The following is a 72,089-nucleotide window of genomic DNA, read 5'->3' on the forward strand; positions in this document are numbered from 1 at the left end:
TAGTCATAATGTATTGATTCAACATAATTCTTTTCTTATATACATTTGGAAACTCTTTCAGATTCATGCATGGTACTGCACACACCAGCCACTCATCAGGTGACTATAATTACACAGAAAAAGGAGAGGCCACACAATTAGTTTAATTTGACATTTTTACGATTTAATTAATTAGCTTTTCTTCACCTGAAGACCCCCTGCAGTTCTTTCAGGACCCCTGTTTGGAAAACCTCGGCACTTCATGATATTGATAACAGAGAATGAAAAATATTTTCTTACAAGGTCAAAAGTAATCTAAAAGTAATCAAAACGTAGTCAGAATACATTACCTAATATGTGTAATTCAATAGATTATGTTACTAACTACAATTTCTGTCATGTAATCTGTATTTATTAATGGACTTTAATTTGAAAGTAGTATTCCCAGCACTTTATATTTAGGACTATACAGTATTTAGTAATACTAGATTAAATTTGATAAAAATAAAAATGCTAAAAGCTGAAAATACCTAATACTTAAAGAAAATTACATCTCAGTGCTCTTTGTTTTCAAGAAACCTTGTTTCATTTTACATCGTTTTCATTCAACATGTTTATATTTTACTTGTTTTGATTTCAGACTTTCACATGTGAGCACATTTTTTTACTAATGTGGTTACTAGGTCTTTCTTTGAAAATAAACAGCTTACAACACTTTGGCAAAAGTCTCTATTTGTGACCATGGCCCACAAAACCAGTCTTAAGTCGCTGGGGTATATTTGTAGCAATAGCCAAAAATACATTGTATGGGTCAAAATTATAGATTTTTATGTTATGCCAAAAATCATTAGGATATTAGGTAAAGATCATGTTCCATGGAGATATTTTGTAAATTTCCTACTGTAAATATATAAAAACTTCATTTTTGATTAGTAATGTGCATTGCTAAGAACTTCATTTGGACAACTGAGGCAAAACAGGCTATTTTTTTCAGTATTTCGATTTTTTTGCACCCTCAGATTCCAGATTTTCAAATAGTTGTATTTCGGCCAAATATTGTCTTATCCTAACAAAGCTTATTTATTCGGCTTTCAGATGATGTATACATCTCAATTCCGAAAAATTGACCCTTATGACTGGTTTTGTGGTCCAGGGTCACATTTCCTCTCCATTTAATTTCTCGACAACTAGGAGAAACAATTGTATGGAAGCCCGTTTCCGCCACTGAATAAAAAATTAAAAAAAGGTAACTGCGAAATTCTGACTTTTTTTCTCAGAATTGCATGATATAAACTCACAATTGTGAGTTAAATAGTCATAATTGTGAGATATAAACTCGCAATTCTGAGAAATAAAGTCAGAATTTCGCAGTTACCTTTTTTTATTTTTTATTCAGTGGCGGAAACGGGCTTCCATACAATTGTTTCTCCTAGTTGTCGAGAAATTAAATAGAGAGCAAATGTGACCATGAAATAAAATCATGACTGCGAGATTTAAATTCACAATTCTGACTTTATAACTCGGAATTGCAAGTTTATATCTCACAATTCTGAGAAAAAAAGTCAGAATTGCGAGATATAAACTCGCAATTGCAAGAAAAAAGTAACGAGTGTTTATCTCGCAATTCTGACTTTATAACTCGTAATTGTGAGTTTATATCTCATAATTCTGTGAAAAAAGTCAGAATTGTGAGATAAAAAAAAAAAAAAATCGCAATAACTTTTTTAAATTTTTTTTATTCAGTGGTGGAAACAGGCTTCCATACAATTGAGATATTTGAATGTCCTATTCAGTTTCGTTAAACTTGAGATGTTGTAAACACATTTCTATCATAACACTCCATTCTGGTATCCTGGCAAATGTAAGCATAGTTTGAGACAATGTTGAGATTACTTCTTAAAATCTTTAGGTAGCTCATATTACTACTTTTGCTTTTTTCAGGAGAACAATCTGAGAAGCAGGACATTTATTGTAGACAAAAGTCTCCAGTTGCTTTCCATTTAATCTCACTGCAATCTAGAAGAAACAATCGATATAAATTAAAGAGATATAATTTGTGTTTTTTTTTTTTTTTTTAAATAATTAAATACAAAGTTTGGTTGTGGTGGGTGGCATTATGCACAAATGAAACCGTTCTCTTCTATTTGATCATATTTTATTTTATTTTTTTATGTAAAGATAATCTACATCCCACGTTAGTGCAAATAACACCCGCCTAAACTCGTTTCTAACTCTGAACTACGGTATCCACACTCCTCCACACTTTGACTCAGTAAATTCTCAAAACACAAATAAATAAACAAGATACGAAAATGAAACACACCAAAAAAGTGGTACTGTAGCGTTGAAGTGCCATTTCCAGATGGCGAGCGCAACACTGACTGAACTACGGAGTGACTGAGGCATCATTAGGCATTTATGAGTGCATATAACCAGCTCATTTGTTTCTATTTCTGTCTGAGTGCAATGAGGCTCACGAAAATCAAATCAGTCTGATAATGGTGCTCATTATGCACAAACTTCATCTGTAGTTGCGCCGTTTGAGGTCTTGCCCCAAAACAGGCATTGTGTTGGTTTGAGTGACACATTAATTTGCGTCAAAGGGACTTGTGTCTTTACAATAAGTTTATGTTTTGTTTTTGTTTTTTTCTACTCTGCAACGGATATATATGGAAGGGCAAAGTGAATGTTTAGTTGTGTGATAAACAGATATGTGCAAACATATATGCAAGCATGTGTGGAGACTTGCAGAAGCACAAAGTCACAAAAAGTTGTGTTCATTAAGAAATTCCTGGCTCTTTAGCGAGGAGTGGGTGAGACCCGGACGATGAATCACTGGAGAACTCGAAAACGAGGCAGTGATTTTTAGCCGCCAACCAAAATACCACACCATATCCACGGCATCTGTTTTCCTCAGCTGACATTTAGATACAGCTATTAGTCAGCCATAGGGGTGTATGTGTCCACAGAGGCATCGATTTACTTATTTTTATTTATTTTCTGTTGTTACTGAATGGTCGGTTCTGTTAAAAACAAATTAAACCACATCTGACAACTGAAGGGCCTGCCATGACAATTCAACATAAATTCAAAAATGATTTTATGTTATTAATGCTGTTAAAACTGCACTAAAACTGTTTAGAATATTTCATCAGGCTGTAATATCATACAACCTGTATCAACTTACAACAGACAGTTAGGTCCTCGAATCTTTAGTTGGTGAGGATTTTTAGCGATTTTTCTCGAAAGTAGAGTCATTGATGCAATCATTTAACCAAATTGTTCAAAAAGAATGATTCATTCAGGAGCGAATCACCAAAAATCTACTGTATGCTTCTTGAAGTCATGTTGTGATTCTGCTGTGCAGATTATTTTTCGTTGGTGGAACAAAAACAGACAAAGTAGCTGGCAATATTGTATCTAAAATGTAAGTTGCTGAATGTTAACTGTGTTTATTTTACTGTTGTATAAAATTAATATCACACTCATTGTTTTTTTTTCAGCTGCTTATTGAGTAGAGTTCATTTTAAAACACTCGTAATCAGACTTCAGTTACATTTTTATTGCTTACATGATTACATATTATTCATACATTGGCAATAAATTATTCACAATTTATTGATTCTCCCTAATTCCTCTTTTTCATCTTTTAAACGTTCCTTTCTAAAATAGCCTACCGCTTATATACTTCCAGAAAGTCTTCCAGTTTTTTAGTAAGTGTTTTATTTTGATTGACGGTATTCTAAAATGATTTCTTTAAATTATATATTTTGATAATTTAATAAATGATTAGCTTTTCATTAAACTCAAAAAGCCCCTGCAGTTCATTTACAAACCCCAGTTACGAACTTATTAATAGTTAATAAGTTAGGTGTTATGTTTAGGTATTAGGTTGGGTTAAAAGATCTAGAACATGATCATGCAGAATAACACACTAATATGTGCCAAATCAGTACTAATAAACAGCCCAATATCCATGCCAGTAAGCAACTAGTTAATACTGAGAATTGGTTCTTAAAATAAAGTATCACCAAATACTTTTATCAGAAACTATTATGAGTGCAGTCTTCATCTCATATGAGAGTACGCCATTCAGATTCACAAAAACAGTTTATTTCGTCATGTGTAAAACTTACAGACCCAGTTGACTCTAGCATCAGTTTAACTAAAATGGCGGATGCAATGTGAGTGGGAGGAGCAAACTAAAGTTAAATTCAATTTGGAGTGTTGCCAATAAACATGGAGATGGAAAGCAGCGACTGCAACATTAATCTTCCCAGATCTCTTCAATATCATCTGGGATGATTTGAGGAGAATTTGTATTCTGCCTGGTTTGGTAACCTCTTGAAATTGTGCTGTTCTACCTCGCAGAGCATAGAGTGAATAGTATCATATTTCACGCTGTTTCAAACCATTAACCCGTCTGAGGCTTCACTCTTTCCAATTTCAAACAGGCTGCTATTGGAAAAGTACTTGAAGACCAAAAAAAGGATGTTTTGGTCCTTCAAACAACTGGCATCTCTCCTTTGCAGAAATGTTGGGGAGAATGACGGTGTGGTTGGGATTATGTATTCATGATGGTTAATGCCAAATGAAAAGCTTTCACATTTCCCTGACATTTTGAATAATTAGTGTTTTTTCCAAGCATCACTACTACTATTGCTTATACATACTGCTTATATTTTGAAAAACCTCTAATCCTAAGGTGCCAGGGACATGAATTATGCTTCAAATCGTGCAACCTGTTTGATAACCAATTTAATATTTTTTCTAAGCCAGCGACAAAACAAGGAAAAAAGATTCTGGGGGTGCTTTCACAACACTGTTTTCAACCAAATATGGAAAACTTTGAATGCATTTTGGCTGTTCATTTACACAACAACAGTGTTTGGGGAGCCTGCAAACACATTTTTGAAAACAATACCGTTAATGTCTCTGTGTAAACTATGAAAACGTGAATATGTAAAAACGGTCACGTTATGTGCATGTGTATTGCATGTTCGTTCTATAGGAATGTGCGGAAGCGCGTAGTGTTTCTTTATAGTGATAGCGCCATCTACTGGCCTGGCATGCACAATACATCATTTTTAGTTGTTTTTGTGGATCTGATCTTATTTATTTGTTTGTTTATTTATTTATTTTTTCAAAGTTCTAGTGACCACTTAGAAACACACTAACAACTGCCCGGGACACCCTAGCAACCACTTCACAACACCTTGGAGACCAACCTTGACATCTTAGCATCATGGCGGTGAGTTTATCATGAACAAGATCCACTCATGTTTTCTTCGGAATTTGTAAGAATCACGTTTGATAGTATCATCTGTCACGTCCAAATGTCGTCCAAGGTCACTGAGTAGGGATGGCTATATTTCAGCTATCAGCTAATTAGAACTCCAATGATCATCAGAGAGTAATGGAGTATAGAAAATGCCTACGTCAGAACACATTAGAGCCAGCAAGGACAGTTTTCAAACCACTGAGCCATCAGAGAGGACGAAAAAGATACATTTTAATGAGTAGCCAATTAGGAGTTCCAAAGAAACCCTAAAGAATAGATTGCGTTATTATAATTGTGACTTTTGTGTGTGTAAAAACAGTAAAAAAACAAAAAAACAAAACAAAAAAAAACAATGTTGCATTGCTGTACTTTCAATTATTAGATAAAGAAATTGCAATATATATATAATTATATCAAAACATATAATATATTATAATTTATAATGTAATTTGCAAGTGTTTGTCGTGCATTAAGAATGTGCAAATATGCAGTTATTAATACTTGTGCATATATTGCCTGTAGTAGTTAAAGTTTTCTTTGGATACTGGTCTTTACACAAGAACAACACCTTGTGTTAATGAAATAGTCATGAGAAGTTATTGCGTGACCATTTTGCAAATGCTATTTTTTGTTGCTCAGGCATGTCAAATTGCTTCTCTTTACGGGAAATTGTTTTTATAGTGCCATAATTACGTTGCTATTGCACATTCTCTGCTCACACAAACTGCACATCAGTTCCTTCTTTTTTATTATCTAATTTATGCATCTTGCAAACGTACAAGTCAATTTTTTTCCCCCTCCAAATAGCTTTCATTAACCTTCGGTACAGTAAACGTTTGATTGCAATATAGCGTTTCTCCATCAAAGGGATATTTTACTTTCCCTTTTTCCAATCGCACACTTCAAATAAACCATTAAACGCTATTTCACTTCAAAAGTGCAGTTTACATATGCTAATAGGGCACTTAATCAAAAAAAGCCACACGGGAAAATGCATCCCACTGATTTGATTGGTATGAGATATCGAGTGGCATTTGAAGAACGCCAAGACGTGACTGACTTCCCACAATGCTCACATGTTGCGGCTAATGTTGCTAATGTCTCGCAGAGGTACAAAGGGGTGAAATGGACACCTAACGGTGGTATGAGAAGTCAGATAGGAGCATCAGATGGTGGCTGGGGCGGTGAGGGTGAGGGCTTGTTTTTCTCAGAAAAAGATGTGGGTAATTTTTACACTGCAAGAAAAACATGTTGATACAAAATTAGCGAAATCAAAAGGAAATGGGCGGATCGGGGGGGAAGTCAGGAAGGTCACATTAACAGCTTGTTTTCTGAGTGGTGATTAAACTAAATCGCTCTGACACGTGGACCTCTGCTTTAATCATTCACATTTTAAGCAGTGTTAAGATGCTGATTTGGGAGTGGGGTTCTCACCTCTTAGCTCGTAAACCCTTGTTTGAAGTGTTCATGTTATGCCTTGTTTATCGGTGGAAAAAGAACAAATTTGTTGCAAACTCCCTTTTCTTTTCTTCCTCCCATCTTGCCTCGCATCTCTCTTGAAAGTTGTGGTCCATTAGACTTTGAATATGTTAATAGGCAATTAGTTCTCTATGAGCCACAACGATCTCTTAGTAGTATGTTTGGTTAAAGTCAAACCTATTTAAAGTTACTGGTCCTGTTGACAAAAGCCCTTTAAAGGGATATTTTACCTCAAAATTAAAAGTTGTTATCATTTACTCACCTGTCACTGTCATTCTAAAAAAGTCAACTCATATGACTTTAGGTTTATAATAAAGTCTCATTCAGAATGAGAGTTCGAACAGGGGATAAAACATCACAATAATCCTCAAGTAATTCACAAAACTCCAGTCGTTATCTGTAAAAAGGCTTCCTCCAATTAATCCACCGACATATTGTTTTGGACTGTTTTCGCTTGTAAACGGTATTTAATTTATGCATATTTCTTTTTTAATATACATTATTTTATCTATGCATTTTTTTTTTTTTTTGTATTTATTTTTTTTTTCCCACTGGAGAAAGCAATATTGTATGTATGCATGTATCTTTTATAAACTTATAATTAAATATAAATTATAATATAAATATAATCAATTATGTTTGTTATGAATTATGAATTATATATTTTAGATCTGTCCAGCTAATGCCTATGCATGTTTGAGAGCCAAAATAAATAAAATTAAATTAAATTAAATTAAATTAAATTAAATTAAATTAAATTAAATTAAATTAAATTAAATTAAATTAAATTAAATTAAATTAAATTAAATTAAATTAAATTATTTTAACTGAAAGGCAGGACATTTATTCAGGGTTTTTTTTTTATGTTATTTTTTATTTTTTTTAAATGATTGAATGAATGGTAAAATATATAACAAACAAAATAACAAAACCGGCATGTAAAAGTATTTTAAATCATAACACAGCAGCATCGGCATCATTGTTACTTCACAGATGTGATGAAATACAAATACAAAATCGAACATACATACATATACAGTATATATTTCAAATTCAATGACACTAACCTGACAAACTACCCAATACCTCATAAACATAAACAAAACTTTTAATAATATCTGAATAAGTGCTGATGAGTTTTGACTGCAGTGTGTATCAGATGGTCAGTGCATGGGCTGATGGTTTACAGCAGGGGTTCTCAACCTTTTGCAAGCTGGGCCCCCCCAAAGCTGGTTCAACACACACACACCACCCACACCACCTTGCATAGATAGATAGATAGATAGATAGATAGCCCTAGGCTATTATTTTTAGGCCCACATTATTATTATTATTATTATTATCATCAGTAGCGGTAGGTAGGCCTATTATCATTACTAGGCTATTGTTATAATTGGCAGTAGCACCAGACTTCTAATGTGAGCTTGCAGACATTATTATTATTATTATTATTATTATTATGAGTAGTAGTAGGCCTATCATTATTACTAGGCTATTGCTATATAATTATATGAGGTTACATGCTTTATTATTGTTGTTGTTGTTATTATTATTATCATCATCAGTATAGGCCTATTATCATTACTAATTGGGAATTGGCACCAGACCTCTGATGTTAATGTATGCTTTATTATTGTTATTATTACTAGGCCTAATAGTAGGCATCATCTGCATTTTTTACAGAAGCTCGCAGGTAGGTGATGTTAATGTGAGACCTGAGCCTGCTTTGCCTTGCAAAGATCCTCAATTCTTGGCTCAATGTTTGATAAACATAGCCTCAAATCATCCTCGATTTGTGCACGATTGCGGTATTTCCTTTTGAGTGCAGTCATTTTTGAGAATCCTGCCTCACACAAATATGTCGACGCGAAAGGAAGGAGAATCTTCAAGGCGACGTTACAGAGTTCAGGATATTCCTGCATCAATGCTGCCCAGAATGACGAAAGAGGGCAGGAGCTAAAGCAGAGGTGGGCAAACTACACATCCGGCCCGCCGGGAGATTTCATCCGGCCCGTGAGGCAGTTGGTCCAAAATAGTTAATTTGATGCAATGTCAGGGGGAAACGTGATTTCTACCGAGGGGAACGCTAGAGCCCTGCATTCCCTGGGCTTCGATCGGGCCAATTTTCACGGCATAGTTCAGACGCGGGCCGGGCCTGTTTTAGGCTTCTCTTTATTTTTATATTTTAGACATCCATCAATTAGTGATGAAAAAAATTGCCGCGCTGGTGGAAACAACACGAGACCGTGCCGTGACTGTGAAGAGCGACTCGACGGTGTTTAGAGTCCCGCAGCAGCAGCGCGCGCGCCGTCAGCGCAGCTGAAGAGTTCTGCTTCAAATACAGGCAATAGGCTGAAGCTTGCTGCAAAGCCCCAGCAAACGTAATTACCATGAATGTGTCCGGGGGAAATAGTAAGGAGATATTTGAATGATTTACTAATAAACTAGTGTTTTCTGTGTCAGTGTCGCAAAGATGACGATGATGAACCTGACTCGCCGTCTCCTCATTAGACGCGCCTTTAGAGAGAAGTGCATCTTCACTGATTATAATGAAAGAGTTTTTGTTATCGATTTGATTTATTTCGTTAAGTGGTAATTTAAAGATTTCTATAGATATATTTATCATGTCTGTGAGGCATGTATTCGCTGACTTTCGGTTCATTTTTGTGAAGCGCTCCTGTTCAAGGCGAGACGGCACATCATTGTTTTATTTATTTTATAAAAAGTTTTTTTTAATATTGTGAGTGCACACAAATAAAAGTAGACCCTTTACAATTCCGAATGATGTATTACTCTTACCTTTATGAGCAAAAATTACGGCGTAAGTTGTTTTCATTGAAAACAATGCAATTGATTGCGCTGGCGCCTCCATGTCCTGCGCTTTAGCTTCGACTCTCCGCACAAACTACTGGATGCGGCGCACATTTATCTAGGTTTAACGTTTAAACATTGTTATATGCTTGAACTGTTTTAGTATATCTATAGATCGCATTTTAGGCAAGTCGTGATGATTTGAGAAGGCTAAACTGATCAAACATGGCTATGATCATCAGCCTGCAGGTCTGCCGCTGGCTGCTTGGTCGTTACTTTAAGAAAGAATAAACTTATCTAACGAACAAAAAAATGCTCCAAACGTTTTTCTAAATTAACTTAATAAAAAAACGAAACGAAATTTCGAAAATTCGCCATTACATACAAAACTGAACTATTTTAATAGCTGAAACAGTATAACGCTATCGCGACCGAGGGGGATTCTACCGGATCTGTACGGAGGGGGACAACAACCCACTTTCCAGGAGAAGAAATGCCAGTGTTGCCTCCTGCTCAGGGCACTGTAATACCACGCCGCTAGTTTCAGTTTTGATTTAAATATTTAGTCTGGGCGTTTATAATAAATGTTTATAGTGAATGCCACTGTAATTTTTGTTTGTTTTTTTACTTATTTTCATTCCGTTTTCTGTTATTAACACTGCTAAATTTACAGGATTTTTCGCATCCGTAGCAAATATTTTGAGGGGTGTTTTTGACAATTGAGAGCCACCAAATGACGAATATGAAAAAACGAATATGACAGTTTCGGACTCAGTCAGGGTGCAAGGACCTTAAACTTTTGAGGCTCGCGCAGCTTCTCGAGGAGAAATCAAACAAATGAGCGCCGTTTTCTGAAGTCTGTGAGCGCAGCACACACAAATAAAATAAATTGACATACTGCAGTTAAATTTCAAAATGTGGTGTTTTTATATTTATAACATTTGAATACAGTTCAGCAACATACATCACACGACCTGACGACCAAGAGAGCTGACAATTGACCATCACTAAATTTACCATCCCCTCACGATTGAAAATGTGATTTCATATGACAGTTCAACAAACAAGTTAATAATATTAAGTCCCGTACATTTTAGACGAAATAATGACTGTTTTTGTTTATTTTAGCAGCGAAAATAGATCCGATGAATCCAAACAAAGATCACAGCATAGCGCATCTCACAGCAACACTCAATCGTGTTTTGAATGATTCAGTGTTTTGAACGAATCGGTTGAGTCAAAGATTCAATGACCCATGCACAAACATCTGTCTCATTCTTGATGAATCGGCCGTTTGAACGAATCGTTTGAATGAACGACTCAATGACTCGCTTAATAAAACCGCTTATCACCTGCATTTGCGCTCACTATCGACAAACCAATCAAATTTGTTCAAAACTCTTTTTTAAATCAGTCCAAACACATTTTAATTTTTATTCAGGAGTTATGTATATACAAAACTATAACTTTTTATGACAGTAGTTATAGTTTTTATATAAGTTATAGGTTTTTTTTTTTTCCTCCCATCCTGTAGCCTACTCGCGCCCCCCCGGGAGAGTGTCCGCGCCCCACCGGTTGAGAACCACTGGTTTACAGAATGTTGGTTCACCAAAACAGACGGAAATATATTTTTAGAAGCATTCACAGCAAATCAGATTTTTAAAGTGCAGTGCTAATGCTGATGACATGTCACATATTGATCTGCCTCAAACTTTGCAGCTGGCTTTCTAAGTGATGATTAGTTGACAAGTCAAAGAAGCTCTTAAAAGCCCTTCACAGTGCACTCATTTTGGGCGGTTAGCACACATTGGTCTGGATGATTGAAAAAACACACACAAAAGGAGACAGATTATAATGACTTAGTTTTGATACACTTATCACGTACAATCACTTAATTACTTTGTAATATAAGGTCTTGATTAGGACAGCAGTGACTGATATATAGAAGCCATTTTGCCTTATCATTAGTGGGATTTCCGACTAATTATAATTTGTAATTAATGCAAGGACAATCTGATTTGCTCTGATTATGTGAGTGATTACACATTTCAGATCTGCATACTGCCAGAGATGCTTTAAATACTGAAAATGCCATCACTAATAATAATAATGGCTGCATCCACACAAGTGGGTAAAAAGATACTCAGGAATGATCAAATGTAATAAAAATAATAACACAACATTGTCTTTAAAAAAAGCGAGAGAGAGTGAGAGAAGTTTTACTTTTAAATGCAACAGTAGACCATAATTATCGTTTTATATTATTTGCAAAAATCAGTTTCAGTCGATATACTCAAAGTATAGTTTTGGTATAATATTTCATCTTTTTTATTATTATTTCTTAGTAAAATAATAACAAAAACAAAATAAATTATTATTATTATTATTATTATTATCCCATCAAATCAAAGTAATTTGACCTTTTTTTGGACAAGACAAGGTAAGTTAATGTTGGCTGCTCCACAAAAACATAAATATAATTATGCATTGCAGGTCGAAATAAATAAATAAATAAATATTATATTATATTAAAGTAGTATTAAAGGTGTAAGGAATATGTTATATATGTTATTACTTATTACCTACAAAATATATATATATTATGATGGAAAAAAAATAAATAGTATGATGGAAGAATTCAAAACAATAAGAATCCAATATGAAATAAATAATATAGGCAAGCACTGCAATATTTGAAGTACTACAGTATATTATATCCATGGTCTAATATTTACGGACTGTATTTTTACATTTTCTTTAGAAAATTGCTTGCATAGAAAATATGCCGCTACAGTTTTAGGGCGTTATATCTTTATATGGCTACATTTTAAAGGTTTATTTTATTTGTCACAAGCTGCTAGAGTTTCTACAACACTTCTAGGGCTGGTGGTGATTTCCAAATGCACAAGTCATGTCCACTTTTCACATCACACATCACGATCGACTGACCTCGATCGTATGAAGGTTACAGCAATATGCCCTTCTTGACAATCCAGCACTGCTTTATGAACCTAGAAAACAAATGTGAAGCATGTGGAACTGATACGGCACTGACAAATCCTCTTTTCCTGTGAACCTGGACTGTTTGCTCCTTGTCTCTCAGCGGTAATTGCACATGTCAGTGTGTAGCGTCTACAGCGTCCGCTCATAGCGTTTGAGATGTTGATTAGAGATTCTCGCATGCCCTCTCCTCTGATTTAATGTTACTCAGTTGAAGAATGAAGATAATTTTCTCTAATGCCACATGTTAAGATAATTGCACTGTAATTGCCTTATCAAGGTGTCATAGAGGAGAGGGATGCAAAAAATAGAAGCTGCCAGGGGTTCTGCCCAGGATCAGCCGGCAGCGACTGTCATCATTACCACAATTCAATGGCACTTTTTACCGAATGTAAGGAAAATGTGTGAGCTGTTGTTTTACCTATCTAAAAAAAAGTCGATTCCCAGGAGCATGTGTAGAAATTACCATGCTTTCATTGAAGTCTGATCAATACTTTGATACTGATGTTGATTTGAGAGGGTGAATCTGCATAAAATCAATATAAATATCAAGTGTTTTTAAATAATGATTTTCATTTACATAAAAATGAATGGGTAGCATGAGTGTAAAAATTTAACAATAGCAACATGTGATATTTATTACAGTTTGATATACAACTTAGATGATAGAAGACATTGTGTTTCTAAATTTGTAAATTCAAAACAATGAGGTCTGATGGTTTGCAGTCCTATTTATATTAATGCTGTTAATTATGTTAATAAAACTTCAATAATCACGAAATATTTAGTTTTAAAGAGGCTTTGATGTTGGTGAATATTTTTTGACAACACTAATCTGCATATGCATGCCAGATAAGGGTGAAATCTAATGCATTGGCGGGTCATTAGTATCTTTACCAAACATTAGTTATAATTTTTCTTTGCATGGGAATGGCAAGCAAAGCTGGGGACAATTGTAATATGTTATTGATTCCATTATATTGTCATCTGAAACTACATATTCCCTGACTCCAGGTTGCTGTAAAACTGAGTAAAAAATAATTACTGAGACATTTCATAATGGAGAAATAATTTGATATGCTCTTCATAATTTAGGAAGGTATTGAGCAGTTTGGTTTCCTGCAGGGTTTAATATTGAAACGGGTAGGCTGCATGTTTATAATCATCTTATGCACTACAGATCAGTGCACATGTTCATACATTTTAGAATTTACTGTTTTGTGTTTAATATTAATATTTCAATTCTAGAATATGAAAAACTGATAATTATATTGATGTGTTTGGATTTTAGTGGGTTTCACATTAAAAGCACAATGCAAGTATAACACCATCTCCAAATTATTTACCATATAATATTATCATATTTGTCCATATCATATTATAATTAATTATTGCAAATTATTAAACTAAACCATTCGAATCATAAAAAGTCACACCGACATGGCTGAAATGGCGGTAAACAGGCTGGGGGTGTGAAACACTGTTGCGGTAATGACACCGCATACCCACAGTGCTCTGATTAATAAGTGATCTCACACAAAGAGGCCTGATTGCTGCACTGTTTCTCACAGAGAAGGACAAAAGAGATTAAAAAAATAATAATAAAAATCCAAGGTTAACTTGACATATAATGTTTGTGAGTTTGGCACAGACAAATTCCAGACAAATATCATAATCCAACTTTTTGATTTAGTAGCAAGACATCTACATTTTGCCTTTGTCGAATTTTAGACAATATTTTAAACTAATAGACTAATAAAGAAATAGTACACCCAAAAATTTTCCTAAAATGTATTCACACTTGTATTCACAAAGATGTAGATGAGTTTGTTTCTTCATCAGAACAGATTTGGAGAAATGTTGCATTATATCACTTGCTCACCAATGGAGTCTCTGCAGTGGATGGGTGACGTCAGAATGAGAGTCCAAACAGCTGATACAAACATCACAATAATCTACAAGTAATTCACACACCACTCCAGTCCATCAATTAATGTATTGTGAAGTCAAAAGCTGCATGTTGGTAATAAACCAACATTCCTTATTGAAACATTATGGTCACACTTTATTTTAAGGTCCAATTCTCACTATTAACAAACCATTAACTATGGCTTTTGCCTCAATAAACCCCTAATTTGCTGCTTATTAATAGTTAGTAAGGTAGTTGTTAAGTTTAGGTATTGGGTAGAATTAGGGATGTAGAATGTGGTCATACAGAATATGTGCTTTATAAGATCTAATAAACAGCAAATATGTTAATAATAGGCATGCTAAGAGAATTATTCCCTATACTAAAGTGTTACCAACATTATACACTTTAAACTGTTGATTCTGGCCAAAATATGAGTCCATAATACATAACTCTTCCTCCAGTGAAAAAGTCCATTCCTTGTTCTTTCGCATTAAAATCCACCCACATATTTGTTTAGAACTTTTTTAGCCTGTAAACGGTGCTTAATCTGTGCATATTTCTCTCCTGATTCATACAAAATGAGTTTTTTCACTGGAGAAAGCAATGTTATTTATGGATAGAGGACTCGTATTTAGCTGGAAGCAATGATTTGAAGTTAAAAACATCTTGATGAATTTGCATTTCACTTTTCAAGACGTTAACTGATGGACTGGAGTGGTGTGGATTACTTGTGGATTATTGTGATGTTTTTATCAGCTGTTTGGACTCTCATTCTGACGGCACCCCTTCACTGCAGAGGATCCATTGGCAAGCAAGTGATGTAAATTTCTCCAAATATGTTCTGATGAAGAAACAAACTCTTCTACTGGTTGGCTGAGGGTGAGAAAAGAAAAAAAAGTGAGTGAACTATTCCTTTAAATTTAATTTAAATTAATAGTTTAATCAAATCATTTGCCCTAAGTATAGCAGAATTGTCTTGATATATCCATTTAAACACAGGCCACAGTGTTGTCCTTTTTCATAGTTCATGCACATAAAAGTGAGTCAGCTTTAAATGGTGAAGTGCAGTTGTACTCAGTAACATGTCAAATACAATAACTCTTCAGGCCCGAGCCAATGAGTGTTCAAAGAGAATGAAGGACTTGCTTCCTCTTGTGAATGACTAATTTTTTGTAGATTTGTTCAGCAGTGAGTACCGTGGGTGGATTATGGGAATATGAAACCATTGAAGGAATACCCTGACAATAGTTTCTAAGGTTATACAGCCGGTGCTCTGGGCGAGTTCTTGCGTTTTCTCTGTTGCTGTTTGTTTTTAGGACACCCTGTCAATTCCATCACAGCACGGAAACGAAAATCTGAAAGGACGCTTGCAGTGAGCGATGTGACATCGCCGTTTCTGATGGTGGCAAAACAAAGACACATTTGACTTGTCAGTTTGCACCTCTTTAAGGAGTCTATGCACCTAAATCACTCTCTGTCATAAATAACCAGCTCTTAATGGAGTAATTTACACACGACCCTTATCGACAGAACTTTTATCCTTCGGCAAATGTCAGGCATTTACCGAATCAATGGCATGAGTTATGAAAAGGGACGGAAAGCCTTGTCTCCCCTCTCTTCTCAATAACAAAAGCAGAAGCGCATTAAAAACCAGCATTGATGACTTGTCGTGAGTTGCAGCCAATGATCTCTCGCTGCACAAGTTAAAATTAAAAGGCTGTTAGGGGGAAAATTGTTTTCTCTGGTCATCAGTCACCTCCTGAAAGGCCTTTTACGGAGTGATTAATTAAAGGCTTGAGGAGAGGAAGAGAGGGGGCGGAGCGGTTTGATCAAATATCCGGCTGCTTCACGAGTTAATACTCCTCAGCTTCCCTTGACTAAGTGTTATTGCAGCAGTTCATAATTTCGTCTTGGAAATGGGCGAGAGAGGATCTTCCTTATAGTAATTGAGTATTGATTTGAAAATAAATAGCAGCTCAACTCCTACCCAACTGACAGGCTGTCCCTTGGATGCAATCGACAATAAATGGGCCCCCGGGTTCATAGGAAAGTTATGGATCACGCTGATACAGTCAAGTGCAGTGTTCTGCTGCAATCTTTCCTCCGATATATATCGGATTTTAGATAAGCCATTTATGAAGCTTGTCATCTAAAACCTATCGTTAGGTCCAGATGGAGTCTGTAGATTTTTTTTTTCTTCAAAAATCTGTGGAATGGATTTAAAAATGATACAATGTGACCAGAAAACATTAAAGCATCACCAAATTTAACAAAATATTTTATCGGGTGAAAACACATTAGTATGTATTCTAGTGTTAGACTAATATATTGGCTGGTATTTAGCATTTTTTAATAACCGGCATTGCTAAGTTTTTATGTTTAGTCAGTGAGTGTCAGAAGCAGAACTTTTATTTTGACAGCACTAAGATCAATGTATCGTGATGGCGCCGCTGATGGCTGCCTCCGTGGCGTGCTCCGCAGTTGTTTTTATGTTTTTGTTAGTTTGTCCTGTCTTTAGTTATATACATGCAATCAGTTTTTTCCAGAGACGAATTGCTGGACATTCTGCATTACACACCAACCGATATTTCACCGGTTTTTGATTATTCTGATGTTTTGCTGGACATTGTAGTTGACGGAGCAGAGGCGCTGATCAAACGCTTCAGGACGCGCACACGGGGGAAACAAGCTGGCGCGCTCGTGAAGCTCAGACAGCGCGGATTTCGAACAGCACTGCCTAGCATCCATCAGACAAATCTCCGCTATCTACCCAACAAAACGAACTCCTTCTGCTCTCCCGAATAAACAAGGATTTTTCACATTCTGCTGCTCTGTGTTTCACGCAAGCTGGCTGAATGACGCCATTCCGGACAGCGCGCTTCATCTGCCGAGCTTTCAGCTGTTCAGAGCAGATCGCGTCAAAGAATCAATGGGGAAATCGCGTGGCGGTGTGACATGCCTTTACATCAGTGCGAGGTAGTGTACAGATATAATTGTGTTAAAGAAGATGTCCTGTCCCTATCTAGAAGCGCTCTTCATTAACTGTAAGCCGGTCTATTCGCCGCAAGAGTTTTTGTTCGTTCATTCTCGTGAGTGTTTACATTCCACCGCAAGTGCACGTGAGCCTGGTTTTACAAAAACTCGCTGATCAGATCACTGAGACAGAACAAGAATTACCGGGACTCTGTTTTAATCATTCTCGTGGACTTTAATAAAGCAAATCTCTCCGGTGAACTGCCAAAATACAGACAGCATGTTACATGTCCCACCAGAGACAGTAATATATTGGATCACTGTTACACCACAATAAAGGACGCATATCACTCTGTCCCACGGGAAGCTTTGGGGCTCTCTGATCACTGTTTGGTTCATCTTATACCGACCTACAGGCAGAAACTGAAATCAGCTAAACCTGTATTAAGGACTGTAAAGAGATGGACGAATGAAACAGAGCGGGTTTTCAAGCCTGTTTCGACCTCACTGACTGGAGTGTTTTTGAAGCTGTTGCAAATGATCTGGACGACATCTTAACATCTTATATCAGTTTCTGTGAAGATATGTGCATTCCTACCAGGACTCATCTAACTTACAACAACGACAAACCGTGGTTCACTGCAAAACGCAGACAGCTCCGTCAGGCCAAAGAAGATGCTTACAGGAAGAGGGTCAGAGTCTTGTATAAACAGGCCAAATGATCACTGGAAAAGGAGATCAGAGTGGCAAAGAGGAATTATTCTGAAAAACTAAGGATTCAGTTCTCTTCCAGTGACTCAGCATCAGTGTGGAAAGGTCTGAAAGAGATCACCAACTACAAGACTCCATCCCCAAGCACTGTGAAGAATCAACAACTGGCAGACGATCTGAACGAGTTCTGTTGCAGGTTTGAAAAAACACCTCACACCTGCTCTGCACTTCAGATCGGCGAAGACGATGTGTGCCAGGTCTTCCAGAAGCAGAAGAGAAAGAAAGCACCAGGCCCAGATTGTGTTACACCAGTCTGTCTGAAATTCTGTGCTGACCAGCTGGCCCCCATATCCACACAGATCTTCAACAGATCACTGGAACAGTGTGAAGTCCCTTCATGCTTTAAACGCTCCACCATCATCCCCATCCCAAAGAAATTCAAAATTGCAGGACTAAATGACTACAGGCCTTGCTGGATCCTCTTCAGTTTGCCTACAGAGCAAACAGGTCTGTGGATGATGCAGTCAACGTGGGATTGCATTATGTTCTGCAACACCTAGACAGACCTGGGACTTATGTGAAGATTATGTTTGTGGGCTTCAGCTCGGCTTTTAACACTATCATCCCAAACCTCCTCATGCCCAAACTAACTCAGCTCTCTGTGTCCACAGACAGAAGCTGGAAAAGCTGGGAAAATTCTTATCCAGCACCCGTACGATCAGCACTGGAGCTCCTCAGGGCTGTGTTCTCTCCCCACTGCTCTTCTCCCTCTACACGAACGACTGCACTTCAAAGGACCCCTTTGTCAAGCTCCTGAAGTTTGCAGACGACACCACCGCCATCGGCCTCATTCAGGATGGTGACGAGTCTGCTTACAGACAGTAGGTTAAAGAGATGGCTGTCTGGTGCAGTCTTAACAACCAGGAGCTTAACACGCTAAAAACTGTGGAGATGACCATGGACTTCAGGAGAAACCCCCCTGCACTCCCCCCACTCACCATCATGGACAGCACTGTACCGACAGTGGAGTCATTCAGATTCCTGGGTACCACTATCTCCCAGGTCCTGAAGTGGGACATTCACATAGACTCCATTGTTAAAAAGGCCCAGCAGAGGTTGTACTTCCTTCGCCAGCTGAGGAAGTTCAACCTGCCACAGGAGCTGTTGAAACAGTTCTACTCCGCCATCATTGAATCCGTCCTCTGCACTTCTGTAACTGTCTGGTTCAGCTCAGCTACCAAATGTGACCTCAGAAGACTACAGAGGGTAGTCCGGACTGCTGAGCGAATCATTGGTACAACCCTCCTCACTCTCCAAGAACTGTACTCATCCAGAGTGAGCAAAAGGGCTGGCAAAATCATTCTGGACCCCTCACATCCATGAGCTCTGAGCACCAGAACGGCCAGGCACAGGAACAGTTTCTTCCCTCAGGCAATCCATCTCATGAACACTTGACAAAAAACATGGAACACTCAACACTATTTATACACTTATTTATCTAACATACATACTTAGTTTACACTTCAAATGTGCACATAATATACCTGTACATACAAAATTGTCTGTTGTAATATACCTGTACATACAATTGTATTTTTGTATATTGTTATTCACTGTTTACTTGTTCTATTTTTATTCTTTTATTATCTGTGTTTTTGTCCTGTCAATGTCATTCTGTTGCACTGCAGAAGCTTCTGTCACGAAAACAAATTCCTCATGTGTAAACATACCTGGCAATAAAGCTCATTCTTCTGATTCTGATTCTAAGGGGCCATTCACACAGAACGTGTCTTTGCGTCCAAAAAACGCAAGATGCAGCACTCATGGTTTTAAAAAAAGTGCAGCGTAGAACGTGAGGGTCTCGAGACGTGCTTTTGAGACGTGATGCAATAACAACCATAGACATATACATACAGTATCATATACATAGATGTATATACATATCTATGATAACGACAATAAAACAGTTGTCATGCCAACTTGCTACTGTAAACAGAAGCTCGCAACGCTTGCCCCACCTCCGAGTTCTTCTGATTGGCCCACTGCTTTGGAACTGACATTGATGAGCGGCGCTGCGTGTAAAAGTTGAAATTATTTTAACTTGACACGGTGTCTTAAAAATGTGGCGCTCATGTGCGAGGCGCTGCAAAAGACGCGAGACACAAGCGTAACGGTCATGCACGTCCATCAAGCACGTGTTTACATAGAAAAACAATGGAAAAATAGTGCATTGGAATGGAAAAACACGTTCTGTGTGAATGGCCCCTAAGAATGTCGGTGTTCCTTCCTTTTTATTCTTTTTTAAATCTAAAGTTATTTGTGAATGCAATCCACCTTATTCTTCACATAAAAATGGGCACGGCCATTTGTAAATTTTAAGGGTCTTGCTTCCGGTCTCATTTGCTTCCAGCTACTTTTAGATGTACAAAACTTAATTTGTTAAATGTATCTGAACACAATCCTTTGCACAAAAAGTATGCGTTGCATTCTTATCTCTGCCACTAGGGGCAATGTAGCGGATATTAGCAGAAACTGTCTTCTTCTAAGGTCACTTATTGTTTCAAGTCAACTACTGTCAAATCAAAATAACCTTGCTGGAAAAGTTAGATAAAGGTAACTAAAATTTGAAATGTTTATAGTTACCTAAATAAAAACACATCTCATATAATGTCACAGGTAGATGGTAGATGTTATAATTGCACCATGGTGTGGACCAAATACAAGATATTCAAGAGTACATTTATATTGTAGATGCTTCGCCAGTGATCAGTTTTTGATGAATTCTTAATAGCATGAAACAGACATAAACTTATACAGTAGAGGAATATTAGGGATTTAACAGCTAAAAACTTATCATGAAGAAAATATGGCAGCTTCCAGGTTGTGCACTTCCCTGCATGAACTTGTCAAATGAGCAAATCTCATTGAGATGAGCAGGAATGCTAATAAATAGCTTTCTCCAATATAGAAGATCATCTTTTGTCCCCACAGACACAAGCAATATAGATGTTTGCAATGTGTTTGCATCTGCGTACTTAAATAGAAAGTGCATCTGGCCTTAGCTTTCTCTTTTTATCTGTGTAAATGTATGCTTTTTGTCCTCATGAGAATGATTTCTTTTTTTAAAGACGCAGTCATAACGAGAGTAATATGTGTAGTCCTAATGAACCATGAATGTTGATGGAAAAAGAATCCGAAACATTTTGGCTGCTAGTTTAGCTCTTACATTTGTAATCACCCAAGACTTTCAGCCACTGAGCCACTGATTAAGACACACACACACACACACACACACACACACATGCTAAAAAGACCCTCGGTAACTGAGGGAGGTTGATCGCCGCAGAGCTGGAGCTCTAACGCTAATGCCGTTCTCACTGTTAACCTTTGAGTAATCACTGTTGAACTAGCATGAGCCGCACTCACATTACCGCATGCCCACGCTCGCCATTAGCGCCGGACAAATGTGCTATTCATTTTCATTAGTGCCAGCTTCACTTCTGATTCCTAGGCAGCAGCTTTGCAGAGTGGGTGGTTGAGGAGCGAAGGAGAGAGAGAGAGGGAGAGGGAGAGAGAGAGATATTCCCTCTCTGTGACCTCAGGAGCGCCAGGTCAGACAAAAATCTTCACTAAAAAGGACACTACATAGGCTATTTTCAGCTTATCATTTACACCATTCATGTATTTTTAAAATAAATTCAACCGTTATTGAGACATTTAGTGAAATTCTAAAAATCTGTTCCATGTCATATCTCTCAAACTGATATGCAGATTAAAAAAAAATAAAAAATGGAAATAAAGCAAATGTAACAGTATACATTCATGAAACATAACATATGTAACACATCATAACATATATACATATATAAAATAATTTGGATTTTTTACATTGCATAAAATATAAATCTCTTGGTCTCTACACACACACATATCAATATTATTTGAACAAAAATACAGTAAAAACGTAATGTTGTAAAATATTATTGCTATTTATAGCTGTTTTATAATTTAATATATTTTAAAATGTAATTTATGTCTGTGAAGCAAAGATGAATTGTCAGCATCATTATTCCAGGCTTCGGTGTCACATGATCCTTTAGAAATCATCCTAATATGCTGATTTGCTGCGCAAGAAACATTTCTGATTATTATCAATGTTGAACACAGTTGTACTACTATTACTACTACTAATAACAATTTATATTGTTTTACTTTTATTATTTTTATAACATTATTGTTATTACATGTGTGTGTGGTTGGTATATACATATACTGTATGTACATATACTGTATATTTATAATATGTACTATATATAAATACTAGGGGTGTAACCATACGCGTATTCGTATTGAACCGTTCGGTACGAGGCTTTCTTTTCGGTACGCATTACAAACCGAACGATTCGTTGGACTAATCCTATTACTTTTGGAAAATAAAAGCTTAAAGTGTGTGAAATATCAGTGCCACTGCACTCAACAAGGCAGCCTAAACAACGTAACAGGCAACGTGCTGTCTCCCAGTGATAACCTCCCCTTGCTGGGGTGCGCCGAAAGACGATGATCTTGTATCGACGATAGAGATATTGATTATTGGCAATCTTAAGAAAATTTGGTATTTCCAATTAATGTAGGCCTGTTACATTGTTTTATTCTATTAGGCCTATTATTATTATGAAGTTACTTTTATTATTAAATTAAAAGTACAAATAATTTGCACCGCAATAATTAACGCATAACTGACGCGCTGCGAGGATAAGATTAGGCTATATTTACTCCTCAATTAAAATGTTTTTAAAAAAGGTCTTTTAAAACAAGTGTATTAGGCTATAGGCTACCTACAATGAATTATAGTCCTATAATTAAAATATTAACACTGCAGTCATCAATAAAAATCAATGAAATAAAAAGCTTTTATTTCAAGCACCGACTTTCAAAAACAACCTGTTTAACACGAAATATGTTTCTTATTTATTATTATTTATTTTATATATATATATATATATATATATATATATATATATATATATATTTTTTTTTTTCAGTATGTATGGGCCACAAGAGAAATATAAAGTAAATAAATGAAAACAGCTATAGGATATACCGTTATCAGCATGTTGAAGTAGATTCGTCTCTCTTCGTCTCTGAGAGAATATGCGGCGTCAGATGCCGAAAGCTCCGTCGGTAATACTTTATTTTAAGGTGTCATAATACAGAGTAATTACCTAATTAAGTACTTAGTAGCCCTTGTACTTACATTAAATAAAATATACTTACCATGTAACTAAGTTATGGAACAGCCTGTACTTAGTTTGTAATTATATAGATGTAATAGGCAGCTACTGTTACACATCTGTTACACAGCTACTTGTACACTTAAGTACAATCTTGATACACTTTATTTTAAGTAGCTAATGTCTGTGTAATATCATATAATTGTAATGTAATTAGAAATGTATTACAGGTATTTAAGCTGTGTACTGGTGGGTTAAATCAAACTAAGGTGCCGCTGGATAAGGTGTACAGTATAGATACACATGAAGTACACTTAAGTATAATCAGAGGTGGGTAGAGTACCCAAAAACTGTACTCAAGTAAAAGTAAAAGTACTTGAAGAAATATTTACTCAAGTAAAAGTAAAAGTAATAGTCTGAATAGTTACTTGAGTAAGAGTAAAAAAGTACCGGATAAAAAAACTACTCAAGTAGTTAGTTACTAGTTACTTTGGATCATATACTGAATATAGTCTATTTTTATCTATAGATATTTAGATTAAATTTATATATACATATACTGTGTATATATATATATATATATATATATATATATATATATATATACACACACACACACATATTCTATTAATAAAAGAATCCTGAACAAAATCACAGGTTCCAAAAAATATTAAGCAGCAAATCTGTTCCCTGTTGAAAAAAACAGCATATGCTGGTAAGATATGTTTTGAAGCATGGGATGCTGGTTTGAGCTGATTTAAGCTGGTCCTTTGCTGGTTTATGCTGGTCCGACCAGCTAAAACATACCTAATCAGTATATCCTGGTTTTTTCAACAACACTGGTAATAAATCAATATATTTGAATGATTTCTGAAGGATCATACAACTCTAAAAACTGGAGTAACAGCTGATAAAAATTCTGTTTTGCATCACTGAATTAAATTAAATTATAGTTTAAAGTATATTAATTATGTATTATAAATATATATATATGTACGTATATAACCTCTGACACGGAGAAGAGTGAAAACTCCTCACATGACCGCTACAGAACATCTGAACATCACGAAACAAATGCACATTGACGGATCTTCTTCCGTCTGTTCTGCAAAATGTAAACAAATGTAGCCTTTATTTCTGCAAGCGTAAATATTGTGAAAATATCAATATTAATTGTGTCTAGGCAAAGGCATTCCTCCTGGAACTAACGTGGGTTTGGCGGGTGTTTATTTCATACTCTGTGACCGCTTATTTAATGAATAAATTATACATAGTATTTAATGTGTAAGGTACATACTCTAATGTCATAGTGGTGTCGTGTATTGTAATCGAATCTATACCTGTGGAACCGGCAACACACGCGGTGTTCGTCTAATAAAGATCTTCATAGCTAGCAAACCATAGCCTTTGCTTTCAACTGACTGTTGATCCAGAGCCACGTCTTCAGCGCTCTTGATGTTACAACTCTGAGTGAGAACCGCTTCAGACGACTCAGCGCGTGCGGCAGGCAACTGAACGAATCATTCGCCCACAGTAACGAAGTAAAAGTACCGTTTTTTCACTAAAAATGTACTTGAGTAAGAGTAAAAGTACCTATTTTTAAATATACTCTAAAAGTATTAGTTACCCAAAAAATTTACTCAAGTAAATGTAACGAAGTAAATGTAACTCGTTACTACCCACCTCTGAGTATAATCTTGATACACTTTATTTTAAGTAGCTTATGTCTGTGTACTTACATTTATAATTACGTTGTATAAAGTCTCAAAGAGCATATGATGTAACAATCTTTTGGTTACATAAGTAGCTGTGTAACAGACTCGGTCTACAACGGCTACTACTAAATACTTAATTAGGTGATTACTCTGTATTATGGACACCTTAAAATAAAGTGTTACCAATCCGTCATTACTCCGCCATTCCGTTTTTACTTTCACTTTCTGCTTATAGAGAATTGACTGAGATTAAGACATTCACCGCCATAAATCTTGCGCAAAGTTTGCGCGTGTGCAAAGCCTGGTACAAACACATGCTAGTGTGATATCCATTGGCTCACTTCATGGTTTAACACAGAAATATTTCCAATATTGCGACGTAACCAATTGCCCCGCCCCCCGTATCGAAAACGTACCGAACCGTGACACCACTATGTCGTATCAAACCGAACCGTGAATTTTGTGAACCGTTACACCCCTAATAAATACTGTATACATGACATGCATTGGGGTGCTGGCTTACAGTAAATGCTAAAAATAATATGAACAAATGTAAAATGCCACAGCTTGATGTATTGCAAATTAGCATATTCGGATAAGCACAAGCTGTTACATTTGCTTTTTGAAATAATTTAAATTAATGCTCTAACAGCTCATTATATTCTACACATTTGTGTTTTCAAATATAAACAAGCTGTTGCATTTGCTCCTGATTTATCTTTTTTGGATATCATTTGATTTGTGATGCTTCACTAAAGCCATTTCACACCATTGACTAACATTTGTAACATGTTTGTTGATTTATCGTAATGAATGCATGTTCTGTTCTCCGTCAGAGAAATAATGAATTTTTTATGCCTTTGAGTTTTCTTCTCTTCACGTAGGCTAAGTTTTATTGTCTGTGGTGGCTTGTGTTGTCTTTCGCTGTACCTCTGTAGCCACAGGTTTTTTAATTTTTTTATTATTGCTTAAAGCTCCACGTCAGCATTTACATGAAACAATACAGCACAGGTCTGAGACGCCGTTTGGGCCTTTTGCAGGAAATGAGAGGAAATATGAGTGGGAAATAGGTTTGGCACAAGTTTGCGGCCACTGTGGTCGGTCAGTGACATGTCTGCATGGTGTATCTCATGATGTTCTTACACAAGGCAGTGCAGAGACAGAAACGTCACAAAAATGTGAGAATCTGCCACTCCAGCTCTTACGAAACAGAATTAAATATAGTTTTGTAGGAACAAAAGTTTTCTGAAGGAAATGTCTGCATGTGAAAATACGGTGTTCTAGTTTGTTTCCATAATGTTGCTAGTGTTCTGGGTCCGGCCTTTAAAAAAATAAGGGATTAAAAAAAATAATAATAATTGATATACTGTGTATATGTATGTATATATATATATATATATATATATATATATACAGTGCCCTCCAAAAGTATTGGAACAGTGAAGACAAAATTGTTCTTTTGGCTGTGGAGTCAAGACATTTGCAAATATGGTGAAAAGATAAATATGAGACAAAACTACAGAATGTCACATTTTATTATTAGCCATTTCAACACATACATGTTTTACCAAATAAAAAGAACAGCACTTTTAGAGTTCATCCCACTCATTGATATGAGCATAAGTATTGGGACATAGTTGAACATAAGGCAGATATAAAAGATTAAAAGCTATTATTTATTTGCAGATCCCTTGCGCACAATCACAGCAGTGAGTCTGTGACCCATAGACATCACCAGACTCTTGGTCTCATCCTTTCAAATACCTTTCCAGGTCTTTAATTCAGCCAATTCCAATTGTTGCTTGTTTGGGGGAGTTTCTGCCTTTACTCTCCTCTTCAGCTGCTGAAATTCATGTTCAATCGGATTTAAATCTGGAGATTGACTTGGGCAATCTAAGACTTTCCTTTTCTTTGCCCTTATAAATTCCTTGACTGAACTGGCAGGGTGTTTTGGGTCATTGTCCTGATGCAATATGAAGCACTTCCCAATGAATCTGGTGGCATTTTCTTGAATATTGGTAGGTAAGATGGTTTTGTACCCTTCCAAATTCATTCTGCTACTGTCATCATACATTAAGTCATCAGTAAAGTTGAGAGGCCTGTTCCAGAGGCAGCCATGCATGCCCATGCCATGACAACACCTCCACCATGCTTTACAGATGAGGCTGTATGCGTGGGATCATTGCAGTTCCCTTTTTTTCTCACCATTTTTGCTTTCCCATCACTTAGATAAAGGTTCATCTTTGTCTCATCGGTCCATAAACACAGTTCCAAAACTCTTCTGGCTCACCCTTGTGCTTTTCTGCAAACTCTAATCTTGCCTTTCTATTTTTGGAGCTGGTCAGAGGTTTGTATCTTGCTGTGTAGCATCTGTAATTCTGTGTCAAAGCATCACCCCAGCTTTCTGGAAGTTGTTGGTGATATTACAGACACGTCTTTTAGGGTTCATTTTCACAGCATTCATGATTTGTCTGTCATCAACTACTGTTGTTTTCTCAGTCGATCAGGTAGTTGTTGGCTGCTGGTGTCGCTGGTGGTTTCCAAACTCTTGATTTCTCCATGCCCTTTGTTTTTGCTATAGCTCTAATTGACTTCCTCTTTTCTTTTAGCATCCAAATTGCTTGCTTTTCTCTCAAAGTCAGCTCCCTCGTCTTCATCCTGGTTTGTGTGTGTCATCATCGATTGCAGAATTCAGAATGCAGAAGTAATGGATATAACTGATACGACACATTCCCTGCTTTTAATATCTGAAGAATTAATGTAACACGACACAGCTGATCACTTAGAAAGACCTGTGAGGCAACTGTTCCAATACTTATGCTCACATCAGATATCGGGATGAAACTCTACAAGTGCTGAACTTCTTACCTGGTAAAACATCTATGTGTTGAATCACCCAATAATAAAATTATGTAGTTTTGTCTCATATTCATCTTTTAATCATATTTGTAAATGTCTTGACTCCACAGCCAACAGAGCAATTTTGTCTTTACTGTTCCAATACTTTTGGAGGGAACTGTATATTGCCTAAAATTAAAAAATAAAATAAAATAAATAAATAAAAAATAAAAATCTAATCTAAAACAATAGTATTTTGTATTATGTTTATTATGTCAATAGTATTATGTTTTATTTGATTTCTTTGCTTTAGTGTGTGCTATGACAAGTGTAAAAGAAATAGAAAATATTGCCACTTCAAGCAGCTTGTTTCTGCCATGGGATAATAATTATCATAATTCAGACTTTTTTTCTTGCAATTCTGAGTTTATTTCTCACAATTCAGACAATTATCAGAAATGCAGAACTGTGAGATACAAACTCACAATTGAGAAATATAAATGCAGAACTACAAGATATAAAATTGCAATCCTGAGAACAAAATCTGAATTGTGAGATTAAAAGGTCAAAATTAAGATATACATTATAGAAATTCTGTATATTGTGAGATATAAACTCAGAATTGCGAGATATAAATTCTGTGTGAACATGGGTTAACATTTTTTTTTTAGAGAATTAAGAATTAATTTGATGTCAACCTGCAGCTATGAGTTTATACTTTTGCAATTCGGGGGTCTGAATTTTTTAAATTATTAATACTATTATTGTGTGGCAGAAATAAAACTGAATTATGAGATGTACACTCATAGAATGAGAATTGATAGATATAAACTTGGAGCTGCAAGAAAGAAACACTGTGTTAACATCTCGCAATTTTGAGTTTGCATATTATATTATACCTCTGATTTGTGATATATACCTTTTTTAATTGGTTTATTCTGTGGTGGAAAAGGCTTCTATATCTGTACAATGTAATACAGAGAAAAGAATACAGAAAAGGAATTCTGAGCAATTCATTGATGCTCCTGTGGATGGTTTAAAGACACGCAAGAAAAAAAATCTCCTGACAAGAAAATAGCCGAAAGACCTATTATAGTGGGGAGGTAATGGTGCGGGACAGGCACTGATACAAATAGCCGAGGAAGGGCATTTCACTCAGATAATGGGGTGGAAGGTTTCTGGCATGAGGAGATTCATGTACAGACAAGAAACCTTTGATGCAGTGACATTGGAGAAACCATAAAAACTCAGGTGTAAAATAGTGAGGCGGTTGCTGGCCGCTAATGGGATCCTTAGCTTTCTAAGGGTTGATTTAAGACGGCCTGACCTGAGGAGCTGAAATATTGTAATTAGATTCAGAAACTGAAATTTACTGAGGAATTTTTTCAGTATCAAATAGGAATGTGTTTAATCAATCCAGAGCATATGAGTTAACCAGTTTGCAAAATCGTCAAATAGCATACAGGAAGGCCTGCATGAGGAAATTATATATAATTTGTATTTATTAATTTTTTTACACTAACCCTAATTTATAATGAGGCTGACATGCTTGAGTCAATTTTTTTTTTTTTTTTTTTTTTTTAGGCCTGGCAATTTTTGTCACTATTAAATCCATTCAGAGCTGCACTTATGTTTTATAATTAAGACAAGCCAGCTTTTTAAGTATCTGCATGAATTAAACATCATTATTACTATATTGTTTACTCTGCAAACAAAGTAGAGGCTCATGTAAATTATTACACTGTGTGCTGATCTGCAGACAACACCAAACAAATGAAACCTGTTTGTTCAGTTTTATTTATTTTTCTTCTATTCAGATATAACAAGAACTAAATATTCCACAGAAATAGCACAGAATAACACAGAATGTAGAATTGTTCTCTAAGAATTCATTTGAAACACATTTTGGAAGTTTGAAGTTCATGAACCTCACAAAGTTTTAAAAACTGTTTTTGGTCAACAGCATGCAAACTTCTACACTGTAAAATAATTTGGAGGTCAAAACTCAATGCTGACTTAACACTGAAAATGTTCAGTTGGCTCATATAATAATTCCATGAACTGAATGTCTTTTGACATTTTGACATAACTTTTCAATGAAACAATCAAACATAAACTCTAAATGATTTTGGAGGTCAACACTTTAAATTAATTGTTAAATAAAAATGACATAAAGCTGTACGTGAACAGTGTGCATGAAAATACAGAAAGCTGAAAGGATCAAAATATGTCATATCCCAATAGAAAATGGCCCAAGACTCATTAACAGAAATCTGGACCAATATTCACCAAACTTATGCAAATATCCTAATGGCAAGCATTTATGGAAAAAATGATGATAGATAGATAGATAGATAGATAGATAGATAGATAGATAGATAGATAGATAGATAGATAGATAGATAGATAGATAGATAGATAGATAGATGTGTTTGGTCAAAAAACAGTGAAATGAATAAAGTAGGGAGGTTACATAAAGATTTGTCAGTTTAATGGCATTTATTTAACTTTTCTGTGTGAACGGTTTGAGATGTGGAGAGGTTAATGGTTGCCTCTAAATATGAGAGTCATGATTTTAAATCATTTCTGAATCATCAAGCATATTTTAATTACTCTGTTGATTAGAAAATCAGTGATGAATAAGAATCATTATTTTGTTACAATAGGATTTTCACAGCGGTGAATTAGGTGTCAATGTATGTTGCCAGTAACATTTATTTATACATAGTGTGTATTGACTACTAAAATATATAAAATACTAATTCTAGAGCTAAAAATATATGTACAGACTGTGGTCTCAAAAAGTACCGCTATGTTTGTATTTATTGTGATGATTAACTTGTATTGAACCGGACCAAAAGGCTTCGCGTTATATTACATAGATTATGCTGTTCTATAGTATAGTGAATTCTTTTTAGAGAAGTCAATAATAACAAGCTTCGGGTAATTTTTTATTAAAACAAGCGAAGAGCGCTGGGCTGTTTACCGTGTTACTCTGCCTCCAATGTGGCATCTTCTCTGATTAGGTGCATTATGGCTAATTTATGGCTGATAATTAGGCTGAGTTTCATGCTAAATTTCTCATTAAGCTGCAGGGGCTGTCACTCTCAGTGTGGAGCTGGCGCTGACACGGCTTTGAAAGTAACACGTGTTTAGAAGACAAAGATGGCACAAGTCACAAACGTCATGAACAATCTCTTTCAGTGCCCTTCCACTTTAGTCAATTACCACCCTTCATGTTTCATCACTCCAGGCTTCATAAAAAGCAACATGGGAAAATCAAATCAATTCCATAACAAACTTATGTTTTCATTTTCTGAAGAAAATATGAATGGTACTTGAGTATTGGTGTTATTTTAGTATCACTGATTTTGTAGATATAGAAATGTATTCTCAACAACTAGCTGAAATATTTCAATATTTTTATTATTATTATTATTATTATTGCTTGGTAGAAGTTATGACAGAGAACAGAATCATAAATATGGAGTTACTTCACTAAATAGCCAATAAATGTGACATTTATTAATAGATTTTTGTGGTGTCTGGTACATAACACTGACGTACAGAAGCTGCCAAATGATTGATTATACTATTTTATTGTTAACAAAACAAACAAGCAAAAAATAATTTTTGCAAATGTGCATGTCAGTTATGACTTTTTATGTTAAAATAATTATAATTAACTTTTTTTTTTCATAAAACTAATATTAAAATTTACACTTAAAATACACACTTCTGCTTTAAGTTATCATTTGAAAAATAATATAAAAGAAAAGTTTTCCCAGACCGATCCAAGATCTTTCTAGGGCAAACATCCTACAGGAAAAAAGAACAAGTGCAAATGTGTGCAGCAGGAAACTGCTGCAAGCCTTTCTTTCATCCAGCAATTGTTTGTTTTAATTGTTGAATTCTTTCTTCCCCTACAGATAATCAAAAAGATCCTTTATCTGCCTCAACAACATTTGATGTGCAATTGATGTAGTTTCTTATTAATGATAACGTTCATTCTGATCTTTAATTAGCAGCTTTTGTGTTGCAGACAGATTAAATAAACAAAGGCTTTGAGTTAAATGGGACCCTAATGAGAATACTAGGCAAGAGGGAAACATTTTAATTATTGTTAATTATGCAAATAAAGGTAGTAGTTTCACACAAATGAGACAGAAAGGTCATTTTAGTTAAAAGAAAAGAAAAAAAAAAAAAAAAACACTTATTATTATTGTGCAGTGTCTGCAGACAATCATTATCATGATGCTTTAAGAGTCGTTGTCATTGCTAAATTCAGTTGCTTGGATGCCAAGTGTCTCTTTGCTTTTCATGCGAGTAATGCACTGCACAGACAGAAGACAGAATGTATCAACTCATACATGTTGAATTTAAATTCTTTAATAATTATTGATAAGTAAATGCTGTTAACACTCAAAACTATACCACTATAAAACAACTCTGGGGGCTCGTCCGGGATACGAACCTGTGACCCCTCGAAAAAGAGAAGACTGTGAAAAAATAATCCCTTTTATGGTTTTAGGCCTCAATGACAATGACAAACATCTGCAGTATTATAAAAAAAATAAAAAAAATTAAATATATATATATATATATATATATATATATATATTTTTTTTTTTTTTTTTTTACATGTAATAAATAAATAAATAAATATTTAGTCAGAAATTCATTTTAATATATATATATATATTTTGTAAAGTCAACAATATAAATATATAGTTTTGCAGATTATAGACATCCTAAGTCCATCCTGTCTGTGCACCATATTATATGGAAACAGCACCTGGAGCTAAATATTTATTTTTCTGAAAATCATGGATGAAAAAGACTGAAATTAATTCAAATTCTAATTTTGAATGAACTCTGAATGTCATGAACACAGCAAATCTGTTCAGAAACTCAAGAGTTCAAGTGGTTGATGTATTACATTTCTACATCATTCTGTAGATCTTCCTCAATTTTGACATAAATTGTTGAGACTGGGGAGAAAGTTGCTGATTGTTCTTTGCAAGTATCCCTAAACTTAAGTTTAAAGCAAACAAACAAATAAATGAGACAATGAATGTATTAATAAGTTGAAGCTGTTTAGGTGGTATTACTGTGATTATGGCTGCAGCTCAGGGAATGAGGGACAAATTTAGCTCAAGGTCCTACAGTGAGGATAAAGCTTATGGAAAAGTGCATGTGGCTGCAGTTCTCGGCTGCACGCTAACAGCTCAGAGATGAAGTGCTGACAGTTTGGCTTTAAATGGGAAAGAGCTCACAGGAGAGGCCATTTCTGCTGCTTACTCCCTTCATCAGAAAGTCCTGATAAACGTATTTAATATTCTGAGCATTTTTGAGCCTCAGAACGAAATCCGTGCAAAGCACAACCATGTCAACATGAAATTAAAAGAAGGATGCATGCGTTCATTATTGTACTATATATCCATGTCAATTGATGTAACTGTCATGTACTTTCAGGATTAAAGAAGAACGCAGTTTTCTATAAAATATTTATTTAAACGTTAGGTCCATTCCTCAAAACTGTTTGGTCAAGAGTGATGATAGTTCAGTAGCACTTGGACTTCCCTTAACTGTCTCTGCAGATTTGTTAAAAAATGCTGATTCATTCAGGAAATAAACAAGTTATTATATTTCTATATGAGTCACTGAATTATTCACTCAACTGGAAAATAAATCATTCAGGAATCTGTGTCAGTTTTGTGGTTTTGTTTAGAACTGTTTTAAACGGCGGACTGAAAATAGACAAAATGACTGGCACTTTTGTGTCTAAAATGTTAAGTTACTCAGTTTATTGTTGTATAAAAGCAATGTCACACAATAATACTGCCTTCATTTTACAAATAACATGCTGTCAGGAACAGCCCAAGCTGCTGCTTTGAATACAAAGATTACAATTCTAAGAACTTGAACGTGTTTTGAATTAGATTGAAATGGTTTTCACAGTATGTTTCTATCGAGGAAACAGTTATTGAATTTGATTTTCTATTTTTGTATTGTGCACACTGATATTTGTCATTGACCCACATGCATTTTCCTGTCAGAAGTCAGAACAGAAGCTTTGTATTTTCGGCATGCATTCACACATATGGCACGCAGTATGGACACCGATGAGTGCTTAAGCTTGATGTGTTTTGAGAATGTGTCTCTCAGTCCCATGTGACACACACACACACACACACACACACACACAGCTGTTACACAGAGCTCTTCTTTCCCTCTGGACTCATTTCACCCTCAGAGTGGCTCACCACCCTCTCCAAATCTCTCTCCAAACAGGTTTACTCTCATCCTTCACGTCCGCTGCAGTCGATAGGGCTTGCGCTGCTCTTAAACCCATTACGGATGTGCTTCGGCCAACTGTGAAACCTCTGTCTGCTCCATATCTGCCGCCAACTCCAATCAACACCGAACCCCAACAGCCCAAAACATCCACGGCTGTCATACAAAAAGTTTCAGAGACCATTGAAATCCGGGTTCCAGTGGAGAACAGGTTTGTAACCATGTTTAGCGACACACGGCTGGATCTCTCAGTTTGTGTGTGTATATACATATATATATATACACACACACACACACATGCATATATATATATATATATATATATATATATACATATATATACAGTGGGGCAAAAAGTATTTAGTCAGCCACCAATTGTGCAAGTTCTCCCACTTAAAAAGATGAGAGAGGCCTGTAATTTTCATCATAGGTATACCTCAACTATGAGAGACAAAATGAGAAAAAAAATCCAGAAAATCACATTGTAGGATTTTAAAGAATTAATTGGTAAATTCCTCTGTAAAATAAGTATTTGGTCACCTACAAACAAGCAAGATTTCTGGCTCTCACAGACCTGTAACTTCTTCTTTAAGAGGCTCCTCTGTCCTCCACTCGTTACCTGTATTAATGGCATCTGTTTGAACTCGTTATCAGTATAAAAGACACCTGTCCACAACCTCAAACAGTCCAACTCCAAACTCCACCATGGCCAAGACCAAAGAGCTGTCAAAGGACACCATAAACAAAATTGTAGACCTGCACCAGGCTGGGAAGACTGAATCTGCAATAGGTAAGCAGCTTGGTGTGAAGAAATCAACTGTGGGAGCAATTATTAGAAAATGGAAGACATACAAGACCACTGATAATCTCCCTCGATCTGGGGCTCCACGAAGATCTCACCCGTGGGGTCAAAATGATCACAAGAACTGTGAGAAAAAATCCCAGAACCACACGGGGGGACCTAGTGAATGACCTGCAGAGAGCTGGGACCAAAGTAACAAAGGCCTCAAATCCTGCAGTGCCAGACATGTCCCCCTGCTTAAGCCAGTATATGTACGGCCCGTCTTAAGTTTGCTAGAGAGCATTTGGATGATCCAGAAGAGGATTGGGAGAATGTCATATGGTCAGATGAAACCAAAATATAACTTTTTGGTAAAAACTCAACTTGTTGTGTTTGGAGGAGAAAGAATGCTGAGTTGCATCCAAAGAACACCATACCTACTGTGAAGCATGGGGGTGGAAACATCATGCTTTGGGGCTGTTTTTCTGCAAAGGGACCAGGACGACTGATCCATGTAAACGAAAGAATGAATGGAGCCATGTATCGTGAGATTTTGAGTGAAAACCTCCTTCCATCAGCAAGGGCATTGAAGATGAAACGTGGCTGGGTCTTTCAGCATGACAATGATCCCAAACACACCGCCCGAACAGCGAAGCAGTGGCTTCGTGAAGCATTCAAGGTCCTGGGTGGCCTAGCCAGTCTCCAGATCTCAACCCCATCGAAAATCTTTGGAGGGAGTTGAAAGTCCGTGTTGCCCAGCGACAGCCCCAAAACATTACTGCTCTAGAGGAGATCTGCATGGAGGAATGGGCCAAAATACCAGCAACAGTGTGTGAAAACCTTGTGAAGACTTACAGAAAATGTTTGACCTCTGTGATTGCCAACAAAGGGTATATAACAAAGTATTGAGATTAAATTTTGTTATCGACCAAATACTTATTTTCCACCATAATTTGCAAATAAATTCTTTAAAAATCCTTCAATGTGATTTTCTGGATTTTTTTTTCTCATTTTGTCTCTCATAGTTGAGATATACCTATGATGAAAATTGCAGGCCTCTCTCATTTTTTTTAAGTGGGAGAACTTGCACAATTTTTGGCTGACTAATTACTTTTTTGCCCCACTGTATATATAATTTTTTTTGTGCCAGTGGAATGAAAGTCAGTGGTGAAAGTTTGGTTATCAACATTCTTCAAAAATCTTCTTCTTTTGTGATCAGCAGTGAAAAGAAATGCATACATATTTGGAATGGCGTTGTCCATTAGTCTCTGCTAGTAGATGCTCTGATAGTAAAACGCATTTCTCTACTGTTTGAGTTTTCAGATCACGCTTATACTTGGAATGAACCACGAAACACTTATTTTATTATAGGCCTATTTGAACACAAAAATCCAGTATTCCATGTGCATAGTAATGGAAAAGCCACACTCAGATGCATTATGTAATTTTCTAAAAAATTGCACCTCAAAACAGTAAGTAAACCTAAAATAGGAACTGCAAATAAATCTTTGGTTGTTTACATGATTAGTTAGCATTGTTAGCATATTTAGCATTATTTGCTTGGTCTAAAAATCGTTCTTACTGTGCATTTTAATGATGCCATTTCTTTTAAGACGTTTAAAACAGCTAGAAGAATTAAAGCTTTTAGGAAGCTGCAGAATAAATCATACTATCTTAATTAAACCCACAAGCATTTACACAGAATATGAATAAAATAACAGGCTCTTGTGAAAACAGGGCTTTTTTTGTCTTTGAGAAGACAAGTTATGAAGATTTATGAACGCTTTAAGAACTTGCAGAATTTCATTATTTTACATCTCTATTATGATCTTTATAAGCATGCATAATGAAATTCCTAATAAAAGATTTAATAAATGGACTTCAGTTTAAAGTCAGATGGATTTGGCACGGGTGGAGAGAGGAGAGGGAGAATAGAGGGGGACGTCTATTGTACACAGAATATAGAGGGCTGTCACAAATGGATTAAGTACTCAGTATAAAAATGAATTCAGTTTCAATTAAAAGAGGGTGATGGTGGTCTGTTTCAAGTCTTTCAGCTGGAATAAAGAGCCAGAATGAGTGGGACCTGTGGAAGGTAATATTGAAATAACTTTAATTACAAGACATGTTTTCAATGTCTCCCCATGAAGGCACTTGTCAATTTTGTTTAACAAAAGCTTAACCAGCTTACAAGAACGGTCAGTCTGAAGAGAGCTGGGGTCAGTTACAACATACCCTTCAAATTAAGAAAACCTTTAGTTATAATAATACCCTTACAGTTTAAACGAAGAGGTGAAATGAAAAGGATGTTTTGCAGTTAGGCCCTGAACATAAACTGACTTCAGCTAAATGTTTATAGATATAAATGTTCCTGCCAAATTTCTGTAAAATTATAGTTGGTGGGTCAGAGTCTGATATAATAAGGAAAGGAATTGATTAAATCTGATTATAGTGTTCAGAACACTTCATGTATGATCTTTATTTCATAATATTATACAGTGTATGAGTGTGGTCACATTAGCAAAATTTATGTGAAATTGAAACTTGGATGGGCAAATAAGGTCCACTGTATATTGTAATATGAAAGGGGCCATCTAGTAAGAGCTCTGCAAGTAAACCTCACTCCCATGATCTCACTAGTGACTGACACTAAAGGCTTTATCATCTATGTTAGCGCACCTGCCTCCCATGCTGTTTGATGCTGGCTTAATTGGTGCCGTGACCCGGATAGGAATGGAGTTTTGGGTGATTAGTGTAACTGGGGGCAGTACGGATGAGCTGTGCAGGTAAACCTCACTTCCCTGACCTCAAGAGTTAAACTAGCAATTGATGCTAAATGGTTCAACTTCCAGGTTAGCATGCAAGCTTGCCATGCCACTGACTTGAATCCCACTTGAAGCAGTGTGAGTAGGATCAGTTACACTGGTGCCATGAGCCAGATGTGCATGGAGTTTAGGGTGGTTAGTGTAACTGGGACAAGCTTGTATGAGGTGTGCAGGTAAACCTCACTCTCTTGGCCTCAAGTGGTACACTAGTGACTGACACTAAAGGCTTTAGCATCTACGTTAGTGCACCTGCCTCCCATAACGATTGATGCTGGCTTAAGAATTAGAATCAGTTATATTGGTGCCGTGACCCAGATGGGAGTGGAGTTTAGGAGGGTCAGTATTACTGGGGAGAGCTCGTATGAGTTCTGCAGGTAAACCTTACTCCCCTGACCTCAAGAGGTATACAAGCCATTGAAGCTAAAGGACTGGTTAGCATGACAGCCTTCCATGCCACTGGCTTGAATCCCACTTGAATCAATGTGAGTAGGACTAGTTGCATTGGTGCCATGACCCAGATGGGAATAGAGTTTAGTGTGGTTAGTGTGACTGGGGCAAGCTTATATGAGTTGTGCAGGTAACTCCCCTGGCCTCAAGAGCTACACTATAGTGACCGACACTAAAGGCTTTAGCATCTATGTTAGTATGCCTGCCTATCTGAACTGTGCAGGTATACCTCACTCCCTTGACCTCAAGAGGCATACTAGCAGGGGTGGTGCCAGGGAATTTTGGACGCAGGTGCTGAGGGGGTGCTAGATCAATGACAGGGGGAGCTGGGCAATTAATAGTAAATATGACCAAAACAGGTTGTTATTATTATTATTATTATTATTATATTAATAATAAAATCGCTATGTATGCACATTTCAAGTGTTTATGAGGAGTGTGGGAGTAGTATTATCATGCTTTACTGTACGACATGGGGGTGCCTGTGCAATCTTTTTTTTGTTTTAGTTTTTTTCCCTACGTCATTTTTGGATGTGCTTTCTGTCGTCTCATGCAGTCTCCGTGAATGGAGCGCATCACAACAATGAACCGGCTCACAGACATAAATCTATAGAAAGCTTAAAATGTCTACTATTAAACGAACCAATTCAAATAAATAACAAATCTTCTCTAATTATGTAGTCCGTATGAAAATGTATATTTCTCTATTAAAGGCACGTCCATTACTGTGGAGATGGAGAATCAGCGCCGGTGTTTGCAGCTGACACTGACTGGGAAAGCACTTGTTTAGTAATAAATAATTAAAATGTCTTCTTTTTCCCCGATGCATTCATAATCATTACTTTTGCCAGTGCTTTGCGTCAAGTTATATGCGTGCACTTGAGTGCGGAATATAGGCTATAACAACCTACGCCTAAATGAATATTAAAAGATGGTTTAGTATGGTTATTATATTAATCAATTTAAAATATACATGCGACTAGTTGACTAGAAAAATCCTTAGTCGGGTGCAGGCCTACTTGGCACAAGGAACTGATCCATTTTTAAAATAAAATGCTATGACATTACGAAATGCAAATCACGTGTATTGTATTGTGTATGTATTGCATTGCACAAGTTATGCATGTGTAACAAGTCAAATGTTTTTATTTTATTTAATCTTTCTTAGTGTATGGGGGTGCTATGGGGGTGCTTTGGTCTTTTTAGGGGGTGCTGGAGCACCTGCTAGACCCTCCCTAGCGCCACCCATGCATACTAGCCATTGACGCTAAAGGCTTTAACATCCTGGTTAACATGCCAGCCTCCCACTCAGAGAAGTGAAAGTAGGAGCAGATATATTGGTGCCGTGACCTGGATGGGAGTTGAGTTTGGGGGTTAGTGTAATTGGGGCCAACTAGTAAGAGCTGTGTAGGTAAACCTCATTTCTGTTGCCTCGAGGTAAACCAGAGATTGCACTCTTGAGCTTCCTAGTCGATGCTTGCTTTAATCCCAGCATGGGAGTGGAGCTTGGTAATGGGAGCCAGCAAGTAAAAGCAGCGTAGACAAAGTTTCCTCCTGCTGGTAGATGCTTTAACTCCATTCTGCTGGCCAAACCAGGAATAAAGGATAATTTCAAAATAAGAGTCCTTTGAAACAAAAGAACAAGTTATAAATGACAACAACAGAACTGCCCACTCAACTGCCATTGAGATGAATGGGAATGCAAACAGATAGTTTTCTCCAGGTATTATAGACTTGCTTGGAGAATGCAAAACAATTCATGCAGCGCATTCAAATAAACTACATTCAGCGGGTGCAATTCATTCTAAGTGAATTCCCCCTGAGTGTTTAGAATCGACAACAGGAACTTAATACAACGCGTTACAAGAATTGATTGATGTAAGCGTCAAAGTTATAATGCCTAAAGCATATCACAGCACAGCAGAGAGGAAAAAACTAACTAATTTAAACTTTAAACCCGTCTCTTCTTAAAAGCGTCACCATGCATTTCCTCTGGGGAAGCTAATTTGGGATGTAATAATCTGTTTGATAACAACTTATCATTATTGATCTCTCTTTAAAAACCTCTTTAAAGGCTGAAAGTCTCTGAGGGCCCTGCAGAGTAAAGCGGCGGCTTGTATTCTGTCATTTATTTCCTGCTCTTTGTTTTCACCACAGGGCCTGGCTCATTGCTCGATAACAAATGAGCGCTTAGAGGGGGAAAGGACCAGAAGACACACAAAAAACAAGGGCTTCATGTTCAGCATGCTTTCTGCACACACTTACTCTTGTTTGTTGCTCTTTAATTAAAGTCCAGACCATGTGATGTCAAATCTCATCCTCTCTGCTGCTCTATCTAAGGAGCACGTCCTGGCTTATCACACGCGTATTGATCGTTGCTGGAAGGTATGTTTGTTGGAGAGAATTTGACTTTATTTTTGAAAAGAGGGCGTCTTGAGCAACGATAAAGACTTGATTTTGTGGGATGTGATGGCTATTTTGTTAAATATACACTACTGTTTAAAAGTTTGAGGTCAGTAAGGCAGTGTATAAAAAAAAAAAAAAAAAAAAAATATATATATATATATATATATATATATATATATATATATATATATATATATACTGTATATATATTTGATTAAAAGTGCCATAAGCAGTAAAATTGTAAAATATAATTAGACTTTTTTATTTTAAATTCTATGTATGTACAGTATATATAATTTAAGGTGCAAAGTTGAATTTTTTAAGCAGCCATTATTCCAGGCTCCAGTGTCACATGATCCTTCAGAAATCATTCTGTCTGTCATTCTCAAAGTTGAAAACGTTTGTGATGCTTAATATATATATATATATTTTAATATAAAAAAAAGTCACAACTGACTTTTGATACTTTTTTCAATCCATTGACTCTTGTTTTATGGACAAAATCAAAAAGATTAATATCTAATGGACAAAATACTTCAAAATATCACTATAAAGCGTTATATATATACACATTCTTGTTTAGGATCCTGCCTCCTGTTGTCATATTCTGGAAGTAAAATGGATTGCGAAAAGCAAATCATGCTGACTTGAATCTCTGTTGGCACCATGTGTGGCATAATGTGTTGCTTGCGAATTAAATAATTTTGTTCCTCAGGTAATCAAAATCATTAACAACAATTATCAAATAATCAATAAATACTGTTGAAAGATTAATTTAAAGGCATTAACTTCAAAACAAGCTAATTAAAATCACCAGAATAGCATACAGTTTTTAGGATGGCTGATTTTATCAATGAAGCCAGTAAGGTCAAATGAATAATTTTGAACATAAATCCCCTGAAACTAAAGTGATCCATCCGTCATGATTGTTTAAACAGACGTCATCTCATGCGGTGTTTGTGAGAGATGACATTTTGAAATGGCCTGTCACCAGACTCCTCGTGCCGACTATAAGAAGTGAGGAAGCCTTCTGAAGTGTCTGCGGGTTAATCAGGAAATTAATTTATCTTCCTCGCCCAGGACATAATGAAGTGTGGAGGATAGAGGCATCATATAATGGGGTGAATAATTACACTGAGACATGCGCGAGGCAGAGGGAGAAATGGGTTGGTAATTAAGACAGAAGGAAACGCACGCAACACGCAGGAAAAATGCCAGCGTCAGCCGCGATACGGGAAGGCCAGGTAAAACTCTACACCTGCAACAAAAGGACACCAACATTAATAACCCACCCCATTATGACTCAACCAGGCCGTTGTTGATTTATTTAATCACAGAAATAGAGGGCCAGGATCATAATATTATGCATTTCTGTATGCGTATGAGTTCCTCTTCTGCAGAGCTACTTATTCACAATCTAATTAGGTCATCTTCACTGTTGTTGTGCATGGATGAGCATGTTCGGTTATGTATTATTATTATTATTATTTATTTTTTATTTTTTCAAAGAATGTATGAATCTGACATAAATGGTTCTTTAAATCTTGCAACTTGGTGAGGAGAGTTGTTTCTTTTCTAAGCAATCGGAATTACAACTTTTACCTGGCAAACAAATAAAGAAAGAAGAATCAGAATCTGGACATATTCTGATCATTAAAGTGTTATGAAAATCCATTACCCTTGAAAGAAAGAAAGAAACGTAATTTATAACCCTTTATTTCATCAAGTGATGTACTGTAATATTATTAAACCAATCTACTTTAACTACCAAAATACAATGTAAGGAAATCTGTCATTTTACTGTTTATTGTTAATTATATGGTAGTCCATAGGTTTTACTTGCACAAAAACATACATTTTACAGTTTTTTTGTTGTTGTTGTTATTTTGTTTTACATATAATGCAACATAAAAATATTTATAATCATCATGCACTGTATGTTAAAATAACAAAGTTAGCAGTTAGCAGGTTTTTTTACTGTAGAATTGTATGTAGTATTTTTCTGTGTAAAAATAATGAATAATACAGAATAATACAGATTCTACAAATGTGAATCAGAATTTTAGGTTATGTAAATCCTAATAAATAAATAAATGTAATATGAATGAGGCATTGAAATAACAAAATGCAATCTTATATAATTTTAAAATGTTTTAGTGAATACAAGTGTAAAATATAACTGAGCACTATTCTATTGTTTGCTCTGGTATTTTTCACTTTGCACTGTTCATTTCAATGTAACATGTAACATGTTCTACCCTGAGTTCTCAAAGTTTAAAACGAAGTTCAAGCCCTGATTGAGTCTGAAAGAAGAGTAGATTCCACATCCTGACACAGGCTGTACAGAGTTGGTAGTAGGTGCTGCAGCAAAGCTTTGAAAGATGTGCGGAAGTGTAAATGAAGTTCACCTCACTCATTAACATGAAGGGCTTTGTAATCAGGGTAATTGTGGATAATAACTCAGAGCAGAGAGCAGCGGTCCCTCCCTCTGCAGGGGACGAGCACCCTAAGGGCTTCTCCCACTGCTTTTACAGATTAATCAGCTTTTGACTCTCAACATATTGGACAAATAGTTCTGGCACATCATGATTGGAATTAAAGAGATGTTTCTGAAGTTTAAACTTTTCTTTTTCTGTCTTGATCTCAATCAACTTTTACAAAAGGTGCTACCCAGAGAAAAATGTTGCTCTCTGTTAAGTCTACTTTACAGGAATAGTGCACCTTAAAGTGAAAATTTGTTTCTTCATGGGAATAGATGAAGGAGAAATGTAGCATTGTATCACTTGCTGACCAATGGATCCTCTGCAGTGAATGGGTGCCGTCAGAATGAGAGTCCAAACAGCTGATAAAAACATCACAATAATCCACAAGTAATCCACTCCAGTCCATCAGTTAACTTCTTGTGAAGCCAAAAGCTGCATGTTTGTAAGAAACAAATATAAGGCGTTTTAACTTTAAACCATTGCTTCTGGCCGAATTAGTCCATAACAACTCTTCCTCTAGTGAAAGACTCAGATGAGACTATCGAGAAAGCAATGTTATGCGTGGAGGACTCGAATTTTGGCCAGAAACAGTAGTTTGAAGTTAAAAAAAACATTTTAAATATAGATGTGTTTCTGACAAAAGCCATTACTGAATTAAATTGCATTTAAAATATACTAAAATAGAAAACAGGTATTTTAAATAGTAATATTTTTGAACAATTTTATTTTATTTTTTCTCTTTTTCTGAATTAAGCAAATTAAAAAAATAATTTTAAAGTGTGATCTCACTGATGTTCCAGTCAGCTAATTAACCTTGAGTGCACATTTGAAGAGAACAGCTACAGGGCAATTTACAAAACATTACCATGAAATTGTGTTCTCAGTGCTCACAACCTTTGAATTGGAAAACACCATTAAACTCCAAAAAGCACAAAAAGGAAAGTGGTCCAAATGACACGATATATCTAAATATATCTAAATTATGACCTATGCTCCCAATGTCAAAGGCAGAAATGTTAATTTATGCATTTATGGCCTCAAGGTTAGATTATTATAATTGTCAGTTGGGTGGTTGCTGTGCTTGCTTAATAAACACACTCCAGCTGGTCCAAAATGCAGCAGCTAGAGTTCTTACTAGAACCAAAAAGTATGACCATATTAGCTTGTTTCTGTCAACACTGCATTGGCTGCATTGGCCTTCAGGACAAGACCATGAGAACCAGATGGGTCCTCTGCACAATCTGAATTTGTTGCAGCCTGGAATTAAACTATTGGTTTCGTCTGGCCAGAGGAGAACGATTGAGTTTTGGTTCCTTCGACACACTTTTTCCCTGTTTAATTCTGTAAAGCTGCTTTGACACAATCTACATTATAAAAAGCACTATATAAAAAGCACTATATAAATAATGGTGACTTGACATGACTGTATATTCCAAGTTATCTAATGTCATACAATAGATTCGTTTGAGAAACTAAATGTGTGAAAGTTAAGACAGTTTTTTATTTATTTTTTATTTTTTCTGCTCCACAGAATAAATAAAATGTTTGGAATGACATGAGGATGAGAAATGATGACAGAATTTTCATTTTTCGGCTGAACTATTCCTTTAATTTATTTTCAATAGATGCAAAGCTTAATTCAAAACCAATGTCAGAAACATTACATAACTCTAAGCATCACAATGCCAAAATAAATGTGTTCTTTTGTTCCAGCTGCAGACTTTACAAGACAAAACATCTAAATACATTTCTTGAGACTATCCAGAAAAGAGGACCTGAATGCTCTCCAAATGAAAGATTATTGTTATTAATAAGTCCAGCTAAAGCAATGCATCATCTCCGAAACATAAGGAACGAGTACACAGTGTCTCTATGTCAGTATAATATAACTTTATCAGCCTGATTAAAAAGTTTGTAAAGTAGGACAGCATTACAAAACAACAACTTAATGCACTGCAGACTTTGCCGAAAATGCAAGCACCCGTCCTGTGACTCCATTAGACGAGTGATCCATACAAACATTTTATTCATGCAATATTTAAATGCAGCACCTTGTTTTATTGGTGGCACTTATGCAGAGCAGATGTCTGTTCACCCGCCACTAATATCATCAGAGCGGGAGAGGAAATGTTTGTCTGGTGTCTCTCTTTGAGATATCTCTCTTAATTGCTGTTATTTGTCGCTGTGGAATATTGATAGCGCTGGAGGGAAAGATTGGCAGCTGCATGAATCGTTATTAGCCGGCCTGTTGGCAGAGGCGAAAAGGTTCGATATACAGACGCTCACCATCGGCAGGGCCCGGGGGAGACTGCTACCCTCTCAGACAAGAGATAATTACCCATCTGAGAACCACTGCGCCCGGGGCATCAGCCACACACACACACACACACACACAGACACACGGGCCCTGGTGCCAGGGAGAGACACACATTGTGATATTTACACAGGTGAGCAATATTGATAATTGGTAAACTACCAAAAAAAAGACCATTTTAGCTATTAAATAATATCAAAGTATAAATTGCAACACTTTCTATGAAATCTATATATGTAATGAATTACAAATGTATGTTTAATGAATTCATATTGCCTCATTCTTGTAATCTCACATATACAATATTTTAAAGCTTAGGCTTACCTTTTCATTATTAAACAACAGTTATTTACAGTGCTGTACTCTGAATTCATACAATGTAATTTGTTTGGAAATATGCGATTTTTAGAAAAAAGTAATTAAGCATGAAAGACCACCCCGAATCTAACCATCAGTTGACCATAAGCAAATTATATCTGAAAATGTACGAATGTGATCATACAAATTTGTACGAATTAACCATAAATTCACAAAAATGTAAAATAGTTATAGACTGTCATGATAATGTTGGTTTTTTAGAGACTCTTTCTGCAGGCTACATCGATACATCAGTAGGAGCATCAGGAGAGTCTATTTAAATGAATAATTAGATCATTCAGCTGATTTGTTTAAAAATGTTGATTCATTTATAAATAGAACAAGTGTCTTAATGAATGATTCACTGAATCACTCATTCAACCAATGTGTGCAAAAATGTATAGTTCAGTCATGAAACTCTAGATTGCGCAGGCTGACAGGTTGTTAACGTAACTGATGATATTCAGAGAGTTAAATAACTTGGCACAAGCTGATTGGTTCATGCTGCATATGCAGCCAATGAGCTTACTGCAGTGCATTTAAATGGCTGGCTAGCATTCACTTGAGATTCCTACAGCGCGCTTCAGAGTTTTCTGAAACCCTCCACCTTCCCCAGCTCCACCTGTATAGATCTGCAACGGGTTATTTTATATGCTGTTTGTGCAGCAGCAGTATGTCTTAAATACTCACGGCACCGTATCGCCATATGCACTGGCAGTAGCAAATTCCTGTAGCTGCTTGCAGCAGCAGTAATAATCCACAACTAAATCAATAACCAACAGCAGCAGCAATTCAGAAGCAGCGTAAGCAGATCTATTCCGCCAAGACCAAATACATTAACATTGTCATATCCATCACCAGCGGACCCGGGGGGAGGGGGAGGGGGGTGGCGTTTACACTGGTGCCGTGACCCGGATGGGAGTGAGGTTTAGAGGGGGTGAGTGTAACTGTCGTAGGCCAGTAGGAGCTGTTGCGTGTAAACCTCACTCCCCTGATCTCAAAAAGAGGCGCTCTAGCGACTGACACTAGAGGTCGTGGCCTTTAGCCTCCTTGTTAGAGCGCCCGCCTCCCATGCTGGAGACCCAGGTTCAAGACCTACTCAGAACAAGAACAAGTTGTGGCGGTGCGGCCCCGGGGGTGTTATATAAAATCTTCCGAAAGTTGTCATGATTGAAATACTTATTATTGAGTAATGAAACAAGTCTTTATGAGTGTCGTTGAATTTTTCATTCAACCAATTTGATAAAAAACATCAACTAGCAAAAACAGATCCTGAATTGTGCCATAAGAAAGTAGCTCCACACACAAAAGGGTCTGTGGTACACTTGTTTTCTTTGCATACTTATCTGTTGAAAAGCAATAACAGTCATGCTGATTTACAGCCGTAACACTCTCTAGCTTGTGTGATATTACCTTATTGCTACTGTGAAGAGAATAATGCATGAAGAAAATTCATGATGAGCATCAAAAGGTATTTAATTATTTAATGTGCTTTATTTCTAAGTGAGCCTAAACTACCCTAGTAGTTATTGGGGCCACTGCAAATTAAAAAAAAAATAATAATAATAATAATAATAAACATCCATTTTCAACAGATATGTAGTATTTTTACACCATTTTGTGTGATATTACAGTTGAAATGTATTTTGCAAACAGTAAATCTGTACTTAGTGGGTGTTGCAGTTGAACACACATTTAATTGCTGACATTTAATCAATAAATTAAAATGGCAAAGGAGACCTGTTATTCGCTGGTTCATCAATCCTGTATGACAAAGTGAAAATGAGTTGAGATAATTGTGAAGCGAGAGGTTTCCAGTAAAGGTCAAAAGTAGTTTGTTCAGAGGATCAGAGTGAGGATTTGTGGATTGAGTTGGCAGTGGGCCAAAGTACTGCTGTTAACAGAAAAGATGCTGCTGGAATACTATCTCAAACCTAAATGTGATTTATTTGAATTTAATATATAAATATCACAGTTATTGAGTTGAAATGTAACCATTTCAGTTGAGTGAGGCTCACTTATTTTAGGTGAAGAATTACTTTAACCAGTCTAACAGCAAAAACATTTGGGTTTCTCATTTTTCAAGCAGTCAGTGTTACACTCCAGATGCAAAACTGTGTATAATCCATAACTGGATTGAAAATACCATATTAAATTAAATTAAATTCTGACTTCTTGAATTCAGTTTGAATTGAGGTAGCAAACAGCACACAGAATTGCAATGCAAATTTGAATGTAAGAACAATAGATAGACAGACAGGCAGAAAGAACGACAGAACAATGGATGGATAGATAGATAGATAGATAGATAGATAGATAGATAGATAGATAGATAGATAGATAGATAGATAGATAGATAGATAGATAGATAGATAGATGTGTTTGAATTTGGTGTTGTAATTTGGTCAGATTCTTGCCTGATATAGGTTTCCAGCTGCTGAAGAGTTCATGGTCGTCTTTGACATATTTTTCCTTTAATGATGCGCTAAATGTTCTCTATAGGTGAAATTTCTGGTCTGAGGCAGGCCAATTCAGCACCCGGACTCTTCTACTACGAAGCCATGCTGTTGTAATAGTTGCAGTATGTGGTTTTGCATTGTCCTGCTGAAATACACAATGCCTTCCCTGAGCATATGTTGCTCTAAAACCTTTATATACCTTTCAGCAACCTGATCTCACAGAATTCTGTGTAATGACCACGGACTTAATTAACCCCGAATCTGTGGTGGCATCACGTAATCGCCGAAAATTCCGTGATGGGCTCACAGAAGGCATCAGCCGTGGTCCACGCACGGATTCACTGGTTCAACACCAGCGCTGCATCGGACCACGTAAAAAGAGTGACTCCGATGCAGTTATATTTTGTATATAAATTTATACTTTCACTGAAGAATTTATACTTGTTCTGAACAATAATGATGACGATAAATTGCCCAGTATCGCGTCGGCATATTGATGCTAAGGGTTTTTTATTTAAAGTGTTGAACTAGTGGATCCGTGCATGGAGCACGGCTGATGCCTGTCACTGACTTACATTAGTATCACTTCTGTGAGCCCATCACGGAATTTTCGGCGTTCTGCCACCACAGATTCGGGGGTTAATTAATTCCGTGGTCATTACACGGAATTCTGTGAGATCATGTTGCTTTCAGCATTCATAGTGCCTCCCAAAACATGCAAGCTGCCTATACTGTATGAACTTATGCACCCCCATACCATCAGAGATGCTGGCTTTTGAACTGAACGCTGAGAACACGCTGGAAGGTCTCCCTCCTCTTTAGCCCGGAGGACACAGCGTCCGTGATTTCCAAAAAGAATGTCAAATTTGAGCTCGTCTGACCATAGAACTCTTTCCACTTTGAAACAGTCCATTTTAAATGAGCCTTGGCCCACAGGACACAACGGGGCTTCTGTACCATGTTCGCATATGGCTTCCTTTTTGCATGATAGAGCTTTAGTTGGCATCTGCAGATGGCACGACGGATTGTGTTTACCGACAGTGGTTTCTGGAAGTATCCCTGGGCCCATTTAGTAATATAAATTACATAATCTGATAAGTGATGCAGTGTCGTCTGAGGGCCCAAAGACCCCGGGCATCCAACAAAGGTCTTTGGCCTTGTCCCTTACGCACAGAGATTTCTCCAGTTTCTCTGAATCTTTTGATGATGTTATGCACTGTAGATGATGAGATTTGCAAAGCCTTTGCAATTTGACGTTGAGGAACGTTGTTTTTAAAGTATTCCACAATCTTTTTACGCACTCTTTCACAGATTGGAGAGCCTCTGCCCATCTTTACTTCTGAGAGACTCTGCCTCTCTAAGACATCCTTTTTATAACTAATCATGTTACAGACCTGATATCAATTAACTTAATTAGTTGCTAGATGTTCTCCCAGCTGAATCTTTTCAAAATTTCTTGCTTTTTCAGCCCTTTGTTGCTCCCATGCCAACTTTTTTGAGACCTGTAGCAGGCATCAAAATTGAAATGTGGATAAAAGTGTAAAATGTATCCGTTAAGATTCTATTGTGAAACAAATATTGGCTCATGTGACTTAAAAGTCTTTCAGTTTTCATTTTATTCAAATTTAAAAAAACGTCCCAACATTTCCAGAAATTCGGGTTGTAGATATTGTATGGATGGACAGACCAAAAGATTATATTGATAGACAGACAAATAGACAAAACGATGGATGGATGGATGGATGGAAGATGATGGGGGTGGATGTATGGAACAAACTATGGATGGATGGAACAAAGGATGATAGTTAGACAGATAGAAAAATATAATAATAGATACATTAGATGGACAGATAGATAGATAGATAGATAGATAGATAGATAGATAGATAGATAGATAGATTATTGGGATTATACTGGGTGTATACTGGGTGTATAACGGTTGTGAATTTCTTCTTTTATCGATCAGTGCTAAAATGGTGTAGACAGAACTGAGCTACACTATTAGTGGTGTCAGAAACGACTGACAGTAAATTCTCCTCATTGTTTGTGTTGTCTTTTTACAGTCACAGAGACACCACTCTGGTTGCATTTATTTCCTCTTGAATTTCTAAAAGACTCCCAGTATCCTGAGCATGTATTTCTGTGTACTCTTGGCAGAAGCACAGACTCTTGCAAACAGCATTTCAAGCTGGAGTGAGCAACACCTGCCGCTTGCCCTTTGGAGTCCAGGCCAGCAGGACTTGATTAATCATCTTACGACAGACTCTCCGTCATCATACCAGCTTTAATTATGAAGGCTATAAATAATTTTTTTCTTGAACTGTATAGATCATCTGCACTAAGGCGTCCACAACAGGTGGATATTTTGTCTCGCCGCTGGAGTCTCTGGTGTCATTGAGTCAGGGTGATGTATGGCTAAAGCGCTGATTTCTCGCTTGTGAAATACTCCCTGTCTCACATTACTTATTGTCTGTATCTGGCACCAAATAAAACAATATGAGAAATTATATCCATTATCACAGAGGTGCACAGGACGTGTGGGTTTAATAAATAGCGGCGTCTATCCGAAACGAAGACAAAAACAATGAAGGAATGGCAAGTCTTTTACTCTAGGAATGAAGGCTGATAATAGCACAGTGCTAAATGTGGAAGGAAAATGTGTTTGGACTTTATAGATTGAAGTCAATGACGTAATACAGATTGTTTTTTTTTTTTGACTCAATTTATTCATTTAATTTTAATTAAAACATGTAAAATATAGTTTATACATACAGTGCAATGAACTGAATATTGATGAAAATTGTATTAATTTACGTATTATATTAATAGATTTAGTCATTATGCCTTAGAAAAAAATAAAAAAATAAATAAGCAGTCCATGATATTTTATACAGAAAATTTAATTACATTCTATATTTTTTATAATTTATATATTTATATAATATACTGTATACTTAAAACAGGAAATTATATCATAGAGACAAACCATGAAATAACTATCTGTCAGAGAGTTTTATTTTACAGATGTTATTTTTAGAGTTTGTATTTCATTGTAATTTCAGTTACACTTTTAGTAATTTTATTGTGTGTTTTGTAAGTTTTATTAGTTTTTGTTGGATTTATTTGTTAGATTTTTTTTAATTATTTTTTTAATACACCTATATAGTTTTAGTTTTATTTAAAGATAAACTATTGATGTTAAGATAAACTAAATAAAAATGTGTAATGAGCATTTAAAAAAATAAAATAAACTATAATAAATCAATCAAGGTCATTAAGTAAAATATCAAATCATTTGACCTTTTTATGACAGGGTAAGATTAATTCAGATGAAAAGTAATGTAGAAATATATAAATATATTACATGCATTTAAAGTGTAAATGTAAAATAAATTATTACATTTTCTCCTGGATGGTTATACCACATAAAGTTTTTTATTTTTTTTATTTTTTATTTATTTATTTATTTTGGTAAAACCAAAACCATATAAAACCAGTTTTTTAAAAAAGATTACATTATTAGGTTTTGTGTTTTAAACCAGATTTATTATTATTATTATTATTACAGCGCAGTATCTATATGGTCTCTTTATGGCCTGGTTAGTAAATGGGATTCTCATAAAGGAGCAAGATAATAGACATCCATTTGTCACTCTTCCTAAACATTTATAGAAACAGCTAACAACAAGCTAAGCATGGATATCAACAATCCAGATATGCGTTGCAGATACGCCGCACGCCAAGACACATTAGAGATGCTCACGGGACAGGAGAATGGAGACGGCTCTAATAAATTCAGCGGTAGACATGATGTCTATTCATCTCCCGCTGCCGCTTGTTGAATAAAAGGTTCCATGAATTCAGTTTATTATCTGCCGACTGCAAAGCCTGTGCCACTTGATTTCCCTGAGCAGTCGATAAATTGAGCAAGGCCACAGCAGCACTGTATATGCCGCCAAACAATGTGCGTAAGCCTGAGAGAAACCCTTTCCCCCGATTTTCACCCCGATTCTTCCTCTGAGCATTAAACCTGTGAGAGTGCCTTTCAAAATTCATGGGGAAAGTGGTGTGTATGAATCTCTGGCTGTGCTTTCAAGCTGTATTTATGTGCTTTCAAACACACTGCAGTAATGCGACTTTCCCTTCAGTCTAATAAGGACACAAGGACTCAGGATGAAAAGGATTACTTTGTGTATTTACATGGCACTGTGTTCATGAGCCCGTATTTCAAGAAAACACTGAGTGAGAAGAGGAAACGAAGAAGTGAGGGTAAAAAACTAGCAGTGAATTTCTGGGATATAACACATTTTACACTTTAGGTAAAATCAGGGAGCTGTTTTCTAGTAGCAGGAAATCTTGTCGTTAAAGATTTGCAGCCGGTGGGGAACCACAAGATTCTGGCAAGTAAACATTTATTTTTAATGTAATGCAATGTAATAATAATAATAAAATAAATTAAAATGAATTGAATTGAATTGAATTAAAAAAAAAAATAAAATAAAATAAAATAAAATAAAATAAAATAAAATAAAATAAAAACAGCAACTCAAATATAGCTTCTGCAAAGACGGATGCTATAGTTGGCTGCCAGGTCTTGCTATCTGGTTGCAACAAATAATTGCATATACTACCATTCAAAGGGGTCAGTAAGTTTCTTCTTCTTCTTCTTATTTTCATTTATTCACCAATGATGCATTACATTGATCAAAAGTGCTAGTAAAGACGTTTAAACTGTCACAAAAGATTTATATTTCAAATAAATGCTATTCATCATGTAATCCTGAAAAAAAAAATACCATGGTTTTTGCAAATTTGCAAATGTTTTTTACAGTTTTTTTAACTGTAATAATATTTCACAGTATTACTGTTTTTTCTGTATTTTTTATCAAATAAATATAGCCTTTAGTGAACATAAGAGTCTTCTTTCAAAAACATTTAAACGTCTCACAACCCCCAAATGTTTAAATGGTAGTGTATTGATTGATTGATTGATTGATTGAAATAGAAATGAATGCTAATCAGAAATATAGCCTGCACTGCAAACAGTTGTTTGTAGAAGGCAAAGTTTTACAAGATGTGTCTTTACTTTTTCATTTGATTAACTCTCTTTATGGTGTGTTTTGTTTTCTTGGGTTTTACTTTTTGAAATACTGTTTCCCAGTGTTCTTCTGGAAACCGTATGCAAATGATATGGGCAAATATAAGCTGTAAACTACTGGTTGGTTACCCTCTAATAAAGACAATTTTACTTTCAGGGAAGCAAATCAAATTGCATTTGACATAGGCTTTAGACAAAGCTCACTCAATAAATTCCTGCGAGAAAAAAAAAAAACTCGTCAACGTTTCCTGCCGATTGTCATGGAAGGACAGAGAGGTGAAAGACTTTCAACGTGAATGACGCCTCCACGCCGTCCAAACGGACCCAGTCATGAACCTCTCCCTATCTCAGCCCTGCAGACATCCCTTAAAATAGCCAACGTTTGAAATCCCTCTGCAAGATTTCCTCTGTAATGTGAGAAAAGCTGACTTTTCCCCGGCACTGCTAATAAACTCACCAAACCTCAGCCTTTCATCCTGCCATTTCGAATGCAGGAAGTGTTACGCGCTGATTACTTTTAAACATATTGCCTTTGACCTTCTGTCAACTAATTACCATAATACCCATCATGCCGTGCTGAGGAGAATGAGCGGCCGTCTCTTCTTTTGTGTAATAGTAATTGCGTTCTTAATTTTAGAGGTTAAGCATACTAATGGCACGCAATGATTCATTTGCTGGGAGGTTGGTGTGGAACAACCTGCAGAAATAACTTAGAAATACTCAAAAACACCTCAGAAAAGCAGTTAACAGTTCAAAGATTGGCTCAGTTCAGTGACCGTTTCAATGACCTCGAAGACTGATGTATCTTGAGTACGTTGCTGCAGCTGGTTGTTTTAAATTACTGGTAATTTTAAAAGTCTGATCCACAGTTTCCAAATCCACAATGTGACTGTGAAGACAATACCAGAGACAGCCGGGTGAAGTAGTTGCTTGTCCTCGGTTCTTTTTTTACTTTCTAAAATTATTCTTTGACAAAATATTAAAAGAAAGACTGCACTTCATATATTAGCATTTACCTGCACAAAACAGTTCAACAGTTGGGGGTTCGTAAGATTTTTTTTTATGTTTTTGAAAGAAGTCTGTCTGTCTTTTTTTTTTTTTTTTTACCAAAATACAGTAAAATCAGTAATATTCTGAATATTATTAAAAAAATTAGAAAAGAACTGTTTCCTATTTGAATATATTTAATGTAATTTATGCAAAGCTGAATTTTCAGCATCATTACTCTAGTCTTCAGTGTCACATAATCCTTCAGAATTCATTCTGATGATTTGCTGCTCAAGAAACATTTGATTGATTGATTGATTGATTTGAAACTGTGACACTTTTTTTAGGATTCTTTGATGAATAGTAACTTATTTGAAATGGTACTCGTTTGTACCATTATAAATGTATTTACTGTCACTTTTAATGAGTTTAATGCATGTTTGTTGACTGACCTCTAACTTTTGAACGGTAGTGTACAGTATGTGGGTGGTTAACATGATGTTTCAAGCAGTATCTTGCAGTATAAAATATAAAAGATGATTTAAAAGCACCTAAAGACTTTCCATCTTGATTTTTTCTAGTTTTTTTTCTTTAAGTTCATGTACAGTATATGTCAGCTGCTCATGTCTCATGCTTAAATTAATCATAGAAAACATAGTGGTGGTCCTAACTAGCCACTAATCTTTTATAACCTTGTGAAGGTTGAACATTTTCAGATAACAAGATTTTTTTTTTTTTTTTTTTTTCTTCAGTATAGCAAGACGGGAGATAAGAAATATACATTTTATAATCAAATATTGATTTTTTTCATCCCCTATTTAGGTGGCAGGGCATCAGAGTGACATTGAAAACTGCTGGGAGCTCACATTTCTCTGCAAGAGGTCACTGGGATAATTCTCATTGCTCTTGAGGTTGGCTTTTGTCATGTTTTATCAGTGCTGACTCTGTTCGATTCAAATTAAAGGTTAAATAATAATGATTGCAGTTCATAGTCACTGAGAGCAAAGCATGATTGTACGATATCAATTAATGCTTTGCTAGTTTACAGCCATTCCCAAAACAAACAAACAGAGAACATTGTTTAAACGATCACACGGGCAAATTGAGTGCACTGATGAACTCTCTTAGCCGATTATTTTGTTCCATTTTCTGACATTTATTTTTATAATGTACGCTTGTGTGCACATGTTCCGCTCTGAAGACAGTAATCTAAGTTCTTGGTAAACTCCTACACTGTCATTATGAAGTAAAGCACTGTAATCACCCACTAAGACAGCCTTTAATTACCCATCTACCCCTATTTTACATGCTGTACCTCATACCTGATGTGCATGCACTGTTCTGAGCCCATACTGGACATATTAAAACTAAAACTCTTCTTTGTTACATATACAGACTGCATGTTACATTATATCACCTTGCTTCTTGCGTGTTTCATGACACTTTCACACTGAGTTGTACTAAAAGCGTGTTTAGTCTTAAGATGAACATGAATGGGGTGATGTTTCATTAAGTTTGCTGTTTACATAACGTGGCAGTTCAGAAATGAAATCTGAGTGGCACTAAAAGATTAATGCTTTATCGCGTTATAAAATAACATAGCACCTATACTAAACCCTTCATAAAACCTAAATGATAGTATTAGTAAAAGCAAACGTGAGATAAAAATTCATTTTGCATGCCATTTTAGCTTCCTTATACAAATATTTGAGCTCATCTATTGTGACTTGTGTTTTATGGGACTCGTATGTGTTTGCATTGCAAATGTAATGATGCACCAGATGTGCTATCGAGCAAGTTTACTATACCAGAAAAATAGCAGATATAGAGCCAGATATATGATGCAAACATAAAAAGTTGTTAGTTTATAAACCATGCGCTATGGTACAAGTGTTTTGGGGACATAGCATAGTATTGTGCAAGGAGCCGTGCAAAAATAAGTCATAAATAATCAATAATCTGCACCTAGAATCATAATTGATATGAAAAGGAATTCAAGTGTTTGGTGCTTTACTGCCTGTAGTATTAATTTCAACAGGAAACTGCAGTGAAATGTATGTATAGGCATATTTTTGTATAGATACATTTTTGGATTTTTGCCAAAATGTAGGTATAGAGGCACATTTCAGCCTGTGATGGATTTTTGGTAGCAATACATTTTGACAGTCAACATGAAACATATTTGACCCAGTTACTTTCTTAAAATGCAATTGCAAATTATGTTACATATAGACTTTACATTGCAGGTCAACTGTTTAACCTGTAATCTCAATCAGATGACATTCATACCTGTGAAATATCATCACTAATATGCTCTGAATTGTAGGTACACGTGACATGGCTCTGTTGCTGGTGTAACATTATTCTGTCCTATTTTTGGTGTCTTATAAAAAAAGACATAAATATAAAGATGTTGATCAACCTATCTTGGGGTGGAATCAGGTTTGAACTGTTAATGTCCTTTTCAGGATGTAAAATCTGATGGAAGATGAACGCAGGAGATTGTAAAAGGTTGATATGGTTTTAGGGATGGCAGGGAGTCGTCCGGAAATAGCTGAAGGCTGGAAGCCTGTGTTGATACATTATCTGATAAAGAGCAAAGATGCCGTCTGTTCTAGAGGTGCCATTATCTACAAAGAAGAAAAGAGGAGGGAGGCAGAGAGAGAGAGAGAGAGAGAGAGAGAGAGAGAGAGAGAGAGAGAGACATGACAGCATGATAGCATCACCGCATTGATGGACAGTCTCCAATCAGCCCCTTCATGACGACATTCACCGTTTACTGCAGCTAATATCGCAAATCCCATCTCTGCTGATGTGCTGAAGAAAATCTGAAGTACAATTGTCAAGTTTACTTGCCAATTGCTCATTGAAAAAAAAAACTGGCTTGAACTTAATTGAACCTGCAAACCACATTAGTAAGTGGTATTTGTCTGCTTTATATGTGAAGTTAAACACTTATTAATAATAAGACCACATAATAAATCCTTTTGGATGTTTTCATGAACACTTTGTAATTGTCATTTTACAGTAAAAACCAGCCCGATCTCATGGCAATTCGTACATATTTTACGAAGTGGCTAATTCGTACAAATTCGTATGACCTCACTCGTACAAATTCATATGATTTTTACTAAATCGTACGTATTTTACGAGTTGCCAATTTGTATAAATTTGTACGAATGACCTACACCTAATCCTGCCCCTAAACCTACCCGTCACTGGGGTTTAGACAAATCGTACAAAATCGTACAAGTGAGGTCGTATGAATTCGAATGAATTAGCCACCTCATAAAATACGTACGAATTGGTCATGAGATAACATTGATAAAAACATTAATAAGATGTACTTATTAAGATGTAAGTTATTGTGCAGATCTTAAACAATGGCAATATATGAAATTTATAGTACATTATAACTATGGGAAATTTAATCCATTGTAACTTAAAGTAGATGCAACGTGTTCATTGTGTGTTATAAATCACCATACTCTTCAAAGCTATAACCACAAATAAGTAAGAATTATAATACATTAAAACTGTTCTTATGATTATTTATGAGATGATACGGTAACATTTATTCACTGTTAACTACAACTTTTCCCTCAATACATTCCTTATTTGCTGCTTATTAATAGTTAGTGCGGTAGTTGTTAAGTTTAGGTATTGGGAAGGATTAGGGATGTAGAATAAGGTCATGTAGAATAAGGTATTAATATGTGCTTAATTACTACTAATAAATGGCTAATATTCTAGTAATATGCATGCTAATAAGCAACTAATTAAGAGACCCTAAAATAAAGTGTTACCGATGATACAATATATTATAAGGTTTTTTTATAATGCATTATTCATTCATTATAATGCCTTAATAATACCCTTTTGCTTGTTTTATTTAAAGATTGATATTTTCACAAGACAAAAAAAAAAAACAATTCTAGTTTTGTAGCCTAATTTCAGAGCAAGCTTTTAAAACTGGAGCTGCTAATAAGGATGAAAGAAACTGCAACATTTCTTCACCTCACCACTACCTGTTCTACCCCAAAATAAAATAAATAAATAAAAAATAAATAAAATAATCTCCACAGCCGCAGCAGGAGGTGGAGATTGATTTACCTGAGTGTGGCAGGTCTTTGGTTATCTGTACCCTGTTCACCCAGGCCTGCGACGTTCCCAGCGTCGGGATGGGAAAGTGGGGCAGTGAAGGTTCAGTAATGGAACAGGAAGTCTTATCTTCCCCGGCGAGCTCCATCACGCTTCACCTGCCAGGGATTAGATACCACACCTCTCCGGCTAAAAAAAAATTATGCATACTATAGAATATAGAACGTTTTTTTATTTTTTATTTTTTTGCACCTTGATTGTTTCTAGGTACGTAAAACATGGCTTAACTACAAACAAACATATTATAGTAAGTTACTACAGTATATGAAGTTGATTATTATTATTATTATTATTATTTGACAATTTTACTATTACACAGCATGATTTTTTTGTGTAAAAAAATAAATTAAAAAAATAAACAAACAAAATCATCCTTAGTTTTTAATTGCAATTTCAACATACATAAAGAAATAACAACATACAAACATTCAAAGATTCTTTCATTCAACTAATAAGTTGCAGTATAAAGGAAAGAAACAGCAAATAAGATGATAAGGGATATTATATAAAAGAAAAAGAAAGAAAGAAAGAAAAAGGGGAAAAGAGGGCACATAATATTAAACATGGTACAAATTATGTTGTTTTAAATGCTTTCTTTCTCAACATAAAAATGCTTACTTCAAGTATTCTACATGATTGATTCAAGAAATTTTCTGAAGCATCAACTTTATTATATACATTTATTTATTTAATTTATTTAGTGATCAGCTGATATATATATATATATATATATATATATATATATATATATATAATTGTATTATGTGTATCTTGATCAGAAATCTAAAATCTGTGAATTCTGAATTTAATCTGTTTTAAGAAATGTAGTGTAATTTTCTAACATCCCCCTTGCTTTCTTTTGCAGTATAAACCCTTATAATATTGGCTTTAGATTTCCCTTCAGGCCCTGCAGACCCTCATGTGTCCCTGCAGGTAAAATATGACTCTGTGTACATGCAGGTTTTCCTCTGGAGAGCATTAGCTCCTCAGATCACTGACTCCCGCTTGACCTGGATAGAGCTGCCCTACTTTAAATGAGCTCCGAGCCTGTCAGGCCCAGAGCAATGAAGATTTAAAACTCACATTATTTACCTCTTTGAATACTGTTGATCTATCGAAAGACTTTGTTTTACTCAATGGTTATGTCTTCTTGATGCTTCTCCTCTGGAAATGCCAAATGGCATTTATTAATATATTTTATAATCACTTACATTTTAAAGTTGGTTTAAATCCGTTATTTAATGTGATGGTCATATGCTCACCATATATCTGTCATCTCACCGATGAGGAAATGTAGCCACATATTTAAAAAATAGCGTGCACCCTCCTGTGAATACATTGTGCCCAGTGTTGGACAGTAAAATATGGCTGTGCTAATAACATTTAAGTGTCTGGCTATAATATCCCTACCAGTCCCTCTCTTATAATAACTGTGATCAGAGCCAAAGCCAGCATCAGCGTGGAATCGAGACGATCATATTCTCTTTAGGGTTAATAGTAATCTATTATCTATGTAATAGTGCATGGATGAAGCAATTGTCCAGTGTGCATCTGAGAATACAATAGAGCGCTGCTAAAATGATATGATGGACTCTCTATTATAAAAAATAACTATTGACTTTGCAACACCAATAACTTTCGATTTTTTTCCCCTGCTTCCTTCTTTCTGCACATTAAACATGGATTGATGCCCTTCTTCAAATCTTACAGACTTTGGCTTTCACATTCACTTAGATGTAGTGCTTGTATTAATAAATGTAATTATAAGGGAGATGGATGAATATGATCACCTCCGAATTATAGTATGTATGCCTGCCTACTAATATAATGGCAGTTTGTTAGTCCTGTGTCTGTTATTATCACTGATTTAAGACACTGAACTATATGATATAATTTCCATAAGATTCACTCATTTATGTTCTATTTTAAAAACATGATGAACTGACACTTTAGAAATCAAAGTTGGAATCCACCTACAATGTTTCAACACATAAAGGCGCTTAAAAACAGAAATACAGTCTAAGAAACATTTATAAGAAAAAAGTACAAGCGAGACAGTCAGTGCAAGCGAGTGGGTGTGTGTGAGATGTGTAGAGGTTTATAGGAGGAGACATATAGCCTCCGGGTGATTTGTTTAACTTTGAAAGGTTCTTTGGTTTGTGCTAAATTTGCTGCGAGCTACACGGTAGCAGATCATCTAACTCTTTTCCCAAGTGGCACCAGCTAACAGCGCCTGGTTCCTGTGCGTGGGTAAGGAAGTGAGATCCCCATGAGGGAGCAGACGACAGCTCTCGTTTGGTTAACGCCGGCCGCGAGTAGCACTAAACAAATGGAATGAACACACATGCTCACGTACACTCTCAGTGCAGTTATATTTACAGTTGCTTTGGCAAATTGTCATTTTGAAATCCAGTCATTGCAATAAGAATCCATGCAATCAGGAATGCTTCACCTGCAAAAATTCCCAGAGCAATGTCCAAACCTGAAGATTTGGTCACATCAAAGGGGTCATCGGATGCCCATTTTCCACAAGTTGATATGACTCTTTAGAGTCTTAGTGAAAAGTCTATAACACACTTTGGTTCAAATTTCTCAATGGTATTGTAAAACAACACCCTTTTTACCTTGCCAAAAAAAACAGCTCTGCACACAGCAACCTGTTTTGTTGCATGTCTCTTTAAATGCGAATGAGCTCTGCTCACCCTGCCCCTCTCTTCCGTGGGGTGACGAGCCATTCTCATGAGACTGTTTAGTTTAGCCACAATTAGCCACGGAACTTGCTAACTAGCACATTATTAGGAAAGATGATTTGCAACGATTCATAAAATAACCTTATACTCACTTCTTCTGTAGGTGAGGCTGGATCACGAATGATTTGCGCAAACATAAACGCATTTAGGTAGATTGGGGGGCACATTCCCTTAAGAAACAAATGTAATCCACTGCGTCTTCAGCGGCTCAGCCGTCGGGAGTAAATGATGACTGCTATATTCATTATTTCATAAATGTGCATTATGTGCATTAATGAAATGTCTGCAACATCTTGTGAGCAAAAAAAGATCCATTGTCTTTTGTCAATCATTTAGCAGCTGTAAGTTTAGGTCCCTAAGGTTCAGTCACCTAAGCGAAATTTCAGCTACATTTTATGAGCAAAAAAACATTGCCATTTTCTATTGGCAATAGCGATTCATAAAGCACAGCTCACACAGAAGTTGCTTTCAATCAAAACAGCTTTCTGTTGGTCAACTTGACCCTGATTAAATTTCTGTAGGTCAACACTGCAAATCAACATGTCCAACTTGAACTTTCCAAGCAGATATTCACTATTAGGTGAAATTCCCAATTGCATGGATTTCTATTGGCATGGAGCATGTTTTAAATTCATTGCTATGGGAGTTGAGCTTCACGTACGCGTGGTGAATTGTGGGATTGACAGTGGACCGGAAAAACCATTGAGTCCAGCCAAGAGCATCAAAAAGGTAAGGAGATGCTTGACTTTATGCACATATGACATATATGTTATATATTGCAGTTTGGATGCTTTCATTGTGATTATACTGGATGGGTTTACAAAAGTTTATTAAACTGACAACCTATATTTACTTCAGGCATTCTGAAACAAAGCTTGCCTCAACTGTAATTGCATGTATATGTGGTGATTATATTGGTCGTCTACTGAAATAAACAGATTAAACACATTTGCCATAGTCACACCCCAAAGCGTAGGTGTTGTAGTGTTTTGAGCAACTCAGAAGAGAGTACTGTCACTGTAGTGGACATTCACTGTTAAAGTTTGTTCACATTAGCGAAATATCAGCAACATTTCATGGTCAAAAAGGTCTATTGTCTATTGCAAATATTGTAGTGATGCATGAAGCACAGCTCACACAGAAGTCACTTTCAAAATTTTTGTTAATCAACACAGTGAATATATGTGTCCAACTTGAACCTGTAGTGAAATCTTTGTGGGGAAATTGTTCATCCTCATGCAAAATTCATAATTGCATGGATTTCCATTGAAATGACTGGATTTTGCCTGTGGAAATTTAGATTTAGAAATAATCTAGAAATAGAAGCGGTAAATGTGTTTGCACCTTCAGTTACATTAGCGAAATTTTGACAAGATTTTATTGCCAGAAAATCTCCAGTGTTTGTTCTCAATATTGTAGCAATGTATGAGACACACCCCACGCAAGATACTGTCTCAGAAGTCACTTTCAAACCAAGCAGCTTTCTCCTGGTATATGTGACAAATCCACACGTACAACTTGAATGCGTTGTGAAATCTGCATGGGGAAATCTTTCATCCTCACATGAAATCCCTGATTATACTGAAATGACAGGATTTCATCTGCGAAACTTTTCAGAGCAAATGTGTCCACACCTCAGGGTTCGACAAAAAAGGTCCATTGTCTATTGTCAATATAATGTAGCGATGTATGAAGCACAACTCACACAGAAGTCACTTTCACAGCAAGCAGCTTTCTCTTGTTCATCACGGCAAATCCAAATGTCCAGCTTGAACCTGTTGCATAGGGAAATCTTTCGTCCTCATGAAAATTTCAAATCACATGGATTCTCAGTGAAATGACTGGATTTCGCAGAGCAACGGTAAATGTACCTGCACCTTTACGCAATGGAATTTATCCACTTAGGTGTTTCAAAGACATTGCATTGGCTAATCTCAGTCATGAATCTGCCTGTTAAAAGAGCAAGATGGTTTTGACAAGAGGGGAAAAAACAGTGGAGTAAAGAAGACAGGAAGAGGAGTGCGGAGTTAGCAGGCAGGTAGAGTTAAATGTGACGGGGATTACGCTTATGTGGAGATGCTGCGGTTTTAAGGAGTCCAAATCTCTACCTGTCAGTCTGCACAGCTGGAGGGTGGCCCCTCCCAGGGGCTGATGGGGGGAAAAAATGCAGATAGGGCGCCATCCTCTCGGATAATCCATACTGAGCACTAATCTGCTGGAGTGTGCTACAAATCACCTGGGCGCACTTCTTCTCCACGTCATTGTAAGCTTTGAAGTAGCAGCGCAGGGAAGAAGAACGTATGGAAAAGGCTAATCTAACGAAAGAAAAGTAAGATATGAGGAAACGCATGTCTCTGAGTCGACAGATGCAAGGATTTCTCTTTTATCCTCACACTGAATCATTACACCTGTCGGACAGCGCTGATGGTACGCTTGAATAAGTGGGCAACGCTGAAAGCACCATATTTTGAAAAGCCTGGACAGGTTGTTTCATTGGAAGAGTATTGAAGTGTAGATTTGAAGCTTTTATATTAACCCCAATGAAATCAAAGGCACAGACTGCGGCGTTTCGCTAACACTCCCCATTTGAAACGAGCAGCACCTCCATTCATAATTTAGCTGCCCGCCGCTGTGATCTGTCGTATGAACCGGCCCCAGAGCTCTTCAGTCATATTTCAGCTCACACAATGTAATGCATTTTGACAAGTAAATTGCTTGCCTTTTTGCTGATAGCGTTGCACATAAATAATGAATTCTTAGTAATAGCTAGAGGAATAATACACACCATAGACTGATGCAAATGACACACTTATAATTGACAATGAAGCGTGACTGTTTAGATTTATGGGTAAAACTTTATGTAGCGAAAATAGTCATGGACGAGTCAACATTTTTGCTTGTTTTTATTTCATAACAAAATGTTCTTTAAAAAGTGAACGGGTGCCAGTTGCCTGCTGGAATTTATGGTTATAACCAGGAATATTTCTAGATTATGAGTTGGTCATTATTCAATTCAAGCTGGTTTAGATGGACTTCACTGCTGCAAAAACTATCATCGCTAGTCACAGGTGTAATGTTTGCATTTGTCGGATGCTTTTAAAGTTTCAAAGTAATTTACAGTGTATTCAGGATATTCACTACAGTCCATAAGTTTGGGGTTGATTAGATTATTTTAATGTTTTTGAATGCTCAGCAAGACATTTTTAGTTGTTTGAAAATACAGCAAATATTATTTTAATGTTTATGTTTATGTAATTTTTAATGTTATATATATATTCATTTTTTCAATTCATTTTTTATTATTTATATTATTATCAATGCTGAAATTAGTTAATATTTTTGTAGAAACTGCAACTTTTTTAGAATTCTTTGTAATTAGTTCATAAAAAACATTTATTTGAAAAAAAAAATTGTTACACAATAAATGTATTTACTGTCACATTTGAACAATTTAATGCATCCTTGCTGAATATTAAATCAATAAAAAATTAATAGAAAATGAATTAATATTAAATGAATGAAATTCTAATACATTTTATATTTGTACTCAATTCAAGAACTTCAGGCATTTAGAAAGTAAATATTATTACTTAGAAATATAATTTTCAATAATCAAATCCAAAAATAAATAAACAAATAAATACATTTTAAATGAGAAATATCATTTAAAATTGATTCATCTTTATTATGCTGGTTTTCCCAGCATGCACCAGGACATGAATAATTAATAAGGTTGTATTGGTTACATGTTTCAAACCCCAAAATGCTTAGCAATGGTGTTGACTTTTACCAGACTTTTAACAATGTTAAAAACTTGATTGAACTCTAACATTCATAGAAAGTGTTTAGTCTGTGACCTCTCTGTCATTGCCCGTTCTGTTATTTACCCAGTGGAGTGACCTGCACCGATAGCACTCCTGGGAATGACAAAAGCAAGCTCGCGTGCCCTCCACACACCGCAGAAGAGGGGAAAACACAGCGGACAGTGATTGAAAAGTGTCAGCGACACAAGGGTTTTGTTTTTCTTGGCTGGAACAGCTTGTTGTCTCAGACTGACAGATGACAAGACGTTCCTGGGTGCTGACGAGGTAACGATGATTGCGGCAGGAATAATGAAGGGCATGCTGACAGCGAGCGTGATTACATTTAGATCTCTATCTCCCCTGCCAATAAACCAACACGGCTGCTCCTTTACCTGCTGGGATTAATTAAATCAAAGATAAAGATAATAAAGGTAATTGCAACTGCCGTCATCATGGTTCATAGTCGGATTCATGCTCCTGCTGTTTCCACACACACACACACACACACACACACACACACACGTTTGTTTTTGTGAAAAGTGGGGACATGCCATAGGCGTAATGGTTTTTATACTGTACAAACTGTGTGTGCTATTTCCCTACACCTAAACCTACCCCTTACAGGAAACTTTGTGCTATTTCAGATTTTCAATACACTCCATTCTGTGTGATTTATAAGCGTTTTGAAAAGTGGGGACATGGGGTAATGTCCTGAAAAGTCACCTTCACCTTGTAATACCTATGTTGTGATTATATAAATGTATGTCCTCATTTGTCACAAAAATGCACACACACACACACACACACAAATAGACAGACAGGAGTGAAGGCAGCCGCAGGAACACACACACTGAGTGTTTCTTCAACTTGTTGATCAGGAGTTTATTTATTTATTCATGAAAACTAATGAATTGAATCTCTATCTTATTTTTACATGAAGGTCACATTAAAACTCTCTTGGAAGATTGATTGATTGATTGATTTTACAAATGGTACCAAAATATTAGTGCTGGGCAATAACTAATTGTGATTAACTGCATCCGAAATAAAGGTTTTGTGTACATAATATATGTGTGTGTACTGTGTATATTTATTATGTATATATATATAAATACACACACATGCATGTATATATTTAAGAAAAGTATGTTATGTTTATATATAAAATATATATAATATAAATGATATTAATATAAATATCATTAGTATCATAAAGTAAATACATGTAAATATTTTCAAAATATATACATTATGTTTGTGTCTTTATATATACATAATAAATATAAACAGTACACATGCATATATTATGTAAACAAAAACGTTTACTTTGGATGTGATTAATCGCGATTGATCGTTGCCCAGCACTAGAAAATATATAATATGCAGGGCTTCCCACACAATAATAATATAATAAATTCAATAAAACTTAAAGCTTTTTTTTTTCATTATTGTTCTCTTTTACATTTCGTTTATTTATGTGTACAGAATTGTACAGGCTTTTACATTAAATCTAAAAGTATATAATTTTCTACTAAAAATGCAAATTATGAAAGAGTCTCTAAAACTAAGTTTATTTGGCTTTTATTTTGTATTTTGTTTTGTCTTTTTCACTATTTCCTCTAGTTCCATTTTGTTATTAGTCAATGCTCATTAGTCTTGTACAGTCATTGGTTCATAGCCAAATATTTTGTTATCTTGTTTGTTGAAGTGATTTTGTGGCAACAATCACTGAGAAATAATAAGGTTTTATTTTTATTTATTTTTTTAAGTTAAGTTCTATGTTTTTTAAATTAAGTATTTTTATGTTGTGGTAGTAATTATTGCACTGCCTTTTTGTATTAGCATCAATATTTTAGATTTAATTTTAAAATGGATAAAATGTAAATGTAATGTCCTGACTTGTCATTATTTAATCACATTTTTGTCTTTTCTATTTTGCTACAATTGTCCTGCGTTATTTTGACAAGTAAATATTTTACCATTATTCCTTATTGTCTTTCTAGTGATGTGGTTATAAAAGCTGCATGTATAATTATAAATAATTTAGGAAAATGCTTTTAAAATAGTTTTCTGATGAAGTGTAGCATGTCACACCACAGGACTTTAATTGCCATGAAAATGTCACATAAAAAAAAATAAATAAATAAAATTGCCTTGTTTCATGTAAGATGTAATTGTATTTCTTTCTCTTTTGATTTTGGTGTAAAATATGAGCTGGACATGTTTCCATGAGATCCACCCATATAATGCATTATATTCTGATGACTGTTCATTATGGACTGTTAGACTAGATAAAGAACTCGGTGCACAGTGCAGTGTTTCATCCCTGAGCCATCATCCTCCGAATCTCAAGACTTCTGACTCCGCATCAAAGCCTTTTGTTATGAAAGAGGTGGAAAATTGCAGAGCATCATCCGATATGAAACAGGAAAGGATATCATCCCTGTGATCTTCAGCCCACGGAGACCCACAGCCATAAACTGCATAATGATCATATTATAGGCGTCATAAAGCTCTGTTTTTGTAGTCCCGCAAAGCTCGTTAGAGAGCGATATCAAACTTAAAGCATTACCCTTGAATAACTTTGGCTTCAGATCCTCATTTCTTTATTCTCCGACTCTCTCACATCTTCGTTGTAGCTCCCAGCTATTGGAATGATTCTTTAATGTGAACATTTTCATCCATTACTTCTCTTTATACTCTCTCAATATAAAACGTTTAATGCAAAAATAACTTTGAGCGTTAATCGACCAAGCGCATAAATGAGCCCTAGGAGTATTGTGGTTCTTTGTGAACTGGATGGTTTCTTTTGCTTTTTGTGTTCATTAAACTTTTTCCCTCACGTTTCCCTTTCATACAAAGTTGTTTACACATAGTAACAGTTCTGTTCAGTGTTGGGGGTAATGCGTTACAATGAACACAATTATGTAATCAGATTACTTTTTTCAAGCAATTAGTAAAGTAATGCGTTACTTTTACATTTACTTAGAGTTACTTCTTCAAATAAGCGATGCAAGTTACTTTGTTACACAATGGCTATTTTTGGCTTTTACTGCAACAAATAGAAGAGACACTGTGACTTTGACATAAAGGCATCATATGGATTATGAAGATATTTCATTTGAATACATCTATTATACAACATGTCAGTTATCATTTATTCATGTATTCAGCTAATAAACGTAGCTGAAGTGTAATTGTAGAGCTACCGTAAAAATGCTTTGCTGTGTTGGCAAAACACAGTTTGAGACTTAATTGAGATTTTTTTTCTCAAGCGCTGAGAAGTGGGAGACCATTCCTTTCCATTTTGCCTAGGAGAAACAATCGAGATATTAAAGCGATCTCATTTGTGATATTTCTGTTGTGTCAGATAAGCCCCGCAGTAGACCGGGCAGAGGTGGGCTTGAGTGTCTGCTTGTATTGAGATTACTCTCTAATGACACTTGAAATCCCTCTCCATGAGGCCGAGGTGATGTAATATGAAGACAAAGCTCTGATCAGAACCCGGCGACTGCGTTTTTCAGGAGTCAAGAGCATAAACTGCGGTGTTACTGCTTGTAAGTTACGAGATCTGTTAGAATTGGTTTTGTTGCCATGTATTTGATAATGTGTATCAAAACCAAAACTGTTTAAGGTTCTGTTGTCAATTCCCTGGTGGTTTACTTGACATTTGTTAAGAAAGTTTTGGCCATATGGGGGATTTACGTGCGTACAGATAGGCTTTCCATTGTTTTCATTAGCATACAGACCATATGGGTTTTGACACATTAGCAGATACTTGATGGCCAACGCATTAGTGTGGAAAACACAGAGGTGAGGACTAGTGAGAAAAACAGTCTGTTCATCTTGTGAACGCGTAACAGTCTTATCTCCCACACTCTTTATTAGTTTATGAGATCATCTGCTCTTGAGAGATTTCAGGAGACTTGAGTAGCAGTCTGCATTTGCTGTACAGTACATTTAATCTCATTGCTGTCTAGGAAAAACACTTCAGATATTAAAAGAGATGGCATTTGTGATTTGTCTTATGGTATTGAGCAGACATGAAGCTTTTCTTCTTAAATTTTCTTTCACATTTCACTTTGTGCATGCCAGATGTTTGTCATTAATAGTACATTGGTATATTGTAATGATCTGAACATGTCCAATTAAAAGTGTATGTATAAACTAACTAACTAATTTAACAAACAAACAAATAAATAAAAAGGCATATGAATTAAAGACTGCCAAAACTGCTTTAAAATAAACAAATGTTTTATTTATTTAATTGCATTATTATTATTATTATTATTATTATTCCCTTTTTTCAGCCATTGTAGTTTATGAAAAACACAACTTAATTATATAATAATAATAATAATAATAATAATAATAATAATACAATTTTAGTAGTAGTAGTAGTAGTAGTAGTAGTATGAGTAGTGGTAGAAATTATGATCTGCTGTATTATTATTATTATTATTAGCAATAATAATGATAATAATAATAATTTCAATATGTTTTGTTTTCTCCAGTCACTGTAGTTTATTAAATATGCAAATTTAATAATACTAATAATGATAATAAAATGTATTATTATTATTATTATTATTATTAATAATAATAATAATAATATAATACTGTTATTTTATTATGTATTATTATTATTATTATTATTATTATTGATAATCCACTGTGGTGACTCCTAGCAGCTGAAAGTGAGAGTTATTATTATTATTATTATTACTATTGTTGTTGTTGTTGTTATTTATAATTATATTTAATAATTATTAATACTAATTTTCAGCATTTTTCATTTCATAAATATGTAAAAACTTCATATCTTATCTTAAGATCGCATAAACTGCGATCACAGTCTCAGTGTGCAGGAACTGTTCACATAGATTATACAGCAGAGAATGAAACATCATGGTCGTTTTAAGCCATAAGAAAACAAGCACTGAGCTGTGTCATTAAACATGCAAGTCACTTCTTATTTTGCTTTTAGTTTGCACAGTTGCTGGAGAGCAACTGTGGCGTCTGGCTCTGAAAACGGCAGCTCACTGTGGTGAGAACTTTTTGGCAGTTAAGCCAGATGTATAATTGGACAGGATGTCTAACCGGCATGATCAGCGGTGATCGATCTCAGATCTCATCTGCTTTGAAAACTCCTGAAAGGTAACTGTTATGGCAAGCATTCACACTCAAGAGCATTTTACTGAGAAAACAATGTTTTCTCATTTCCAAGATATCACCCAGACTATTTCAAAGCTCTAATGACAAATGGCAAAAAATAAATATATAATGGAAAGTAAAACCTTTCCCGAATTAGAAAAGTCCAGCTTTAAAGGGTCACTTGTGTCCAGGTCTTTAGAGACCTCTGGCCCTGAACACAACATATTTCAAGGTGTCAGGGAGGCCAGTGAGGCAGTTCTCCTGTGTAAGCACTACCGTCGAGAAGAGCCAAAGAGGCCAAAAGATTTCTGGGATGCTGACTCCATGCATTCCGCCTTAAGAGTCTTAGCTCAGAAAGTGCATCTGAGGAAATACCAGTGCCCTACTTTAAATAGTGTGTGTTTTTTATTACTTGAACCAACTGATGGGCATATAGAATGCAGCTCCTCTTTGTAAACCACACAAAAAAATAAAATTATATATATATATATATATATATATATATATATATACAGGTGCATCTCAATAAATTAGAATGTCGTGGAAAAGTTCATTTATTTCAGTAATTCAACTCAAATTGTGAAACTCGTGTATTAAATAAATTCAATGCACACAGACTGAAGTAGTTTAAGTCTTTGGTTCTTTTAATTGTGATGATTTTGGCTCACATTTAACAAAAACCCACCAATTCACTATCTCAACAAATTAGAATATGGTGACATGCCAATCAGCTAATCAACTCAAAACACCTACAAAGGTTTCCTGAGCCTTCAAAATTGTCTCTCAGTTTGGTTCACTAGACTACACAATCATGGGGAAGACTGCTGATCTGACAGTTGTCCAGAAGTTATCCCTTCACAAGGAGGGTAAGCCACAAACATTAATTGCCAAAGAAGCTGGCTGTTCACAGAGTGCTGTATCCAAGCATGTTAACAGAAAGTTGAGTGGAAGGAAAAAGTGTGGAAGAAAAAGATGCACAACCAACCGAGAGAACCGCAGCCTTATGAGGATTGTCAAGCAAAATCGATTCAAGAATTTGGGTGAACTTCACAAGGAATGGACTGAGGCTGGGGTCAAGGCATCAAGAGCCGCCACACACAGACGTGTCAAGGAATTTAGCTTCAGTTGTCCTCTCCTGAACCACAGACAACGTCAGAGGCGTCTTACCTGGGCTAAGGAGAAGAAGAACTGGACTGTTGCCCAGTGGTCCAAAGTCCTCTTTTCAGATGAGAGCAAGTTTTGAGTCTGGAGGCAGGGTGGAGAAGCTCATAGCCCAAGTTGCTTGAAGTCCAGTGTTAAGTTTCCACAGTCTGTGATGATTTGGGGTGCAATGTCATCTGCTGGTGTTGGTCCATTGTGTTTTTTGAAAACCAAAGTCACTGCATCCGTTTACCAAGAAATTTTGGAACACTTCATGCTTCCTTCTGCTGACCAGCTTTTTAAAGATGCTGATTTCATTTTCCAGCAGGATTTGGCACCTGCGCACACTGCCAAAAGCACCAAAAGTTGGTTAAATGACCATGGTGTTGGTGTGCTTGACTGGCCAGCAAACTCACCAGACCTGAACCCCATAGAGAATCTATGGGGTATTGTCAAGAGGAAAATGAGAAACAAGAGACCAACAAATGCAGATGACCAAATGACCATACCACCTCAGCAGTGCCACAAACTGATCACCTCCATGCCACGCCGAATTGAGGCAGTAATTAAAGCAAAAGGAGCCCCTACCAAGTATTGAGTACATATACAGTAAATTAACACACTTTCCAGAAGGCCAACAATTCACAAAAATTTTTTAATTTTTTTTATCGGTCTTATGAAGTATTCTAATTTGTTG

The sequence above is a fragment of the Onychostoma macrolepis genome, chromosome 24 (assembly GCF_012432095.1).
Source record: "Onychostoma macrolepis isolate SWU-2019 chromosome 24, ASM1243209v1, whole genome shotgun sequence".
Lineage (NCBI taxonomy): Eukaryota > Metazoa > Chordata > Actinopteri > Cypriniformes > Cyprinidae > Onychostoma > Onychostoma macrolepis.